Source organism: Emys orbicularis, chromosome 6 (genome assembly GCF_028017835.1).
Source record: "Emys orbicularis isolate rEmyOrb1 chromosome 6, rEmyOrb1.hap1, whole genome shotgun sequence".
NCBI classification, from domain to species: Eukaryota; Metazoa; Chordata; order Testudines; family Emydidae; genus Emys; species Emys orbicularis.
Window position 1 is genome coordinate 16,384,799 of NC_088688.1, and position 72,089 is coordinate 16,456,887.

Sequence of the window (72,089 nt, forward strand, 5' to 3'; positions counted from 1 at the left end):
GGGTCCCTTCATGTTCCTCCCCCCCACCCCACCCCAGCTCCAGGGATCCCTCCTGCCCCCAATCTGGAGATCCTTCCTTCCTCTTCCTTCTCCTGGCCCACCAAACCCAGCTCTAGGGACCCTTCCAGTTCCTACCCCTCGACCCCACAACCCAGATCCGGGGACCCTTCCTGTTCTTCCCCCGCCCCCTCTAATCCAGCTCAGGGGATTTCTGTCCCCTCAAGGGCTCCGCCTGCCCTTACCCCCCACTGGGTACCGACCCGCTTCCCCCTAACTCAAGTCCCCAGACCCATTGCTCCAGCTCCGCAGAGCCCTGCCCCTCCCACTCCTGGAGCAGCAGTCTCAGGCAGGGCCGGGACTGCTACCGGTGCGGGGATAGCCTAGAGCCGCGCGAGGCGGCAACTGGCTTCACTGCGGCTAGTAGTGCGCATGCTCAGATTTCCCGTGAAGCCGAAAGGACCGTGGTGGGTCTCTTGACTTCTCGCGTTAGTTGCCGCTGCCGAGCGCGGGTGGTTTGAACGGCTACAGCGCGCGCACTCCCCCCTCTACCCCCGGCGACTCCTGGTGCATACGGGTCCCAGCCTCCCGCGGTGAGTCTGAGGGGAGGGGTCTTGGGGCACTGAGAGGAGCGGGGCCCTTGGAGATAGTGGGGCGGGGGCTGAGAGGGGCCTGGTGAGCAGGCAGGGGAAGTGGCTGGTCCCCAGCATGGCTTTGGGGGGTGCCTTGGGAGGGGTAAGAGGGGCCTGGTGAGCAGGCAGGGAACAAGGGTGGTCCCCGGTATGGCTGGGGGGGGGTGTCTTGGTGAGGGGGGGCGAGAGGGGCCTGGTGAGGAAGAGGGTGGTCCTTAGGCGCATGGCTCTGGGTGGAGGCGCCTATCTCTACTCTCCACCTACCTAGGGAAGGGACCCAATACAACGGATCCCTCCCCTCTGCCAGGCACCCACTCGCCCCCCCTCCTCCTTGCCCGGCTGTCCTGCTGCACATTGTGGACCTTCCTGCAGACCCAGGGAAGGTCCTTCCCATGGGCTCTGTGCCAGCCTGTCTTGTAAGCCAACTCTGGACAGGTTGAGGAGGAGGGGGTGGGCCTGGCTAGCAACAGCTGCGATATAGGACCCAGTTCAAAAGGGTTATGTCACACACAGGTGTCGACATTGGTGTACATCACATGCCAAGGGGTTGGAGAAGGTGTAATGTAAAGAGGGAGAAGGGGGTGTTCACAGTTTTACACTGCCCTCCCCCTGTCTCCCTTGTTGCTTTCCCTGCCATTCAAGCTGCACTTGTGGCCCCTCTGTTTTAATCCCTTCTGCTCACTCACTGAGCTGTAATTTGCACATCAGACAGATATAAAATGGTAATATGCTTGTCAGGAGCCATGTCTTATGTATGTGGAATACTATATACCCATATGATGTATATTATAGTAGGAGCTTGGCAGTATGTGTTGTAGCTGAAGTTACACATAAGAGCGGCCATACTGGGTCAGACCAATGGTCCATCTAGCCCAGTATCCTGTCTCCCAACAGTGGCCAATGCCAGGTGCTTCAGAGGGAATGAACAGAACAGGTAATCATCAAGTGATCCTTTCCCCGTCGCCCATTCTCAGCTTCTGGCAAACAGGCTTGGGACACCATCTCTGCCCATCTTGGCTAATAGCCATTGATGGATCTATTCTCCATGAATTTATCTAGTTCTTTTTGAACCCTGTCAAGTATCAGGGGGTAGCTGTGTTAGTCTGTATCCACACAAAAAACAGGGAGTCCGGTGGCACCTTAAGTCTCCATGCATCTGAAGAAGTGAGGTTTTTTACCCACGAAAGCTTATGCCCAAATAAATCTGTTAGTCTTTAAGGTGCCACCGGACTCCTTGTTTTTTTTGAACCCTGTTAGTGTCTTGGCCTTCACAACATCCTCTGGTAAGGAGTTCCACAGGTTGATGGTGTGTTGTGTGAAGAAATACTTCACCAGGACTGTTGTTTTATTCCTCTATTTCCATATGTCCATAGCTTTCTGGAAAACAGTCTCTTTTGAGGATGAAGTTATCCATAATGGGTATCAACCTGAGGGATTTATTTTTTTTCGTTTGAAGCTATGAAAGTTTGAGCAAAAGCCTTCCAGCAGTTTTTGAGTTAATCAGAGATGAACTGCTAGTGTGAAGCCCTGTTAGTAAAGTTTGGGGGGGGGTTGGGGGGGAGGCACTGACCGTTATAGTATCACTAATCCCCTAGCCTACTGGCCCCCTAGCTGCTGAGTTTTGTCCAGCTCCAAAATATCTTCCTTCTTCCCCCCGCCCCCAAACACCCCTTATATCTCTTCCACAATGCTCCACCACTGAGCCTGTGTATGCCCCCAACCTCTGGTCCTCTGTAGCTCCCCTCACCCCAAGTCCAATCAGCTGGGTGAGGAGTGGGAAGTGCTGAGCCCTGCTGCACTAAGCATCCTCAAACTGTTTCCTCCTCCTTCATGCTGCTTCCTTTCTTCCACGTGAGGGCTGAAAACTGGTGTGGGAACAGTGTCGTCCCCCCGTCTCCCTCAGGCTGGAAGCTGTGGCAGTGATGACTTTCCCTTTCCCTTTAAAATTTTGCTCATGACATCTATGGTCCTGCAGTGCCATTTACTTCTGTGCTCGCTGATGGCATTTCAGGTTTGGGTTCTTAGACCTCATTCAGCAGTCAGAGCCACAGGTGTGGGGAAGTCTCTTGTCATTAGTGGAGTTCTCTGTGGATCTAATTACAGGATTGGGCATAAATTAATATCTGAGGCCATGATCTCACAAACATGCACATATTTAACTTTACATATGTGAAGAAGCACCTTTGAGGAGTCTGCCTGCATGTCTGTTTGTAGGATCAGAGTCTGAGCTGATATTTATAACGGAGGTTTTCAATGTAGGAAATATTAGTAGAGGGATTTTAATGTAGAAACAGATTCTGTATTGAAATTTTTGTGTTCCTGCAGAGCTGCTAATTGATGCAAGAGGAAATTGTTAGGCCTCCAAGTTCTACTAGCAAAACCCAGGGGAGCTTGTAAACTATACAACCCCAATAGGTGAGGTTCAAAGAGCATCTAAAGTCCTCTAGTAAAGCTGGTAAAGCTTGCAAGCTCCTTTATGCTTAAAGCACCCAGCAATTTATATTTCAGATGCAAATGTGACTCTCCCGCCCCCCCCCCCCCCCCCCCACTGCTGTTAAAAGTAACATCTAAAGCCCTGGTCCTCCAAACACTATGCATCTGAATAGTCCCACTGAACCCGGTGAGGCTTCCTCACATGTATAAATTCTTGCCGGATCAAAGCCTAAGGCCTGGTATATGCTGCAAAGTTAAGTCAATATAAATTGCCTTGTGTCAACCTATTTGTACATGTCTATATACTTAAATTTGTCTCTACCTAACATAAGTGACCTGTTACGGCGATGCAGTAAAACCACCTCCCCAAGCGGCATAGAGCTGAAGTCAACCTACTGAGGTTGACGTAGTACAAGTGTGTAGACACTGTATGACCTGTGTCGACCTGAACGGTCCTCCAGTGCCTGTCCTACAATGCCCCATTCCCTGCGACAGTGACCTCTCTGGTCACAATTGTGAACTCTACTGCCCAGTGGTCCCAGAGACCGAAAGGCACCCCATCACACATTTTTGAAATGCCCTTTCCTGATTGCCCAGCTTGGCAAGCACACCTAGCGGTGCTCCCTTGTTGTGTGCAACTATGCCAGCTCCATGTACTAGAGACACTCCTGGCTGGCGCAGGCAAGAAGTATTGGATCTCATGGCCCTGTGGGGAGAAGAAGCTGTGCAATCACAGCTATGGATCAGCAGTAGAAATGTGGATATCTACTAACAGATTGCACAGGAAATGCAGGAAAAGGGTATGACAGGTATCAGCAGCATTGCAGCATGAAAGTGAAGGAACTATGCCAAGCATACCACAAAGGCAGTGAGTGCAAAATCGAGCTGGGGCTGAGCCACAGACTTGCCACTTTTACAGTGACTTGCATGTCATACTTGGTGGAGACCCAACCAGCACACTGCACACCACCATGGATAAGACAACAGACTCACTGCTGTGAACAGCAAGGAGGAAGAGGATGAGGGGGCAAGACATGGCAGGGAGTTCGAGCCATGCCACAAGTCAGGATCTGTTTGAGACTTTGCCACAGTCTACCCAGTTTCCCTAGCCAAGCATGGATAACCCCGATGGAGGGGAAGGGACCAAATTTAACCAGACACAGGTATGGACTTGTTACAGTCTTACTCCTACAAGAGGAGGTAGTGGTACAACAAACAGAGGTAGAGTTGGCATATGCTTTTCATTCCCCTGTTGGATTAAGTGGGGGACAGGGGTTCAGAGCAGTTTGTTTATGAACATAGAGATGTCTCTTGAATCCTCCTGGGCTATCTCGATGAAACTTTCATGGTGTTGCTCTGCAGTTCATACTCTAAGGTTTCTAGCGAAGGCTGTCTTATTTCTTCCTTTGTGGTAGGATGCTTTCCCATGCCACTCTGCAATGAGTTCACCTGGCACCATTGCAGTAAACAGGCTAGCAGCATATGGCTCTGGGTGGGTTTGGGACCCCAGTAGCAGCTATGTTATGTGTACCTTTGTTACCCTCGGGAGTGACATATCAGCTAAAAATACCACAGCCTGTGGAAAATGGTACCAGTATTCAGTGTCATTGCCCTATACTAGTGCCCATGAAAAAGGGACCGAACTTTTATTGTTTCATGCAACTGAAATTCCTTGCCCCTGGCCAGCCATACTCACTATGGCTGGGGCTGGAGAGCACTGCTGTGCAGAGGTGCTCCAAAGCTGAAGTGTCAGTATGTCTTATTAAAAGTTTTTGTGGGAATTAGATAAGGGAGTTTTGAAACTTCCCTTTCCATTGTGACTAAATCCAATGATACATCTGTCTGGTTTTTATCAGCAGCTGCTACTATTGCAGCCTTGAGGGGTGCTCCCTCCACACCTGCAGAATGCCTGACCCCGATGAGGAGGAGAAAGAAGAGGAGTAGGGAGGACATGTTCAGTGAGAGCCTGCAAGCAAGTGCTGCATCAGACCATGAACAAAGGGCCTAGAGTGCCAAAATGGCAGACATGGAGAAGAAAAGAACAGACAGGAGGAAGGCACAGAAAAAGGAGAAGATGCACCAGGACATAATGGATTTTCTCAGACAGCAAACACAAATGTTGCAGACCCTAGCTGATCTATAGGTCCAAACATCCCAGACTCCCCACTCTTTGGAGAACTCCATGGTTACTGCTCCCTACCCATGCACCACCTCCCTCCCCCCCTCCCATGTGGCATCATGGGGTGCATCACTACCCCATCAGTTCACACTGTGGGACAGCAAGGAAAATCACAGCTTCCCATACACTCACCAATGAGAACTACGGAGGGTGTATGCATAGCCACAATGGATTACATTTTTTGCACTGAAATGGACAGAAATGTTTGCTGCCTCTCCTATTTCATAGTCTCATTCTGTTAATTTGTTACAAGTTTGTATTGCATTGTCTCTTGTTTTCTGCACATTTCTTTTGCACTATTTTTGCCACTCAATACACATCTATTTTTGGAGAATAAAACTGTTTAGTTCACAATGGATATTGCAGAAGGCATAGCAGTGCTGACACAGTACTTGTAAATGCACAGAAAGCACCACATAACTCATAGGTTCAGGAACACACACAGTTGCATTTTATAAATTCCGCAAATGCTAAACAATTCCTAGCAGCACCCAAAGCTCCAGGCCCAGAGAACAGTCCAGCACAGAACACTACTGTGCCTGACCATTCAATTGCTCTTTCAAAGCTTCTGTCAATCACGTAATTCCATACTGAGCTCTTTTAATGGCCCTTGTGTCTGGCTGTTCACAGTCAGCAGACAGCTGCTCCACCTCTACCCTGGGGGAAGCTTTTTCCCCCTTTGCCTCACACACGTTATGCATTCACAACAGGCCTAGATGACTACTTGAAGTCTCTTCCAGCCCTTCATTTCTATGATCCTGTGAAAGATGCTAGAGGGAAAAAATACTATTTTCACTATTTTACTTCATAGGTTCAAAAGCACTTTGTGCAAAATCAGCTTTACTCTGTAGATATCTGCCGATTTCCCCCTGTTGTTTGTGTGGGCCACTCACACAGCCACAAAGGAAAGAAAACATGGTAGTATTAGGAAAATGTGGTTTTAAAACTACAAAAACTGGCAGAGATTCAAGGTTTGGTGTGGCACCTCAAACCACTTTAAATTCATGTTTTGAAGTTTACACTTCCATGTGGACAGTGTCCTTTTAATAGTTTTGTATTTTTTTTTGTAGAGCATGGAAAATTTAAATTCAAATACAAAAATTTAAGCAAATGTAATGTTAAGGTTGAGAACGATGCTCACAAGTCAGAAAATGGAGTTGCCTGTAGGAAACTGAATCACCATGTTGCACAAGTTCTGTTTTGTATTGCTGCGTTTGTTTTTAGATGTGTACATTCCTGCTAAGAAATAGCCATAGAGTTGGGAGTTGGCAATTCCTGAGTTGTAATGCAAGCATTGTTACGGAGCTGGGCCATGATTCTGCACCTGGTTACATGTGAGAGAGCCCCAGTGAAGTCAGTGCAGCTCAGCATGGGCGCAAGATTCCACTGGTGCAGATCCAACATCTGGACCGTGGTTATTTTGGGCATCCTTGCTTCTCTGAAAAATGCGGATATTGCCTAGTTCACAGGAGGTTTGTGATGATGAATTAATGTTGGTAAAGTGTTTTGAACGTGTAAAGTATTACATAAATTCTAAGTGGTGTTGAGTTAATAACTTTATATTCAGGTCTGTGCTTTCACTCTTATTTTCCTTTGGCTCTCTCCCTCCAGTGGCTGTGAAAGACATTGTCATTCCCATTACAAAGTGGTAATGGAAATAGCATCTGGGTGCTGTGTAGCATGTTAAGATTATTATCAACAAGCTTTAGGGAGTGGTGTTCTGGTTTTATACATCTCCTGCTGCACCAGGCAGCTGTTAACAGAGAATATTTAACCAGATTTTCTTTGTGTACAACTATATTTTAGATTGTATTATAACACTTTGTTTTTCTCTTGTTCTGAATGATCTGTGTTAAAATTATTATTGTAATTCAAGTTCTTTAAAATGTCATATAAGAAAAAGTTTAATGTACCCTGGATGTTAAGAAAAAACTTTCTTTGTATCCTAACTAGAGTTTGAGTCAAACGGGCAGATTATAATGAGCTTCGGTTCAGTTTTACATCAGATAGATCAAAAACTTAAATCTGTACCCCAAAATAGTCATGCTACTTTCCTACAAGTGGTATATTGGCAAAGGAAATGTACTAACTTAGGAAAGTATTTAGCTATTTAAGTATGAAGGTCCACAAAGAGTTACTCGACTATCTAAAACTGGGAGCTCTGGGGTAGGATGGGAACATAGGATATAGCCCTAACTGTCTTGACTACAGTAGACATTAAAATGACAACTTTTTTTTTATTTTTATAAATATGACTGTTGTACATTATGTGAAATTCCCCTTCATTTTTGTCTAAGCAGTGTACATTTTAAATTCTGTTTGCATAACTAGTACTTATGATGATGGAGTTCATGTTGATGTTAACATGAGGATTCAGCAAATGCCATTGGTGAACATGTATATGTGAGGTCAGACCAATGTGAGAACTGGAAACATGGTTATATGTGGGACAGACAAGACTGTCCATGACCGTTGCTGTCTGTAGCACACTTGTTTTGTGCTGTACACATTTTTTCACATAGTGTTAATGTGCCTTGCTTCAAAGCAATTAGTGGCAACATGACGCATCTTCTGCCACCTTGCCCTGTCATGGGCTGTTGCTTCCCAGTTGCTGGGGTCAACCTGACATGCTTTCAAGTTTGACTTCAGTGTGTCTCTATATTGTTTGTACTGGCCACCATGAAAATGGGTGCCTTGCTTTAGCTGACCATAAATATGGCCTTGGATAGGCTCGAATTGACCATGTGAACAAGATGCCTGGACCAACACAGCTGAACTTTTATGAGCTTGCTTTGAATGCTAGATATCCAACAACAACTAAGGATTTTGGTATTGGAAATCTTGTCCCACCATTTGACCCTGCAAACAGACCAAAGACAGCATATATGAACCTGTGATATGTTGTTCACATCTCACAACCATATAGAAGTGTTGGAAGAATAATATAAATTTAGCTTCGTGCTTATTTTGATACCCCTATCATTCCTTTGGTGGTGTTGCAGCATTCCGGATGTGGAGCTGGCCTTGGATATGTGTCTGATTGATTAAATATGACCATGTAGATCATTGTTGCTACCACTGTTATATAATTGCAACAAATCTTGTACAAATTATGTCAAGTAAGATGTCTATGGAAAGGTTATGATTTGCTGAATATGATTATGCTATTTGTATCATTTTTGTATTTGAAGTTATGAGCACTGGCTCTATATCTGTATTTCAAATATGTTTGCTCCTGGAGTAACACCCACAAGGTATTTAGCCTGCACATCTTGAAGGGACTATTCAAATTAAGTGGCTCATCAAGGAACACTTAACTCACAATGGACCATGGGAGACGCCTATCTACACTTAATGGACTTTCCTGCTGTGACTAAGCAAAATCATGCATGGACATGTGACTTGGACATGTGACTCCAAACACCATCTTGCTACCTGTAATTTTCCACTAGCTGTGCTGAGGGCTTTGTTTGAAACAATGGATTTCCCTCCACATGGCAGAAGCTATAAAAGGCCCTGGAAACATCTCAATGTTTCCTCTTTCCTGCTCAAACCTATGGACTATGAACTTACCCTAATGGGAACATTCTAACCAAGGGACTGAGGACATTCCAATGATTTGGACGCAACCAGAGACTTGACTTAAGCTAGCAGTTTATTCCATCACTGCTACAAGCCCGAACCAAGAACTTTGTAATTATTGTATGTATTTGATTCCTTTAACCAATTTTAACTCATCTTTCTTTCTTTCTTTCTTTCTTTCTTTCTTTCTTTCTTTCTTTCTTTCTATAAGTAAACCTTTAGATTTTAGATACTAAAGGATTGGCAACAGCATGATTATTGCATAAGATCTGAGTTATATATTGACCTGGGTGTGTGGCTGGTCCTTTGGGATCAGAAGAACCTTTTATTTGATGAAATTGGTTTTAAAGAACCACTCATCTTCAAGTCTTGTGTTTTTGGTGGTGATACAAGGACTGGAATATCTAAGGAAACTGCTTTTCTGACTTCTTGTTAGTCAGTGTGGTGAAACAGAAGTTTACTTTTGTTGCTGGTTTGGTATATCTTATGGGAGTATAACCACCAGTTTTGGGGTGTCTCTGCCCTATTTCTCAGCAGTTTGTCCGGAATTTGGTATTCTCCGTTGTGACCCACAAAGGCACGGTTACAATGTGATAGGTAATCTCATAATCAATTGTGACATTCTGTGACAGCGTATTCCCTTGGTAGCAAAACTTCTCCATGAACTTGAGAGGAGCTTTGTTGATCTTAATAATAAGGTAGGTATGAGCATTCCCCTGGCACAGGTTGGTACAGTAATTCAGTTTTCTTTAGGCTGATTGTGAAACTAAAATGATTGATTGCACAAGCAAAGTGATCAGTTAACTTGAATGTCATCAATCTAGTGAGCAACCAACGCACAGTCATCAGCAAATAAAAGCTCCTTAATTAGTAAATATGCCATTGTCATGCGAGCACAGAAGCATTGCAGATTGAACAGCTTCCCATCAGTGTTGAACTGGATAAATACTCTGTCAATGTCATAAAATACATCCATAGGTATAATGGGGAAAAAAGGGCTGGAAAGGAGTGTGGAACCAGCATGCAACCTTGTTTGGTGTCATTAGGGAGTGAGAAGGGGTTTGATATCTCACCATTTGACAGAAATAAACTTTGCAAGATATCCAAAGATGAACAGAAGTTTTCAGAGTCTCTCAAAACTTAGAGTCAAAAGCTTGAGCTTAGTCAATGAACACCATATAAAGATCACAATTCTGCTCCCAGCATTTTTCCTGAAGCCAAGGGGCTGTGAAGATCATGTCTATAGTGCTCTTTCCAGACTGAAATCCATATTGAGACTCTGGGAGGATGGTTTCCACACGATAGGTGTTAAGTCTATTCAAAATGACCTGTGCAAGAATTTTCCCAGCAACAGAGAGTTGGGAAATGTTGCGGTGATTATCACAGGTTGTCCTAGCATCTTATCTTTATAGAGCAGTGGTTCTCAGCCCACGGGCCACTTGTGGCCCAATCAGCGCATAGCTGTGGCCCATGTGACATCCTCAGGGCCATACAGGTAGTATATATATTGTGTGGATGAGGTCCACACAACACAGAGAGAGCTGCATATGCGGCCTACAATGGTAAATAGGTTGAGAACTACTGCTATAGAGGTAGACAATGCTGGCATCCTTGAAATCCTCTGGTACTGACTTTTTTGCTCCCAGATAATGCAGAAGAGCAATGTGAGGTGCCTTGTAGTATGGTAGCTACCCTGCTTATAGATCTCTGCTGGAATGCCATCCATTCCAGGTTTTTCCTTGTGACATCTGCTTGATTGCTGTTATGGTCTCATATAAGATAGGGGCTAGTGCAAGTTCTTTTAGTCGATGTTCTGGAAGAGCATTAATTGCTTCCTCAGAAATATCGGAAGGGTGATTAGGAAGCGAACTGAAATGTTCCGTCCACTGGTCAAGTATATCCTTTTTGTCATTTGAGAGTCGATTGCTGTCCATTGTCATTATGCATACAGGGGTTATCCGGTTGCACTTGGGGCCATACACAGCACAACGTCCAGCAAAAAAGCTTGTACTTGTAATGTGGATATCTTAAATGTATCAATGTTTTTTTTCTGTTTGTAGAGCAGTAGTGGGAATATGGCCTCTTCAGATTTGGAAGATTTATGCTCTCACATCAACACAAAGATTTCAACTATCAAAAAGACTCTTCAGTTAAGAAACATGGGTAAGAGAGCTCAGTAGGTGTTTTTATTTTCAGGGGAGTGTTTCTGGGTATGTGGATTATATTTAGTAAAGGATTTTCCATCAAGTATTAAAGATCTAAATGCTCATCTCAAGATGCTATTTTACTATTACTTATGTACAACTGTGGGATAATTTTTGTTGATGCTGATCTTCTTGCTATAGCTGTGTCCTCTTTTGGAAATGTACTGTGTAAATCTGAGGAAACCAACCAAACAGAACCTGGGGAAGTGAATGGTTCTAGTCTGACAGCCTTTTAGACTGATGATTTATCCACAGAACAGATACAGCATGGCCAGTGGCACAGTAAGCTTTCCCATACTACCCCACCTAAAATGGATCTACCCTAACCCCCAGGAGATCACCTGTAGGCATAAAAGAGTAGTATTGTCTGCGCATGATAAGTCCTTGGCTTCTCTGTCAAACAAAAGGGGCAGTTCTAGTGCTGTGGGTTTTTTTAAAATTTAAAATTTTAATACTGCATATGGTTACAGAAAGCAAAAAACCCCCAGCATCCTTAAACAGTACAGATACCTGGATAGAAATCTGACATCTCTCTGTCAAACTAGTTTTTCCACCATCCTAGATGTTAGAGATGAGGTGAAATGTGGCCATGAAGTGATCATTAGAAACTGTAGTGAAAGCAGTTTCAGCGGAGTGGAGACATCAGAAGCCAGAGGCAAGAGGGTCGTGCATGGAGTTGGAGGAGAGGAATTCAAGGCAGTGGTTGTAGACAGTGCATTCACCGAGTTCAGAGATGAAGAGTAGAAGATGGGGTGGGGAACTGGGAGCCAGCTGGCTGGGGGAGAAACACTGTGAAGGTATGAAGAGCTGGGGGAGACTGGGGGTATGTCTACACTACGAAATTAGGTCGAATTAATAGAAGCCGGTTTTATAGAAATCGGTTGTATACAGCCGATTGTGTGTGTCCCCACATAAAATGCTCTAAGTGCTCTAGTCGGCGGACCGCGTCCACAGTACCGAGGCTAGCGTCGACTTCCGGAGCATTGCACTATGGGTAGCTATCCCACAATTCCCGCAGTCTCCGCCGCCCATTGGAATTCTGGGTTGAGATCCCAATGCCCGAATGATGCAAAACAGTGTCGCGGGGGGTTCTGGGTACATGTCATCAGGCCCCTCCCCCTCCGTCAGAGCAACGGCAGACAATAGATTCGCGCCTTTTTACCTGGGTTACCTGTGCAGACAACATACCACGGCAAGCATGGAGCCCGCTCAGCTCAGCTCACCGTCACCATATGTCATCTGGGTGCCAGCAGACGTGGGACTGCATTGCTACGCAGCAGCAGCTAACTGCCTTTTGGCGGTAGACGGTGCAGCATGACTGGTAGCCTTCATCGGCGATCTGGGTGCTGGCAGCTGTGGGGCTGGCAGCCGTAGGGCTGCATTGCACCAGCCCTTGCCTTTTGCCTTTTGGCAGTAGATGGTTTATTACGACTGGTAACCGTCCTCGTCGTACAGCAGTGGCTGGAACTCCGTATGTCCCCCAGTCCCCCATCCCCCCAGTCATATTCTGCTGCCTTCACAATGACGATGATGGCTATCAGTCGTAGTATGCCATTTTCTGCCAAGCGCCCTGTTGGATCATTGCACATTAGCAGAGTCTTCCCTGAGCAGCAGATCGTGCAATAGGCCTGAAGGCCATCGTCATCATAACTGCCAAGCGCCCAGTATTTGCTGCCAAGCACCCAGAAGATGCCGAGGGCTATCAGTCATGCTGCACCGTCGTCTTAAGATGTAAAAAATAGATTTGTTCTGTATTCATTTGCTTCCCCCCTCCCTCCGTGAAATCAACGGCCTGCTAAACCCAGGCTTTTGAGTTCAATCTTTGGGGGGGGCCATTCTGTGGGACAGTTGTTTGTGTTTCTCCCTGATGCACAGCCACCTTTGTTGATTTTAATTCCCTGTACCTGTACGCCATGTCGTCACTCGCCCCTCCCTCCTTCCCCTGGTCCATCAGATACTAGTTTCGCGCCTTTTTTCAGACCAGACGCCATAGCTAGCACTGGGATCATGGAGCCCGCTCAGATCACCGCGGCAATTATGAGCACTATGAACACCACGCGCATTGTCCTGGAGTATATGCAGAGCCAGGACATGCCAAAGCAAAACCAGGACCAGCCGAGGAGGCGATTGCAGCGCCGCCACGAGAGTGATGAGGAAATGGACATGGACATAGACCTCTCACAAGGCACAGGCCCCAGCAATTTGGAAATCATGGTGTTCCTGGGGCAGGTTGATACCGTGGAACGCCGATTCTGGGCCCGGGAAACAAGCACAGACTGGTGGGACCGCATCGTGCTGCAGGTGTGGGACGATTCCCAGTGGCTGCGAAACTTTCACATGCGTAAGGGCACTTTCATGGAACTTTGTGACTTGCTTTCCCCTGCCCTGAAGCGCCAGAATACCAGGATGAGAGCAGCCCTCACAGTTGAGAAGCGAGTGGCGATAGCCCTGTGGAAGCTTGCAACGCCAGACAGCTACCGGTCAGTCGGGAATCAATTTGGAGTGGGCAAATCTACTGTGGGGGCTGCTGTGATCCAAGTTGCCAGGGCAATGAGAGACCTGATGATATCAAGGGTAGTGACTCTGGGAAACGTGCAGGACATAGTGGATGGCTTTGCTGCAATGGGATTCCCAAACTGTGGTGGGGCCATAGACGGAACCCATATCCCTATGTTGGCACCGGAGCACCAAGCCACCGAGTACATAAACCGCAAGGGGTACTTTTCAATGCTGCTGGAAGCCCTGGTGGATCACAAGGGACGTTTCACCAACATCAACGTGGGCTGGCCGGGAAGGGTACATGATGCTCGCGTCTTCAGGCACTCTGCTCTGTTTCGAAAGCTGGAGGAAGGGACTTTCTTCCCGGACCAGAAAATAACCGTTGGGGATGTTGAAATGCCTATCGTGATCCTTGGGGACCCAGCCTACCCCTTAATGCCATGGCTCATGAAGCCGTACACAGGCAGCCTGGACAGTAGTCAGGACCTGTTCAACTACAGGCTGAGCAAGTGCCGAATGGTGGTGGAATGTGCATTTGGGCGTTTAAAAGCGCGCTGGCGCAGCTTACTGACTCGCTCAGACCTTAGCGAAAAGAATATCCCCATTGTTATTGCTGCTTGCTGTGCGCTCCACAATATCTGTGAGAGTAAGGGGGAGGCATTTATGGCGGGGTGGGAGGTTGAGGCAAATCGCCTGGCCGCTGATTATGCGCAGCCAGACACCAGGGCGGTTAGAGGAGCACAGCATGGCGCGGTGCGCATCAGAGAAGCTTTGAAAACGAGTTTTGTGACTGGCCAGGCTACGGTGTGAAACTTCTGTTTGTTTCTCCTTGAGGAACCCTCCGCCCCTCCCCCCCCACCCGGTTAACTCTACTTCCCTGTAAACCAACCACCCCACCCTCCCCTACCCTCCCCCCTTCAAGCACCACTTGCAGAGGCAATAAAGTCATTGTTACTTCACATTCATGCATTCTTTATTAATTCATCACACAACTAGGGGGATAATTGCAAAGGTAGCCCGGGATGGGTGGGGGAGGAGGGAAGGAAAAGGACACACTGCAGTTTAAAACTTTAACTCTTATTGAAGGCAAGCCTTCTGATGCTAGGGCAATCATCTGGGGTGGAGTGACTGAGTGGCCGGAGGCCCCCCCACCATGTTCTTGGGCGTCTGGGTGAGGAGGCTATGGAACTTGGGGAGGAGGGCTGTTGGTTACACAGGGGCTGTAGCGGCGGTCTCTGCTCCTGCTGCCTTTCCTGCAGCTCAACCATACGCTGGAGCATATCAGTTTGATGCACCAGCAGCCGGAGCATCGACTCTTGCCTTCTGTCTGCAAGCTGACGCCACCTATCATCTTCAGCCCGCAACTTGCTCTGTTCATCCCGCGATTCAGCACGCCACCTCTCCTCTCGTTCATATTGGGCTTTTCTATAATCAGTCATTGACTGCCTCCACGCATTCTGCTGTGCTCTGTCAGCGTGGGAGGACATCTGTAGTTCTGTAAACATGTCATCATGTGTCCTTCGCTTTCTCCTTCTAATCTTCACTAACCTCTGTGAAGGAGAAACATTTGCAGCTGGTGGAGGAGAAGGGAGAGGTGGTTAAAAAAGACACATTTTAGAGAACAATAGGTACACTCTTTCACGTTAAATTTTGCTGTTCAGATTACACAGCACATGTGCTTTCGTTACAAGGTCGCATTTTTCCTCTTATATTGAGGGCCTGCCGGTTTGGTGTGAGAGATCACTCACGCAGTGCCAGGCCACAGATTTCAGCTTGCAGGCAGCCATGGTAAGACACAGTCTTTTGGCTTTTTTAACCTTCTTAACATGTGGGAATGGTTTCAAACAGTAGTGCTCTCATTTCCCATACCAAGCACCCGTTGGGTTGGCCATTTAAAATGGGTTTGCAATGTAAAAGGAGGGGCTGCGGTTTCAGGGTTAACATGCAGCACAAACCCAACTAATTCCCCTCCCCCACACCCAATTCTCTGGGATGATCACTTCACCCCTCCCCCCACCGCGTGGCTAACAGCGGGGAATATTTCTGTTCAAATAGAACAGAACGGGCACCTCTGAATGTCCCCTTAATAAAATTGCCCCATTTCAACCAGATGAATGTGAATGATATCACTCTCCTGAGGATAACAAAGAGCGATCAGGAATGGATGTTGTCTGCATGCCAGCAAACACCGGGACCATACGCTGCCATGCTTTGTTATGCAGTGATTCCAGACTACGTGCTACTGGCCTGGCGTGGTAAAGTGTCCTACCATGGCGGACGGGATAAGGCAGCCCTCCCCAGAAACCTTTTGCAAAGGCTTTGGGAGTACATAAAGGAGAGCTTTCTGGAGATGTCCCTGGAGGATTTCCGCTCCATCCCCATACACGTTAACAGACTTTTCCAGTAGCTGTACTGGCCGCGATTGCCAGGGCAAATTAATCATTAATCATTGAACACGCTTGCTTTTAAACCATGTGTAATATTTACAAAGGTACACTCACCAGAGGTCCCCTGTGTGCCCTCAAGGTCTTCGGTGAGTTCGGGGGTTACTGGTTCCAGGTCCAGGGTGACAAACATATCCTGGCTGTTGGGGAAACAGGTTTCTCCGCTTCCTTGCGGCTGTGAGCTATCTCCTCCATCCTCCTCTTCCGAACCCTCTTCCCTGTGTGTTTCTCCAGTGAGGGAGTCATAGCACACGGTTGGGGTAGTGGTGGCTGCACCCCCTAGAATGGCATGCAGCTCCGCGTAGAAGCGGCATGTTTGCGGCTCAGCCCCGGACCTTCCGTTTGCTTCTCTGGCTTTGTGGTAGGCTTGCCTTAGCTCCTTAATTTTCACGCAGCACTGCTATGCGTCCCTGTTATGCCCTCTTTCCTTCATGGCCTTGGAGACCTTTTCTAATATTTTGCCATTTCATTTACTGCTTCGGAGTTCGGCCAGCACTGATTCATCTCCCCATATGGCGAGCAGATCCCGTACCTCCCGTTCTGTCCATGCTGGAGCTCTTTTGCAATCCTGGGACTCCATCACGGTTACCTGTGCTGATGAGCTCTGCGTGGTCACCTGTGCTCTCCACGCTGAGCAAACAGGAAATGAAATTCAAACGTTCGCGGGGCTTTTCCTGTCTACCTGGCCAGTGCATCTGAGTTGAGAGTGCTGTCCAGAGCGGTCACAATGAAGCACTGTGGGATAGCTCCCGGAGGCCAATAACGTCGAATTCCGTCCACACTACCCCAATTCCGACCCCCTAAGGCCGATTTTATCGCTAATCCCCTCGTCGGAGGTGGAGTACAGAAACCGGTTTAAAGGGCCCTTTAAGTCGAAAGAAAGGGCTTCGTCGTGTGAACGTGTCCAGGCTTAATTCGATTTAACGCGGCTAAAGTCGACCTTAACTCGTAGTGTAGACCAGGCCTGGGACTGGATGGACAAGGAGACTGGGACTAAGAAGCAGTATTGGAGTGGATGGGAGATAGATCTGTCAAGGAGCTGAGATGTGGCAGGAGAACTGCAACTGTGCGGGCAAAGAGATTGGACCAATGAGTCATGGAGGAAGGAGACTGGGGGATAAAGAGCTAGGGAGAGGATGTGGAAAAGAGACTGAGAATGGATGAGGATCTTGGTTAGGGAGACTTGGACTTGGAGTCAGTAGTGGAAAGCGAAGAGTCAGATTGGATGAGGAGTCAGGAGAACTGACTGGGCAAGGAGACTGGGGACAAGATTCTTGTACTACACAATCTGGATTGGTCCCCAGAGTGGGTTCTTTCTGTGTGCTGAATGAGGCAGGGGTCCTGTGGAAAAAATAGTACTGTAGAACCTCAGAGTTACGAACACCAGAATTATGAATGGACTGGTCAACCACAAACCTCATTTGGAACCGGAAGTACACAATCAGGCAGCAGTAGGGACAAAAACAAATACAGTATTGTACTGTGTTAAATGTAAACTACTAAAAAACTAATAAAAAAGATTTGACAAGGTAAGGAAACTTTCTGTGCTTGTTTCATTTAAATTAAGATGGTTAAAAGCAGCATTTTTTTTTCTGCGTAGTAAAGTTTCAAAGTTGTATTAAGTCAATGTTCAGTTGTAAAATTTTGAAAGAACAACTATAATTTGGGTTTTTTTAGATTTACGAACATTTCAGAATTACAAACAACCTCTATTCACAAGGTGTTTGTAACTCTGAGATTCCACTGTATGTGATCATCTGATTATAGACTGCACCATAATGGATATGCACAACGGGGGGCCAAATTCAGGTTGCTCAGGCAACCTTAATTCTGGCATTTCATAACTTTTGAGTGCTTGACTTTGCAACTTTAGTAGTGTTCTTTTAACACTGGGGTTTATATGTGTGTGTGTGTGTGTGTGTGTGTGATATAGACTGTGGTTGATTTGCAGTGCTTTTTACTGTTTTGCTGAGATCTAACTCATTCTATTTCCAGCTCTCATCCCCCTTGCTGGGATGGCACTGAGCACTTTAGGCCACAGAATAATAACCCCTGTTCAAAGAGAACAGTGCCATTCTTTGCCAGAAGGTTGGGAACTATGATGTGGAGTTTCAGGGAGTAGGGAAGGAATTTAGAAAAATTTTGGTAGAGACGGGAGATGTATGAACCAGGCACTTGTGGGTTGTTTTTTTTTAATTTTGCGCTCGTGTGCGCTCTCTCTCTCTCTCTCTCTCTGTCTGACAGGTCAGGAGCCATCCTTGAAATCTGTGCTCTGTAAAATAGGGCATGAGATGTTTCTCCTCAATGGTCTCCTGAATAAAATGGAAATAGAAGTTGAGCATCAAGAAAAACTAAAGAATTTGCTCAAGGTAATCTTATTTTGTTCTGCTTGTAGCATCCTAATATAAAAATGGGAAGCTTTAAAGGAATCTCTTAGACCTGTCCAGAATGGTTCCTTTCTAGGTCGTTAGGTGGTATGTCTTTGAGTTATGAGAATGTTATAGTAAGTGAGTTGAGCAGAGAAGTATAATGCATTCATTGGAACAACAAAATCTTGATCATTGTTGTTTTTGCATTTTGGGACTGAGCCAATGGGCTTTGGATCAGGCCTTTTTCCCCTCATCAGATTGGAAATATTGCCTATGAAATGGACTCTTCTTTCTTCCTGGCACAGCTAGCCCCATGTAGTCTTATTCTCCTGCAGAAGAAATCTGCATCTGAGCTGAAATGTCTCCATAATTGTCCATCTTATCTGCTCAAACTGTTTCTGAAGCCAGGATTTCTGAAGCCAACGGGGCAAGTTGTGTGCTCATTTGTATGTCATTGCCCAGAATATTCTTTCATTTTACAACTATTTTCTGGCACTGTTATCTGGGCTCTGACAATGAAATGATTTGTATACACTTTGTGTCCTACAATTCATACATGAGTATTCACTTGTATGTGATTACTCCTGTGACCTTTTTAATGTATTGCTCGTATTACATATCTCCTCTAATGAGTATAGTTCTATTATGAAAATACTGTCACATTCTGTTTTTCTTAAATTTCGGTGACAGTCAAATTACAGGAGAATTACAAGGAAATGGTGAAATCATGTAAGGAAAAAAACTTTAGGATGTGAAGAGACAATGGCAACCTGACACCAAATCAGCGCCAGATAGTAATGTAAAATAGATCCATTGTGTAAAACTTCTGTACCTTCCTATCATTCTTCCCTATGCCTCGAGATTGGTTTAGTAAGTCTGGCAACCCTTGGGTATTCTGTCATGTCAATCAAGTTATTTAAACTGAAATCTTATTTACAAGAGAGTTGCTGGCAGTGTTGGTAGGAATATGATTCTCTAAAAGCAATTAGTTGCTGTGGAAATAATCATGTCACACAAAATTATAACTTCAGGTTGAGGGATAAAAAGCAGGAAGAGACAAAGCTTCAGAGACAAAGCTCCTGTTTGCATAAAACTGTCCTTAGTAATAAAAAGTCAGGAACAACAATGAAATTATGACAAACAAGCAGAATTGATTCTAAATGTTCAGAGCTGTCAGTCTTGGGGTGTGACCTCATTGGTGCCCTCACCTCAGAAGTTTGACTTCCTTTGCATGCTAATGAGAAGTCCTTGGAGCTCCTTCCTTGACTTAATTGCAGCCAGCTTTATTCTTCCTGTCTTCTCCCTCTTGCTAGTGGCAAGCAGAGTTTTATTCACTACAGTGGCCACCTTCTTTTTAGGTTTTTTCCCCTCTGTATCTGGATCACTCTTAGCTTCTCTGGCTCAAGTTATTTAGAATGAAAAGCAGTTGAATTTCTAGGCTTCACTGATTGCTTCTGGGGAGTTAGGAGTGAGGGTCTATAGTGGAGAAATAGCAAAGTTCATTAATCACATTAAGACATATTCATTAAGGGTCATTCTCGCATCATCTAGGTAGTAAATGGAAACATTTCCATTGCACCATTTTCAGTAACTTCAAACTACTGAAAGAGTCCAATATTCTTCATTTCAGGAGATGCAGGAGTCTATTAAGAGGGACTATAATGAAGCACAGCACCTCCGTGAAAATATTCCTCCCCATCTGCCCAAAGCAATCCCAAAGTGGTACGTATTACTCGCATAGGCAGATTTCCTGGTGACACTGGCAGTGTAAAAATCTGTATATCTCTGCTCCTAGTACTAGATATTAACTGCATATCTTTGGGACTCAGTCAAGTTCTATATATTAGTAGCATTCCTGTTAGATCTAGAGTGCTAATGCTTCTTACCACATACTGTATTTGTGCAGTGCTCAGAGCAGCAGAGTTGTGGGGGTGGTCAAAGCAAAGGGCATGATGGAGGGAATGTTGCAAGAGGTGGAACAGTGTCCAAACAGTGGTGGGGAAGTCTGAGCAGTTGGGAGTGGGGAATGTAGGGGATTGTTGTCGCAGTGCAAGGAAAAGTGGAGCTGTAAGGAAGGGGTCAGAGACCCTCCCTTCTAAAAATGTCTGCACTGACTTGATTTAGGTTTTATCACTGTTCCTGCATCCTCTCTCCAATTCCTCAGCCTGTGGGTCCTATGCTGACATCTGTCTCTCCCTGGAGAGGAAGTCTGAAAAGGGAGAACGGGGCTGTGAGGGGCAGTCATAGACACGGGAGACAGGATGATACAGGAACAGTGGAGGTGTTCACATTCTGTTGCAAGATTAATCATTACTAAGGAGCCAAAGGCAGTGGTGGGGAAGAGCTGGGCTGTGGTACATGGGGATGCTGATGATAAATTTTTTTTAAACGAGGAAATGAAATACCTAATAACTTTGTTACCGCAGAGTTAAGGTTGCCCAGTTACTGCCTCATGCCCTTTCAGAACATGGAGAGTGGCTAAATTTAAACCTCTGAAAACCAGGAAATGAAGAGTTTAAGGTGCACATCACCCCCGCAATGCAACCTTAACTCTGTCCTTTTTAAGAGATGCCCCAACACACCAGTAGCACAAATACTAGCACTCTACCCTAACAGATGCTACAGAACATTTTGGGGACAGAGCATATGAGTAGCGTCCTGCAAATCTGCGGATATCCACGGACCATGTTTGCGGATAGCGGATTGGATGCGGATACAAATTTTGTATCCGCGCAGGGCTCTACATATGAGCACTGTAGGGCAAAGTCTAACATCTTCTCTTTGCTCAGGCAAAACTCAGGTTTAGGTCAGATGTAGTGAACAGGAGCTACCTACATACAACCCCTGAACCTGCTCCACACAAACTACCCCAGACTTGTTAAATGTTTCTACCCCTTCAGCCTTGCCCAGTGGATTCCATCTGAGACATTGCCTTCACTTACCTCTCACTAAGCTTCAAAGTCCACTATCATGTATGCCACCATACTGCTGACAATCCCCATGACAAGAACATATTCTTGTGCATTTCTACTGACACAACCTACAAAATCCAGCACTGAAATGGGGCATACTTGATTCCACAAGTTGCACATGCATATCTCATCATATCATGGTCACAGCTCTGCAAAGCTGCTCCAGCCAATCATTCCACCACTCAATAAAGGTAAACCTAATTAAGCTGGAGTCCATGCAGACAAATGTTGCAGTTCAAATCTGATTAACACAGTGCAAACAATGGCATATTCTTTTAGTCCATCATGTCTACTTATTAAGTTGTTATAGATTTTAAGGCCAGAAGGCACCATTAGATCATCTGTCTGACCTTTGGTATAACATGGTCCATAGAATTTCATCCAATTACTCCTGTATTGAGCCTGTATTTGATTAAAGGGTATCATCCAGAAAAGCATCCAGTCTTGATTTGAAGACCTCAAGAGGTGGCGAATCCATCAGTTCACTTGGTAATCTAACCTTTGCACCATCCTTATTGAACCATTCCCAGTGGCTATTGCCAGCTCCATGAGGCAGAATTAAGATTGTGTTGCCTTAACTTTGTGTTTCCTGGTTTCCAGAGGTTTAAGTTTAGCCATTGTCTACATTCTGGAAGGGCAAAAGGCAGAACTAGGCAAACTTAACTCTGTCTAAACAAAGTTTTTGAGCATTTAATTGCTAATTCAGCAGGTGACACTAATCCTCAGTCAATCTGAACTAATACTCCAGCAGGTTATCTTCGTGGTGGGGCACTGTACTGGTGGAGATGCCTTCTTTTAAATGAGACATCGAACCCAGATCATCAGCTGCACTGATATTACACTCCTATGCTACCGTCAGGACATAATTATAGAGTGCTGTGGCTTGCCCACTGTCTCATACTGTTAGCCCCTGGGACCAAAATTGCAAGTCAGTCTTTCATTATGTAACACTTAAACTTTATTTTAATGATTTTTTTTACATTTACATGGCAACTTTCATCCCACAGAATACCATAGCACTTAGCAAACAATACATAAATCAGTGAAATACATCTTTCTCTTCATATTGCTGCCCAGAATGTGTAGAACAGAGGCATCCAAGTGACTGGCATACAGTACAACACTGGGGAGAAGGGAAACAGATTTTACCTAAGGATATTGATCTGCGGAGCTTGGTGAGGCAGATTTTTAAAAAAGTACCATGGGTTTGGTAAAGTTCACTCAGAGTAGAAAAGACTGTGGCTTTTCCGATCCCATCTAGGAGAACTACGCAGCAGGCTGCATGAGGTTCAGTTTATTTGCATCACAGGATAAACGGGTGAGTCAGTCTTACCAAGTTTTGAACCTGTGTTTCATAGGGGTCTGATGACGAGACCAATAAGGGCATAACCTGGCTCATGTTTTTGAGCCACAAGCAAATGATGAAAAATAAAGCCTCTCACGTTCTGTGGAATACAGTGGTATGTTGTACTTGTAACTGAGCCTGGTAACAGCCTCTCTCTAACTGAAAAATGAAGAGGTATAATGAACAGTCAATTAAAGTACATATTATTGCAGACGCGGTAGTTTTGTCCTGTCAATCAGTGGGAGAAAAGGAATTGTAGATTTGTGAGAGTAGAGATCTTGTAACTTGTTGGTATGGTCATAACTACTGATTATCAGCTATTTTTATACTCAATTTTCATTCATTTTACAGCACTGTGGGACTAATTGTGAAGTCTGAAGAACAAAGTAAAGTTGCAGAACCTGAATGTGTAAAGAAACCCGCAAAAGAGCCAAAATTTATTAAAGAAGCCCCTTTAATAACGGCACAGGAATTTGAAGGTGTTCCTGCGTAAGTAAGCAAGAGTTTTCCTAGATGATGTCAGGTACAAATGGGAGCCAAATTTAGGTTTTTGGAAAAATTAGTTTTTACAAAACCAATGGCTGACAGGAATGTTTTATGAAATGTTTAAGATTTCAGCGGAAATGGTGTTTACCCCAATCAGCACAATGCTGCAGTATTTGAGAATCATAAATGATATTGATTAGTAAGTAGAATTGGTCAAAACTTTTCAGTTTTTTTTTTTTTTTTTGCTTAAAAAGGTTTTTTTCCAAAAATTAGACTTACAGTAATGTCAACACTATTTCATAAAAAATTCTGTTTTTGTGAAATATTCCATCACACTTTTAATCTAAAATTGTATCAAAATTGTGTTTAAATTCATTATAGAAACTCTTTGGGCTTGTTTAGTCAAACAGTTAGTGCACTGCAAGCTGGGATGTAAATCTACAGTGTATTAGCATGCTATGTATTAGCTGTCCATGTGAACCCGCTACCGTGCACTAAAAGTTTCTTAGTGTGCTTTGATCCGCTCTGCTTTGAAATAGGAGTAGGTCAGTGAGCACTAGGGAACTGTTAGTGCCCAGTAGCAGGGTCCACTTGGACAGCAAGTATGTGGCATGATAATGCACTGTAGATTTACAACCCAGCTTGCTGTACACTAATTGTTTGACTAGACAAGCCCTTTGTTTCTTAAAAACCACGGTTTCAGTAAGAAAACTCAGTTCACATTTGAGTGTCTTCTGCATACTCCTACTTGTGGTTTCAAGGAGCTTGCACTATGAGCTTTCAAAATCTTCTGGTGAGCCGCATTAATTGGGGCCACTCACTCCTCCTTATTCATCCTTTACAGATCATTCCAAAGGTATGAAATGGGGAGTAGCCCCAAATGCCTTTCAGTTCCTTCTAGGCATCAATGGTGCAGTGAGTGTAGATCACACTAGGTATCCTCAACTCTTACATGGTCGTTTTTCCTTCAGTCCATTGGAGGCTATTTTTGTTTTATCGTTAGATTGTCTTCAGAGAAGCTGATTCACAGAGACAAGAGAGATGCCCATACAGCATGGGAATAATTTAATGCTGTGAAAGCAGAAAGGTCATTTCACACCCCTGCTTTCCAGGGAAGCTCTTTAGACCTAGTCAAGTGAGTCTAGCACTGTAAATTCAGATTCTGCTTGGCATAGGTGGCAATGAAGTCCCTGCATCTGTCCTGGTTGAGTAAGTTTGCGCCAGAAAGGCACTTCTTGACTCCAGAGAACCACTGGCCAAAGTGGTCCTAGCGACCAGATCCATTTGGGTTAATGGGAGTCCAATATTGAGGCCCTAGCACCAAGGACTCTGGAGAACCGCTTGCCCAAAGTGATTCTGTGTCCACCTTGTGCTGTACAGAGGTCCCTGGATCCATCTGAATTTGGTAGCAAGGATCCAGCACTGTCATCTCTGGAGAACCAACTTGGTTTTGTGAGCAACATGAGCAGATGAAAGTTCCTGGATCTGCCAATTCAACCAAGACAAGTGCTGAGGGTCAGATCAGTCAAAGGGGCATTGAGGTCTCCAGATCCATCTGAGCTGACCAAGTCCAATGCTGAGGACTTGGCACCATTGATTGTGCTTAATATAAGCATCACTGCAGTTCCTGGATTCCTCTGTGTCAGGTAGGGTTCTGTAGTTACTTTTTAAGAACCATCTGCTAAAGTGTTTCTATGGCGCTGATATAAGTAGCACCAAATGTTTTTGGTAAATAATTTTTAAATAATGATTAAGAAAATGAAAAATTTCAATTTAAAAGCTCCATGACAGTTTGGCAGAAAAGGGTCCATTTCAAACCACGCAAAACAGAAACAACTCTGAAATTTTTTGTGAAACAGTTTTTCTGATTTTCCACCCTTTTCTAATGGTAATTTATTATAAAACAAAAGGGAAACTGACTATTTGGGTTTTGTTGTCCCAGAGGAAAGAAATAAAAAAACCCTCCAGATAGAGAAATTAATTTGATGAAAATTCAGTTATGATAACGTGTTTTGAATACACATATAGAAGCTTTTCTGTAGTAGTACGATTTTTTTTTTTTTTTTTTACCTGACTGTCACTATTAATCCTTTCTTTGGCAAATTAAAATTGGTTTTGGTCATGAGGCTCAGTTCCAGTGACTGCAAAGCTTCCCTGAAGCCACATGATTTTGCTAAAGCATTTTTCAAAATAACACAACTGTGCATGGTGCTTTACTGTCATGGAGGGATACTGCTGGGGAGCTGCAGGGTTATTTTCACATCTGAACTCTGGAATGTAGCCCATCCACATACTGAACAGTCTGTGGAAGGCTTTTTCCACTCATCTGCATCCAAAAGACCTAGTGTCCTGAACTTGGAACCATTGTTCTTCTGTTAAGTGCAAGAAAGGCTATTCATGCAGTGTTATTGCTGAGATTTCCCCCCATTAACTGTCTGTGCAATAGCACCCTCTGGTGTTCTGAGAACTGGCTGCTGTTTTTCCTAATCTTCAAATATTACTCTTGATTACCCATGTAGCTTCTGCTTAAGATGCATTGTTCTCTTGTTTCTGGTTTTTTGTCTTGGTAATGAAATACCTGGTTACTAGACATGTGGGCTGAGCGTAGGACTGGGAATCAGAACCTCCTAAATTACAAGCCCATCTCTCACACACACACACTTTTGGTGGCCTAGGGCAAAAGATCTAAAGGTAATGAGTCTGCAGAGAGGGAAAATACTATGTTTGTGCCTTTTTCCCTCCCACTACACTGATGCATAAAGAAAGCCAGAAAGTTTATTCATTTGTTCTTATGTTTAAATTTCGGGTATGTTAAGTCTGGTGTTCCTGTCCTTTGCTGCAAGATTTTTGGGGAGCCTCAGATTTATGGGTTGTGAGTTGTTTCAACCCTAAATTGAAGAAGCGGGCATGCTACATTATTAAGAGAGGCCTTTTTCTAGACATTATTAAAAAAAAAAAGGCACAGACCCAATAATTTTACTTGGCAGCTCACCACTAACCTTTGAGGTTATAAAATGGGGTTAATAAATCTGCACCTAATTGGGGCAGGGTGAAGATTAATTAGGTGAAGATGATTATAAAGTGTTTTGAAGATGGAGCTGAATAAATGCAGTTCTGCTCACCATTGGTCAGGGCAGAGAGTGTTTATGTATGTTTCTAAAATACTGTATGCATTTATAGTCCAATACAAATGTTCGATAATATTAATAGAAATATTTTATTGATAGGCTTGGTAGAATTCCATTTTTATCATCAGTTTGATGGAAAATATCAATGTTTGTTTTTAAACTTTTTTTTCTATTTTTATCAATTAAAATTTTCACTTGTGCAAAATTATGGGTTTTAAGACTTTTTAAATTTTTGTGTGTGTGTTGATTTCAATTTTCAAAGTTGTGAAAAATTATGGAGGGGGCAGATAATTAATGACTAGACACAGATTCAAAAACTTAAAGCTTATAACAATTAAAACAGATTTTCAACATCATGTCAAAATATATAAAGTAAATATCTTTAAATCAAACTGTAGTAAGTTCTGAAGCAGCATTTTTCTTTCTTTGCCTGTCTGTAAATTTCAATTATTATTGATGGAAATATTTTTAGGTCAGTTTGTGTGTGTATGGTGAAATTGATGTTTACTGACATTTACCAATACAAATCTAAACCTTCCTAGCCTATTTATATAGCACAACGGATGTATGACAGTTCATGGGGAGGTGATTTGGGTCACTGTGAACAGTTCCTATTAATACAAAAACATTCTTCTCTGTTTGATGGTTTTGTAATGTGAAGCTGGGGAAACCACCAAACTCACTATTTCACTTGGTACCTAATGATTTGGACTGAAATCTCAGATGAGACCTATATACAATGAGCACTCCACTTCCCATGTGACTTTAAAAACACATTGTCACCTTTGAATTGGAGGTTCCAAGTTTGTCTTAACACTTTGCAATATCAACGTGCATATCAGGCTTTCCTGTGTCCAGCCCTATTGCGCTCAAATGGTACTTCAAAGGGTAATAGACCAAATTAAATGTCTCAGATGAATTTAAGCAGATAAGTCTGCCCATGTGGTGGTGGTAAGAAATTTATAGAAGCTAATCTGATACTGCAGCTTTATAGAATTTTAATGAATAACTTCTCTGTTAAATAGTAGTAGATATCAAAGTGATTCAGGGTTCAAAGTCCTATCACATCTTTCACTTGGGATAAAGTTTCCATCATCTCTATAGAAAATTAGTGATCTGGAAAGAATACGATGGTGTTATGGTAATGATGCAGTAGTTACAGCTGAGATAGTATTTTAATTTCAAATGTGTATTTGATCATTGTAACTTTCTCAGACTATTAAGCTCTTGGTCTGAAATGTATTATGCTTGGCCTCAGCTCAGAGGGGTGCATATGTGGATATGTGTTTATTGGTGGCAGATGTGTTAGGATGAGACACTTAAATGTAGGTATGTGTTTCATTTCCAGATAAAAATACACAGTGACCTCTCTATAAAGAATACTTCCGGGGCAGGGACTGGACAGAGAGGAGGCATGACTTTAATGCAGTATAACCCATTGTCAATATCTATTATAGCTAAACCAGACCATTCATTTATCAGTGAGAGGACATGTTTCTGACTGTTGTGTAGTGGCCAGGAATGATCACATGACATATATAAAACACCATCTCCTTGAATAAGGAATCTTTAACTGTGCCAGAGGTTTACTAGCACCAGGACTCCCATGAGGCCAGCTCTGTAGAGTTGTCCAGCTGTCATGGAGTTTAGTATGACTGCTGCCATACTTATAAAATACATTTTGTGGGAAAACAAAATATTTATTGAATCTTGCTGACATCAGCATACTTGCTATCAGTCTACACTGCCCTGAAGCCCTATAGTCTTCTCTTTGTCTTAGAGGAATGTAGGATGTTTCAAGGGTTACATGCTGAGGTCAGGGCACTGTGAGTGCTCAGTACATTTGAAATTAGGCCACTTATTCGGGTGCTCAATGTGGATGTAGGCTCAGCACTTAGCATACAACATTTTTGTCAATTTACTTTAAGTATATGTATAGGTATATGTGTGTACACACACACACACACACACACACACACACACACACGATTCAGGATATTCAAATGTAAGGGAGGCTTAACCAGCCTTTGCCCTTCTTCTCTGTGTGCGCATTACAGCATGCATTCATTGCAAGATCACACAACATGGGAAGTAAATAATAAAATACTGTGAAACCTGTTTGAAGCAACCACTCAGAGGATTGCCTGTTGTAGACGGGCCTTGGTACAAGTTTCACTGTAATGGAAAGAAGCTGACTTTTTACTGTACCACTTCTCCAGCAAGACAACATAACTAAATAGAATGTTTGTACTGTTGTGTTGAAATTGCACATTTCCTGTACAGCCTTAAATAAACCTGCAAAATTCTGCATGTTGTGGGATCATGGAATGAAAGATCCAGTTGTATATACAGGGGGCAGACTTCAGGTTTATGATTCCTCTGCAGTTAAAATTTCAACCTTTATATTGCAGTTAATGTAAAACGAATATATGTCTGTATATTGCTTTCCTCTAAAGCTGTTTGACTGTTTTTAATTTAGGCCTCTCAGAAGAAAGCCATCATCATTAAAAAAACATGTGACAGACACCTTAGCCAGAATGCCATTTAAACTGAACTCTCAAATTGTTACAGTGAAATTCTGTGAATTGGTTTTGGGACACTGTATATCCTAACATTATAGGTTTAGAAATATATTCTAATAAATAAATTAAAGCCCGAATGCTTTCTTGCACTGAGATACCCTCAGCACAGAAGTGAGGGGATGTGGCATATTTACACAAACACTTAGTTTGGAGCAAGCTGGGGTGAAAATCTACCTTGCATTAGCGTGCCGTGTTCTATGTGTCCGTCTTGGCCTTGCTGCTGCATGCTAAAAGTTCCCTAGTGTGCATTGATCTACTTCCATTTCAAAGCAAGGTAGATCAAACCACACTAGCGAACTTTCGATGCACATTAGCAGGGCCAATACAGACACTTCAGGCTTGTCTATGCTGCCTTGCAGTTCAGACTATGGGGATGTGAATAAATAGTGAGCATTAAAGTGCTGCGCTGTAGCTCCGCTGTGTGGACACTGCAGGTGCAAACTAAAAGTTCCTAGTTCATGTTCACATAGTTCTTGTCAAACTGGTCTACATTAATGCGAACTAGAAACCCTTTAGTTTGCTCCCACAGCATCCACATAGGGGAGTTATAGTGCAGCACTGTTCGCATTGCTATTCGTATCCTCATTGCCCAAACTGAGGGCCAGTGTGGACATAGCCCTAGTGTTTGGGTAGTGCAAGGTAGGTTTACACCTACAGTTGCCGCAAACTGAGGCTACGTCTACACTAAGGTGGGGGGGGGGTCGGGTTGATTTAAGGTATGCAAATTCAGCTACGTGAATAGCGTAACTGAATTCGACGTATCTGATCCGACTTACCCCGCTGTGAGGACGGCGGCAAATCGACCGCCGCGGCTCCCCCGTCGACGGCGCTTACTCCTACCTGGGCTGGTGGAGTACGCGCGTCGATTCGGGGATCGATTTTCACGTCCTGACGAGACGCAATAAATCGATCCCCGAGAGATCGATTTTCTACCGCCGATTCGGGCGGGTAGTGAAGACCAGCCCTAAGTGTTCCTAGAGGCTAGCAATCAGAGGGCTAGTTAGAGGCCCCTGATTCTCTGAGCCAATCTGCCCCAGTTCCTTTGTATGATAGAGTAGCTTAGTATCTGCTCTAATATACACCAACTGGAATGGTCCCCAGAGATTATGCCAGTAGAGGATTGCTGGTTCTGTGACAGCTGAGAGCTCCCACAGGCTGTGGGAATTATCAGCTGACAAGATCCAGCTGCTTTTCCAGCCTTGTTATGCAGGAGATATTTTTAGGGCGCTAATTGTCATAGTATAATCTGCACCACCTTGATATTTTTAGAACAGCAGATATCGAAGATATGGGATGCATTTGGGCACAGATTTAAAAGTATCTGGATCATTTAGAATATCTTCTTTCAATGAGAAATGTACGTGTAACGTTAAAACTTCTGGAATAGACTTCAACGCTAGGTCAGGACACTTTTTCAGTGAAAGTAAAATGTCTCAATATACTTTAAATTCATGACAGATTTAAGTGGTTCTTTGACTTCTTTCTTAAGCTTCTTAGGGTTTGTGACATTTTTAGGTTCTTGGTATACATTATAAGTCCCCATTTTCAGAGCTTGGTAACCAAAGAAAAAATATTTTCCGCTCTCAAACTTTGTTTTTGGTGACTGGCTGTTGGAAGAATTTGTTCCTCTGATATAAGTGGTAGATTAATTGCTTTTCTTTGAGGAAAGTAGTGTTGTGGGTATTTTTTTTTTTTCTTTTTTTTTTTTTTTTTGCTGTTCTTGATAAATTGTGGATTAAAGGAAAAATGCAGTTGTAATAAATAAATGGCTTTTTTTGTTTTTAAATGAGACTGTTAAGCCTGATGCTTAAAGGGAACTAATTAGGTATAATGTAATACTGTATACATAACCACTTTTGTTGGATTCTAATAGGTCTGAGGTTTAACTTTATTAAAGTCAATGGAAGAATTTCAATTAATCTGATTTTAAAAATATAATGGTTACCTTGATTCATTTAGGTTCCTGCTGTGTCTGGATTTTAGCAAGGTTCAGATGGGAACATGAGAGGATTAGGGGATAGCTTGTTCCTACCTACAGTTGGGAGGATCAGGCAGAGAAAAACGCCACAGAGTTACTCTTGTAACTTGAGAAATTCTCCCTCACAGGTAAAGAAAAAAGCAAATAGGATGTATAGTAATAAAGATACAGTCAATGAATATAAGCAAGGTATTGTTTACAATCACATAACAGAAAAAGTCCATCTAAATATAGAGTACATAATCCTCCCACAACTGCTCTGTGCTATCTGTTATTTGCATACCTCCACACCAAATGTGGTTGCATTTCAGTGGTGTGTATGTATATATAGTTCAAAGTGTTGTGGTATGTTTTTTCAATGAAAAATAATTGTATGAATGTAAAATAGGTAGTTTTAGTTATACAACCTGTGTGTAGTTTTTATAGAGCACAATTTATCTTTACTTACGTATTTCCTTATTTATTCGCATATTATCTCATCACCATAGGCTTGTGATTTGCTTCTGGTTTTTGTTTTTCTATAAACACAATGCCATTGATTGATACATAACTGGCTACAAATAATTTAGGGACAAGGTAATTTGGAATTAGAATATCTGTCCTGATTCTGGAAACCTGGCACCTAATATAGATCAATCCCATTAACAGAATAATTCTAACTTGTTTTCTGTTGACTTTAATGTTGGCTGTCATTTACTTTTAAGGTGTGATATATGGTAATACTGTTTCACACTTTTGTCATTAATTTCAAAATGCTGATTGATTTGCCTTTGCTCTATTTAAGAATGTTCTACTTTTTTAATCTTCTAAAGATTTAATTTCTGTAGCCAGATTAAATTGATGAAGTACAGCTTCTTTTCCAGCATTTGTTTCATATTTAATCTGCTACAGTTTTCACTGTGCTGATGCACTTATAGTAATAAAACTCTTCAAAACTAGATTATAACTCAGACACTTCTCACAAATACATATTTTTCTACATCCTCCTAAAACTGGTACTGAACAGAATTAAAAGTTAAATCCAGTCAAGTTTCAGGGTTCTCTGGGTAGGAAACATTGTGGTAGGAAATATGACTCATAAGGACATCATAATTAATGAAATGGAGTTAATGGTGGCTATGCTAAAACAGCATGTCTGTTGCTTCCCATCTCATTTTTTATTTAGCTGTGCATGCCTTACTACCTTCTGATTAGTCTAGAGTGTTCTGCAGCCAAAAATCTTGGCTATTAAAGTGTTTAAAATAGTAAGCTTGTCAATGTTTCAACTGCCTAAAACAGAATGGTGGGGACTCATTCTATATTTCCCTAATTTTTTTTCCCTCCAGGCTTTTTGCTTTCAGGGCCTTGGATGTTACCTACTGGTAGTTCTGCTTGAAAGCTCACATAATGCAGATGAAAAGAACATGCTCATTCAGTACTCTTCATCTGCCTGGAAAACTGGATGAGAATCTCACTCCCACTTCAGCCCCTTTTACACAGGGTAAAGGGGCCAGAGCAGCATAAAGAAACTCTAAAAGCTGCAGACCTGACCTGGGGAGAATTCCTTGGTTCAGAAATTGAAGCAGACAGCCGCACGCTGTTCTCTGGAGACTTTTTTTGCAAGGACAGGCTCTGAGGGTGCAACTGAGGGTTGGAAGGCTGTGTTGGGGTTAGGATTACAGCCGATAGTACTGCAGAGATCCTGGGGAGGCTGCCGTAACTTAGAAACTCTAAATCAGGGGTTCTCAAACTGGGGGTCATGACCCCTCAAGGGGTCATGAGGTTATTACGTGGGAGGTTGCGAGCCATCAGCCTCCATCCCCAAGCCCCGCTTTTCCTCCAATATTTATAATAGAGTTAAATATAAAAAATGTGTTTTTAATTTATATGAGGGGTGTCACACTCAGAAGCTTGCGGTGTGAAAGGGGTCACCAATGCAAAATTTTGAGAACCACTGTGCTAAATGATGTTGGGGGATTCTCCACAGCTGCTCTGGATAGCCCCAAACCAGTAGGGTGTAAGATTGGTTTAAAGCCACCTTAACCTCTACCTCTGGGTTGTAAGTTCTGTGTTGTGCCTTTAAGATGCATAGTTCAGAATCTCACTTCTTTTCTTTAATGTCTGTCTAGACCATAAGGCAATCAAGATGCTAAGAACAAGTTTCACTTGGTCCTGTGCACGGATATGCAAAACTTTGCTATTTCAGTAACAATTTTAGAACCTTTCTTTTGGTACTAGCTTTGAATCATCCGTTAGCATCTTAATAGTATGTTGACGTCAAGCATTTTAAATTATAAACATAGATTTACATCAGCCATTAGTGAAAATTATAACTTCGGGTTGGGATACTTTTGTATTCAGTGTCCATGAATCTATTGGCAGGGAACATATGTACAGTAGTCAAAATAGTGTTTGGGAGGGTTGGGGGTGAGAATACAGGTATTGCATAGTTGTGTTATGACATTTCAACTTGTGAGATTGATTACTCAGCATTTTACAACTTGTGAATGGTTTATGGTGGATCATACTTATTTGGTGAAATATAGCATATATCATGCTGTCCACTACAAAGGATAGTGAATGTGGAATAATGTGTTACCAGCTTTTAAAATGTAAAACAAGCGGGACACAATACTTAGTGTTTGGGCTGTGTTGACTGACTGGAAATGGAATTGCACTTTTTTGTTTTTATGGTTAATGGGTTAAAATAGTGTTTGTAGGTTGCTTGAGAAGGAGTTATCTTTGAGATATGAGTTTTGAAATGATTTCCACTTCAGCTGATGGATGGCATAGTGGAACCACATACCCAATAGCAGAAAAGTTAAGGGCTCAATCCTCCTTTCGTTGAAGTTAATAGTAACAGGATTGGACCTTTATTGCACAGTTTAGGTCTAGTTGAATGGGGCTGAATCAATTTGCAAAGTTTTGGAGAATTAATTTTTAATTACAAAGAGGGCAGAGATGAGTGTTGCTGTTAAATAGTAGCTTTATTTTTCTGAACTTGCAAAACAGCAGGTAAATATGACAGTTTTTAATGTTTGAGTGATAAGTTACATTGATGGCCAGCATTTTTCTGGGCTTGTGCTTTATTTTCACAATTGATTTATTTATAACTGTAATTCAGACCTGAAGGAGAGTGAACGACAGTTTTCCAAAATAGCCTTATGAAAAAGTTATGGCAGGGCAGTTTCAGAACACACATCATTTCAAAATATGCAATAACAGCTGAAAAATCACCCACATAAATTCTATATATATTTTTCCTGAGTTTAGCATTGGCTTTTATTGCAATGGTTTTCAAGTTTACCTTTTATTAAGTTGGCTGTCAGCCCCAATCTGTCTTCGATTCGCTGTTTTTTATATAAATGTCTCCCAATTTGTATCAGAGCTGTTTATTTCCTCTCCCTGGATGTATGACTTTATGAATACTGAATAGCCCCTGGTTGCAAGCAATTAATTGTTCTAATATCTCAATATTATTTTGTTTCTGTCTTCCTGTGTTACCTATATCTCTAGCCTGTTGTCAACAAATCTGATCATGGTTGATAGCAGTTTAACAAAATATTTTAAAATCTGGGAAGGGAGAACTCTATATCCAACTTTAAAGCTAGGTAGCCAGCACGATTAAAAACAACCATGACTTACAAGTACAAGTAAAGTAACTAACCCTAGAAGATTAGAGGAAGAGACCCTTTGTTCTCCAAATTGCAAACCATTATCTTTTAAAGTAAATGAAATATTCTGGTTTAATTATTGCTTGCCTTGTTCTTAAGAAGCTGTGGTTGATTTTGCTTCTGTAGTTGCATGAGCTGGATGTGCAATAATCACAATCTTTTCATTTTATTTTTAAAATGTTTCTGGCAGTCTTTACACGCTGGATATTTTTCACTCCTTAATGTAACAATTTTTTCATCTTGTTTGGACTTTCTCTTTCAGGTTATGTTAAGTGTTTTTTCAACATAGCTATTAAAGGGATCAAAGAAATTTATCAAAATGAACTACTGTCTGCTTTTGTATTTATAAATGCATGAGGAAATTATTAATTGGGTGTGACTTTTAGGAATTAGGGCTCATTGGAGAGAAAGAAAGGGAAATAGACTTTTGGCGCTCCGAGTCTGTGATTTCCTTGTTACCAGTTTTTAATTATTTTTTTCAGGTACATGCGGGGTCGTTTAACATACGATCAAATTAATGGAGTTGTTCAAGATTTGAATAAAGCAGTGGTTAGCAAATATAAGATCTTACATCAGCCAATGAAATCTATGAGCTCTGCTGTCAGAAATCTCTACCACAGATTCCTGGAAGAAGAAACCAAGGATACTAAAGGTATTATTTTTTTAATTTATGCATGTATTTATAAAACTTTCATTCTTCTTAGAGTGCTTGCTCATATCCATTGTATGCTAGGTATGTGCATGCCACGTGCACAGTTGCCAGAGATTTTTCCCTTAGTGGTATCTATAGTACTGGCTCAGCGGTATGAGGGGTGCCGCCAGCTCCACACCCTCTCAGTTCCTTCTTACTGCCTGTAACAGTTGCTTGGCGATCACCTCAGCCAGAAGGGTCTCTGAGATCAAAGTCCTGACATCAGAACTCCCTTATATGGTGTTCTTGAAGGACTAGGTCCAGCTGCGCCCTCATCCGACCTTCCTATCAAAGGTGGTGTTGTAATTCCCCCAAAACCAGGACATTTTTCTGCCTGTATTCTTTCCAAAACCTCACAAGACCGCTGAGGAACATCAGCTCCATACGTTGGATGTTAGGTGGGCCCTGGCCTTCTAAATCGAAAGGACTACACTCTTCAACAAGTCTACTCAACTCTTTGTGGCAGTGGCGGAAAGGATGAAAGGGCTGCCGGTGTCATCCTAAAGTATCTTGTCCTGGATAACCGCATGTATCTGGGCTTGCTACGAGCAGGCAAAGGTTCTGCTTCCAGCCATTGTGACTGCTCATTCCACGAGAGCTCAGGCTTCATCAGCAGCGTTCCTCGCGCAAATACCAATCCAGGACATCTGCAGAGCCACAACATGGTCATTGGTTCATACCTTTGCATCCCACTACGCCATCACCCAGCAAGCCCATGACAATGCCAGTTTCAGAAGAGCGGTGTTGCAGTCAGCACGTCCATAAATTCTAAGCCTGCCTTCGCTGGTACTGCTTGTGAGTCACCTAGCATGGAATGGACATGAGCAAGCACTCGAAGAAGAAAAAACGGTTACTAATTTTTTGTAACTGTTGTTCTTTGAGATGTGTTGCTCCTGCTCATTCCATGACCCTCCCTCCTATTCCTCTATCGGAGTTATCGGCAAGAAGGAACCGAGAGGGTGCAGAGCTGGCAGGACCTCTTATACCAGCGCATACGTGTCTGGCTCCAGGGGGTGTTAGAGCCGGTCCTACGGATACCACTGAGAGAAAAATATCCAGCAGCTGTGCACACGGTGTGCACACACCTAACATGGAATGGACACGAGCAACACCTCTCAAAGAACAACAGTTATGAAAGATTAGTAACCGTTTTTTATCAGAGCATCTGGATGTTGTAGCAGAAATGTACAAGAAAAGGGGAAAGGTTTTCTTAAGTGACCAGTGATTTTTGGGTGCCTTCATTTTTTGGTGGTCCAACTTGAAACACCTTAAAGGGGCCTTATTTTCAGAAGGTAGATGCTCATTGGTTCTGATAATTAGGCCCTTCTAAGAATTTTCAGTTTGGGTGCTCCAAAATTGAAGCATTCAAAATCTCTAGTCACTTTTGAGACTCTTGGACATGCTATAAAGCAGTCTCAGATGTTGAGTGTCTAAACTAATAAATTGCAGCTATGCCAAGATGGTTAATATTCTGTGCACAGTCACCATACTTGGACTTAGGGGAACTCATCTGACAATGCCCTGCTGGCACCCTCAGGCACTATCCACAGCAGAAGACCAGCAAATCTTACCTGCCTCAATGGGACATGGGTAGAAAGGGGATTTCTCAAATAACTGGGTCCCAGACCATTAAGGACTCTCAATTTGTAATCCGCATATATTACACCCTCCTTATGAGAGGAGATTCCAAGAGCTTGGCTTGTTTAGCCTAATCAAAAGAAGGCTATGGGGAGGTACGATTGCCCTCTATAAATACATCAGAGGGATAAATACCAGGGAGGGAGAGGAGTTATTTAAGTTAAGCGCCAATGTGGACACAATAACAAATGGATATAAACTGGCCATTAACAAGTTTAGGCTCAAAATTAGGCGAAGGTTTCTAACTATCAGAGGAGTGAAGTTCTGGAACAGCCTTCTAGGCTGGGGGAACAATGGGGACAGAAACCTAACTGGCTTCAAGACTGAGCTTGATAAGTTTATGGAGGGGATGGTATGATGGGACTGCCTACAATGGGATGAGGCCCATGAGCGACTGCCAGTAACAAAAATCCCCAGTGGCCAGAGATAGGATAGTAGATGGGGAGTGCTCTGAATTACCACAGAGAATTCTTTCCCAGGTATCTGCCTGCTGGGTCTTGCCCATATGATCGGGGTCTAACGGATCGCCATATTTGGGGTCGGGAAGGAATTTCCTCCCAGGTCAGATTGGCAGAGACCCGGGGCCTGGGTCACTTGCAAGTTTAAACTAGTGTAAATGGTGAATTCTTTGTAACTTGAAGTCTTTAAACCATGATTTGAGGACTTAAGTAACTCAGTCAGAGGTTAGGGCTCTATTACAGGAGTGGGAGGGTCAGATTCTGTGTGCTGCAATGTGCAGGAAGTCAGACCTAAATCCAGGGTTGTGAGTTCAATCCTTGAGGGGACCATTTAGGGATCTGGGGCAAAAATCTGTCAGGGGATTAGTCCTGCTTTGAGCAGGGGATTGGACTAGAATAATTCACTAGATGACCTCCTGAGGTTCCTTCCAACCCTGACATTCTATGATCACGATGGTTCCTTCTGACCTTAAAGTCCATGAGTCTATGAGAATAGGCAGCCAGCATAGAACCAAGTTATCATGATGTGACCAAGAAACCCCTGGGTGTCAATGAGCTGAGGGCACGGTGGATGCATAGAGTTTTACAGGGATCCCCTGCGTCGGATATATGCATAATAATTTACTGAAGGTGCCATGTAAAGTCCCTACTGAGAGCCCGTAGTCACAAGTTGTCATAATTGTTATAAAGTGTATGTACAGATAATATTAAGGAGTTATGTATCTATACTAAAAATTATGTTCTTAAGCTCTTGGAGTTAAGGCAGATCACCAGGAGGTGACTGGACACAACTGCTGTTTGTTTCATCTTGTAGATTTCCTTTCTTGTAGCTTTCACAATCTCTTATTTTGCCTGTGCCTCGGTATGCAGACAAAGCCCTGGCTGGGATGATTTAGTTGGGAATTGGTCCTGCTTTGAGCAGGGGGTTGGACTAGATGACCTCCTGAGGTCCCTTCCAACCCTGATATTCTATGATTCTATGACCTACCTTGGAAATGTTCCTTTCAGGCAGGAGGTAATAGACACCTATCTCTTTGTCTGGCCATTTGAGTATTGTGTATTATATGACTCACACTGTATGCCTATCTGCATACCGAGGCACAGGCAAAATAAGAGATTGTGAAAGCTACAAGAAAGGAAATCTACAAGATGAAACAAACAGCAGTTGTGTCCAGTTTATGAGTAAAGACAAAGGGTGGGACTAGTGTATCTTGGGGGAAAGAAACATACTGAATTGTTCACCTAGGAGACAAGCTGACAACATGTCTGTCTCATGAAAGGAGAGTCACTGCGAACCTGACTATAAAGCACTGCTAGGATTTTGGGTGAGCATTACTCTACAAGATATGAGAGTATCTAGTTCAGTGATACTCAGACTGAGGCTCGCATGCTACAATTGGCTCTTTAATGTATCTCCTGCGGCTCTTTGCAGCACATGATATTAAAACACTGTGTGATTTTAATTATTAACCAATCTAAGTTATTAACCAGTCAGGATGCTTTTACTATGTTATCAACCATTTAAGTTACCAACTTGCATTAAGTTATTAATTTATTTGCTGTGAGAATGATAAATAAATAAATATATATGTGTGTATATATAAATGGCTCTTTTGGGTAATGTTGATTGCTGATTTGGCTCCTGTACCCAGTGAGGTCTGAGTATCACTGATTTAGTTAATAAAGTCTGGGCTCTAGAATGCATGTTATGATTTTATTTTATATGTAAACAAATGGTTGTTTCCAATACTTCTGCTTGCTATTAGAATCATAAAAATGTAGGACTGGAAGGGATCTTGATAGGTCATCTAGTCCAGTCCCCTGCACTGAGACAGGGCTAAGTATTATCTAGATCATCCCTGACAGGTGTTTGTCAAAATCTGCAATGACGGAGATTCTACAGCCTCCCTAGATAATTTGTTCCAGTGCTCATATATCCTTACAGTTACGAAGTTTTTTCTTAATGTCTAACCTAAAACTCCCTTGCTGCAATTTAGGCCCATTGCTTCTTGTTCTGTTCTCTACTTATACCTGATTTCACTATAAACCTAAATTCTATTGGTTAAGTGAAGTGGTGATCTGAGGTGTAACTGGTAAACTAGGGTCTTTGGAAGCAGCAAATCTGTGTCGAGAAACCAGGGCAGGGGCTAGATGCTCCAGGGAGATGCTCAGAGGGCTTGGTGGTTGGAATGTGCCAATCACTAACCTGTAGAGTGACAGCAGGGCCTGCGAGGCCTAGAGGGGAGTGCTTGTGTTGTCTGTAGCCAGTGAAGTTGAGGAGCTGACCCCCTGGCAGTCACAGAAAAGGGCTTTTTCCTGCTAAAGGCAGGTGGTAGTGAGGTGCGTCACAGCCCTGGGTACTTCTGGGAAGTGTCACACGTCGTCCTAGCAGCCCCTCAAGTTTTTACCAGCAGAATCTCCAGTGTCCTCAATAACACTGGTCTACAATTTTTGAGAAGTCATCTGCTTCAGAGATAAAATGTGCTATTTATTATGTATTTTGATGTGCTGAATTCAAATATGACAATTAAAACAACTGATTGGCTACTGTTTCTAAGATATTTAAGTTTTTACATTTTATGTCTATGTATATTGTGTAGATAGTAGAGTTTTAATCGTAAATTGTAAACCTAGGTCTTTTCATGTGTTTATGGTTGCTTTACATGATGATATTTCACCTGTCCTGTTTATGTAACACTTTAAAAATCAGCAAAAGGGTTATATAAATAAAATTTATTATGAAACAAAAGGCAAAAAACTATTATGTACATAGTTTAGTCCTATTCAGTGTCTACTCGGCGCTTCTTGGCTTGTCTCTTGTATTCATTAAATGGAGCATCTCTTGTCACTGTCCAGCAATAGTCTGCAAGCATTGATGGGCTCCATTTGCTCTGATAGCGTTTCTCCATTGTTGCAATGTCCTGGTGAAATCGCTCGCCGTGCTCGTCGCTCACTGCTCCGCAGTTCGGTGGAAAAAAATCTAGATGAGAGTGCAAAAAATGTATCTTTAGTGACATGTTGCAACCAAGGCTTTTGTATGCCTTGAGGAGATTTTCCACCAACAACCTGTAGTTGTCTGCCTTGTTGTTTCCGAGAAAATGTATTGCCACTAACTGGAAGGCTTTCCATGCCGTCTTTTCCTTGCCACGCAGTGCATGGTCAAATGCATCATCTCGAAGAAGTTCACGAATCTGAGGACCAACAAAGACACCTTCCTTTATCTTAGCTTCACTTAACCTTGGAAATTTTCCACGGAGGTACTTGAAAGCAGCTTGTGTTTTGTCAATGGCCTTGACAAAGTTCTTCATCAGACCCAGCTTGATGTGTAAGGGTGGTAACAAAATCTTCCTTGATTCAACAAGTGGTGGATGCTGAACACTTTTTCTCCCAGGCTCCAATGACTGTCGGAGTGGCCAATCTTTCTTGATGTAGTGGGAATCTCTTGCACGACTATCCCATTCGCAGAGAAAACAGCAGTACTTTGTGTATCCAGTCTGCAGACCAAGCAAGAGAGCAACAACCTTCAAATCGCCACAAAGCTGCCACTGATGTTGGTCATAGTTTATGCACCTCAAAAGTTGTTTCATGTTGTCATAGGTTTCCTTCATATGGACTGCATGACCAACTGGAATTGATGGCAAAACATTGCCATTATGCAGTAAAACAGCTTTAAGACTCGTCTTCGATTGAATCAATGAACAGTCTCCACTCATCTGGATCGTGAACGATGTTGAGGGCTGCCATCACACCATCGATGTTGTTGCAGGCTACAAGATCACCTTCCATGAAGAAGAATGGGACAAGATCCTTTTGACGGTCACGGAATATGGAAACCCTAACATCACCTGCCAGGAGATTCCACTGCTGTAGTCTGGAGCCCAACAGCTCTGCCTTACTCTTGGGTAGTTCCAAATCCCTGACAAGGTCATTCAGTTCACCTTGTGTTATGAGGTGTGGTTCAGAGGAGGAGGATGGGAGAAAATGTGGGTCCTGTGACATTGATGGTTCAGGACCAGAAGTTTCATCCTCTTCTTCTTCCTCGTCTGACTCAAGTGAGAATGATTCTGGTGCATCAGGAACCGGCAGTCCTTCTCCGTGGGGTACTGGGCGTATAGCTGATGGAATGTTTGGATAATGCACAGTCCACTTTTTCTTCTTTGACACACCTTTCCCAACTGGAGGCACCATGCAGAAGTAACAATTGCTGGTATGATCTGTTGGCTCTCTCCAAATCATTGGCACTGCAAAAGGCATAGATTTCCTTTTCCTGTTCAACCACTGGCGAAGATTTGTTGCACAAGTGTTGCAGCATATGTGTGGGGCCCACCTCTTGTCCTGATCTCCAATTTTGCAGCCAAAATAAAGGTGTTAGGCTTTCTTAACCATAGTGGTTATACTGCGCTTTTGTGATGCAAAAGTCACTTCACCACAAACATAGCAGAAGTTATCTGCACTGTTCACACAAGTATGAGGCATCTCTGCTCACTTTGGCTAAACAGAAATGTGTCCCTTTGCAAAATCAAACACTGACAAATAAGAGAGCACGACACTGTATGATTTCTAGAGCTGATATAGGGCAATTTGTTCAGCAGAGTGATGTAAGCTTCGTTATGATTGCATCATCCATGACTTCTAGGAATAACATGATGCAATTCATATAATGTATGATGCAATACCAGCTTCAGATTGCATCATTCATTGTTTTGCCTAAAAAGCAAGTACTGTCCAAACCCAGTCATAGATTTATTCATAGACCCAGTCAAATATGTATTTTAGTCATTTCTGGTTTAAATTGAGATCCCTTCCCTTTATAACTCACTTATCCTCCGCCATTCCCAAGTCAAGGGTCGTATATACTGACCCAATAGCATATCTTGAAAACTAGAGCCAATCAACAATTTTAAGCATCATTTTCGTTCTCAGTGACCCAGAATTAGTAAAGTTTGACTACATTTATTTCAGAAGCATTTTGGCTGTAGAGCAGTGTAATCTATCTGGAGGTGACAAAGGTATAGATGGCAGTAGTGAAGTCTGCTTCTGAGGAGACAGAGCATCATTCACTGGATAACCTTAAATGAAAACAGGCCCTACTAGTCACTGCAGATACAGTATCTGGACGTCCAGAAATGGACAAGGATCGAATGTTTGCTGCAGTGCCTATCAGCAGTGACTCAGACATATATATTGTTTGATTATTTTGTTTTTTACAAATACCCAATCAAACAATAGACCTTCAGTCCCAACATGCTGTGCAGTAGACTTTGCTGAGTAACCATGTAATCTCTTTGCTTTAACCCTTGACCTGTCTTACTCCTTTGTTGCATCATGACATACATTTAGCCCAATCTGGCAAATACATTCAGCACCCATGTAGTTGTAGTTGCAGAATTGGGGCCTTAGACTGTAAACTCTTCTGATTAGGCCACATAATCCTATTTGTATTTGCACTGCCTGGTGGACTTCTTTATCCATATCTAGAAGTATTATTTAGGATAAAGGATTTGTGGTCTGGCTGGATAGTTTCACATTTCAATTTCCCCATAAAAAGCTTCCAGTGCAAACAGGTATAGCAACAGATATTCTTCATCTTCATGTTGTGCTAAAGAAATAAACTGTCTTGCTGGATACTGCAGTTTAATTTAGAATTTGATGTATAAACTGAATTTGAATATGTGACTATAAATAGCTTTTATGACTAAAGTAACATATAAATTCTGGCCTCAATCTGTAAAAAAACTGATTTAAGACAGAAGTGAGCTTGAACCACAAAACAGATCTGGGTCTGCAGTTGGGGAAAGTCAATGGCTAGAATACAATGGCTTTATGGAAGAGGTTGGGCTGTCATGTGAACCTTATAAAATACACCCTTCTGTTCTATTGAGTTCAGTATAGGACTAAAATGAAGCAAACTGTCTGCATGGTTACAATATGGTCCTAATTGTAGCCAAAGATTTTTTAAGATATATAGCGTTGTGCATCTCTAGTTCAGTGTTTGACAAATCATTTCAAACAGCAGCAGCTGTACAGTTTCAGTGACAGAAAATCATGTTTACCTCCAGCATTTAATTTTAGAAAATGGTCAGGAACAGAACTCGTATGACAAAGTGTGATGCTGGTGCACCACTTGGGAGCTGTCTGAATGTATATTTCATCACCAAGGTGAAGTGATGGTGGAAAAAGATTGGGGTGTTACATTTTGAAATGTTAAATTAATCCTATAAAATATTTGTTTCCATCTCAATGTGGTATGTTTGTTTTCCAGGTGAATTTTTTATCGTGGAGGCTGATATAAAAGAGTTCACACAACTGAAGGTGGATAAGCGCTTTCACAGCATTCTGAACATCCTCCGGCATTGCCAGAGAGTGCGGGAAGTCCGTGGTGCACGACTCGTCCGTTACGTTATCTGCTAATATGGTTTTGGACTTGATTTTGCCCAGGATGAAGGGCATAAATATTTTGTTAGGCATAAGGATTTGTTTGCCTTCAGAAAGTCGGAAGACACTATACATAGAAATTCCCTACTTTGAATTATTATAAGTCTGCTTTCATGTGCATTCATTCTCCAGGATTAGAAACATCTGACGGTCTTGAAATATTTCAAGTTGTTTTGATTTGAATTGTTGAGTTAGGCTACTGTCGTTTGATTCTGATGTCTTGTACTGGCCTTTACTCCCATTATAAATAACCAATCCAAGGTAGAAATGAATGTAATTGACACCCCAATGGTTGCAGTGGTTTCATGCGGTTGTCAGGTAGATGTCTTAGCCACTGTACAAGTGGTGGCCTGAAAAACTGCATTCTCAGCAGTGTAATACTGCTTTTTTGTTTATAAAATGGAGATTGTCCTTAACAATGGATAATTGTTTGGGGGTATGCATTTCATTTTGTTAATGCATCAAACTGATTTCCATTCTTCCACTTTTTATACCATCTTTTTCTTCTAACCCTAAAATTGTTTTGGGGGTTTCCAAAATGAGCCAGGCATGCAGCTCTGAAGTGGATAAATGCTTCCAAACTTGATGATGATGGTTCCATAATCTATTGGTTTTTCACATTTCATCAGTCAGATTTCTTCTTCAGTCCAACCCATTTAATCAAAACAAATACTAGAACCATGATAATGTAACTGAAAATTTTGGCTTCTATTTTGAAAATATTTAACACTGAGAGTTCTTATTCTAGAACATTGTTTACCCACTAGCTTCTATATAACCAATCTTAGAATAGATTTTGTTTTTGCAATAAATTCCAATGTTGCAGGCAGTTAAAGATGTTTTTGTTTGACAAAAGTTTTGACAAAGGTTATTTTCCTTCCTTGGGCCTGTACCTGTTATACTAACCAACTAGTCTAAAATAGCTTTTTTTGTATGTTGCCAGTAATAATGAGATAGTTTAATGAGCGGAAGACCCTGACTGAACCTTGAACTATTGAAAGGTCAATAAAGAAGGCTGGGTAAGTGCTCAATAGGGCTGGATTTGTTTTAGTCTTTTACTGTCTGAGACTCTGATACTGACATGATGAGATCCAAGCTGTAGTCTCCATTCTGCGTAATACTTGAATGAATGTTGTGTGTGGGTCAACACAAATGCCATAAGTGGAAAGAGTGCACAATCTGAATTTCAGTTTGAGTAGCTGTCAAATGGGTCCATCTGTTGTCTTCTTAAAAGTTTAGTGTATGTGAAGTGAACCAGGGAGATCTGGCTTCATAGATGATTGGTTTAATTCTTACTGGTTTTCAAAAGCTTTAATGATTTTCTCTCTGAATTTCTAGTGTCTTCTGAATTTTTGGTAAACTTTAGTCTCTGCACTTGAGAATTTGTAGTGATTGTGACATTATTTGGCTAGCACAGGTGCAGCTCCTTGGGTGCTAGCAATGGTGGAAACATTAGTGTAGGTTTGACCTGTTTAGAGTAAAACAGGGACTGTTTCTTTCTTCTGTATAGTACTATGTCCACTGGGCCCCAGCACAGGCTGTGCTCTCATCTGCTTTACACTGTTCTATGAGCACAAAGCAGCCCTAAACCCAACAGCCTGCCCCCTAGACAATCTCCCCGGTATAGAGATAGTTCTCTAGGTTATCAGAGAGTCACCATAGTGGCTTCTACTTCACCCTGACTTTTGACTGCTGGTGTAGATGGTGTGGCTAAAAAAGGGCGCATGGGTAGGCTATTTTGTGCCCTAGATCTGTTGGCAGCTGGTACAGCTTAGAATGGCCTAAAGAAGTCACTTTAGTCCATGCCAGCGGACCCGATAGTGTAATCCTACAAACAGATGGGGTAGTGCCTTAGAAGTAAGCCTATAATCAAAAGGATTTTTTAAAATTTGAATTAATGTTTAACATGTAGTTCCCAGCCCTTAGAAGTCCACCTGCTCTTTAGTTGTTGACCAGAAGCAATGTGCACAGCACTATGCAGAACACAGAGTCTCTATCCTGGGCCCTACCCTAAGGAGCTTACAGTCTAAAACACATCTATACCAGAGTTACCCTCACAAAGATGGAGGACCACATAGTGGGCACACAGAGGGTTCATAGCTCTGAGTACTGTTCAGAGGGAAGGGAGAAGTGGGGGGGGACCCACAGACTTAGGAATTGAAAGTTGAAGGTTGGGGAGGGACTCATAATGGAGTGAGCTGACAGGCCAGCTATGTCTGAAGAGCAGTGCAGGAGAGAGGGAGGAAGAGCCCTTCATTGCTCTTAGCTTTCAGTAGCACTTTCAGTCTAGGATTGCTAACTCCTTCTCCCAGCAGGCATTGTGTGCTCTCTTCAGCCTCTCCTACCCTACACTCTGCATGTACCTCTGAGGGGTAGCAGAGGAATAGGTGAGTGGAAGAGCATGCAGTATACCCTTTGTATTCTCAGGAGTGTTTCAGAGGATAGATGAAAAGCTTCATATCCTGAATCTATCATAAAAATAAATCACCTCCATCATACAAGTCCACTGGCTCCCCATTCATTCATGCCTTCTATTTTCAAGATCCCCCTCCATAAACTCACTTCAGCCTATCTGGCAGATTTATATTCTGCCTTCTCCCTCTGCTTGTCTTGGATTGACTTCTCTTCTGTTTTCTTCCCACCAGTCCACATATTGCAGAGAACGTGTGTGTTTGCAGCTGACCACTGGTGTGATCAATTTGGAGCTGCTCTGTAATAATTTATGAATACTGTATGTTGACCTGGTTAGTGGGATGCTTACTGTATGAATAGGTTGGTTTAGTTTACAGGGGGCTGTAGAGGAAAACAAGGAAGAAAGAAAAAGAATGGCTCAAGATAAGCCGCTTCCAAACAAATACTTGAGTTGTTAAGAGACAACATCAGGGCAGGAAAAATCCCCAGGAACACAGGAGATCAAAAGAACAGGGGCAGGCTTAAAAAGGAATACTTTTTCTCCAGGGGAGGGTTGTTCGGGGAATTTAGGGTCCCGCTTACCATCACAGAAAGGCAAGATAGAGATGCATGTAGATTGTTTTAAAATCCTTTTTCTCTAAATGCTTTGTTCCTACTGTTAAAGTAAACAGTAATTTGATTTTAAAAGGTCTGGTCATTCTATTCTCCACTGGTCACGGGCTTTCAAAAGGAAGAACCATTGGTGCTCAAACTCATTCAGACCTGCTTGGTAAGCATGGTTGATCCACAGGATGCTGTAGCCCAGGGCTTCATCTAGGATCAGGTAAATTATGGAATTCCACCCTCAGAGAGATGAAGGCACAAGGCAAAAAAGCTGCGGGGTGCACTTAGAGACCAGAAAGGGGACAGAGGTGCAGCTAGTCCTGTAACCAAGACAACTGGTTTAGCTGGGAGCATACACAAAGATTAACCTCTGTTTTTAAAATAGGGCTGAGCACAGTTTTTTGTCTGCTTGCAGCTTGACCAGGTTCACCATTGATTCAGCTGCACCTGCTGCTGACAACAATAGGTCATTTTTCTTGTCTAGACCAGGTCTGTGACCTATAGCTAGTCTTCTGTTGGTCTCACAAAGAAAGTCTTTTGGGTGGCAGATCTAATGGAGACAATATACAAAATCAAGTTGCATTATCTTTGCCTATTCACATTTCTTAACCTCTTAATATTCCTGCCAAAGTTTGTTCTGAGAGACAAGGTAAGGTGAGATAATATGTTTTATTGGACCAGCTTCTGCTAGTGAGAGAGACAAGTTTTCGAGCTTGCCCAGAGTTCTTCCGGTCAGAAAGCTCGAAATCTTGTCTCTCTCACCAACAGAAGTTGGTCCAATAAAAGATATTACTTCACCCATCTGGTCACTAATATCCTGACCAGCATGGCTACAACAACACTGCATACAAAGTTTGTTCTGTTCAATCATTGTCGCTTTAGCTGCATTAGTATTTGCTTTGAACTGAGTAAGCTTGGTTACCTTGCCATACTAGCTTTTTTCCTATCTCTAATCCTTTTAACACTCTTGTTCTGGGGAATGCACGCCTTCTGTAATTAACAGGATATTAGTAAGCAGCCTTCATTTTGTTACTCTGGGCTTTTAATTTCCTAAATTATTTTCCCTGAGGCTGATTCTAACAAATTTCCTCATTATTTTAAAATCCCTTTTCTTGAAGTTGAGTGCTTCAGTGCTACTGCTTTAGATTACTTTTCTGTTACTCTCTTGAGGAAATATAACCGCTATTTCATAGTCACTTTACTCAATGGCAAAACCATAGTAATGTTCTTCTGTAGGCAGTTTACACTGAATTGCAGGCTGGATCAGGGACACCAATGCATTACACTAATCTTGTCTCTTCACCTTCTCACGATTTCTTGTTTCTACACTCAAATCACTCTTCTTACTGTGTTACAGGGGTAAGTTGTCTGGAGTCACTCTTGAAGTACAAACACCCAGCTTTTCTCAGTTTACGTGTATTTACCCCTTTCTTGATTGGTCAGCACTCACCAAATCTTTCCTCTTATTTCCATCCATTTGGCAGCAACATTAAATGTTACAGTGAGAACCTTTGTATAGCAATCCTAGCAGATGGGTGAGATGGCATAGTACAATTCATTGCCCAAAAAATTTCATTAATGCAGACTTAAGGTTGCCTAGTGCTAACTTGTGTTTTTCCAGAATGTCAAGTTCACTGACGCTTAGACATCTGAAAAACAGGAAATAATACAGTTGAGGTAACACAAACTTAAACCCCTGTACTGGGAAACAGAGTTACAATACACACTAGCCCAACTCCACAACCTTACCTCTGTCCTTTTTGAGTGACATCCAACCCACCCTGATTTACTTAATAGCACTTTACCCTTTCATAGAACATGGAGCACTATGGGGAGAGAACAAAGGGTTAAAACACCCTATACACTATCTGTTACTAGAGGAATGTTGCTTTCTTGTGGCTGAGCCATACAGAATAAGGTACCTAATTAATGTTTGAGGTTCTCAGATACTGCAATCAATACCTTTTGAAAAGCCTGTAAATAAACTATTCCTGCTGTTAAGAAAGGATTCTTTGAGAAAGCAAAAGACCTAATCCCACTCCTGTGTGAGATTTATGATTCTCTGTCTGCCTCAGATGGTTTCTTTACAGTAGGATTTCATAAATGGGCATCAAGACAAATTCAGGATCAGAATCTTGCAAAAGCTGAAGAGTGACTTCTCCCAAATGCGGTGCATAAATGGCTCTCTAATGATCTACCCAGCTTCTTGCTGCTATTGGTTTAAAAGAGCACAGACACCCACACTCATGTTTCCGGTGGGCTTTAGTGTTTGTTTTGTTAATAACACAAGCAGATGTCTTAGAACTTTAGAGACAAAGTGAACCAGTCAAACAAGAGAAGAAAAATCCTATTCAGTTTGCCATTCTGTTGCTGGTAAAAATGCCTTTGGCTAAACAGAAGGCTTTGATGGCAGGTGAATGTTGGAAGTTTTCATGTAAGTATTTCATTCAATATGCAACCTCCTGTTAGTTTGGGAGCTTGTGGGGATGTGGCAACTTGCACAATAGACAGCACCTGTTTCTTTTTGTGTGGACAGTGGGAGGGAATAAAGCGAGTATTTAATTTACATTAACACTGGCTATCATAAAGCCCATATCATTAATACTAATAAATAAATACAGAAACCTATGATAGACTACATGAGGGACCCTGAGAAATGGAAATCCCCACCTTTTCTGGGTTAGGAGTAAAGATTTTTGCTCTCACTTTTAACAAGCAAGTGAACCCTTGAAGTAGAGTCTTTAATGATGCAGAAGGCTTCATGCTTTGCAGCTGACTGCAGGATTGGCCCTGAGATAACACCTCACATGGGACTACTTACACCGGGTAGTAAGTGTTTGCAGGATCAAGCCTTCAGTTAGCTGGATAAAGGGGCGAAGCTACAGTTTTTTCCCTTTATCCCCTCTCCCAGAAGAAGTGTGCATGCTTTTATTTATTTTTTAAACCAAATTACAAAACTTCAGCCATAAAAAGATAAATCCTGCCTTGAGGGCCACTTCCAGTTGGCAGCACTCACCCTAACTTTCAAGAATCCCCAGGTTTCCCCACTATTAATCTTTTTGCTCGGTTTACATGACTTTTTTTCCTAAATTCCCATCACCTATGTAACTTTCACAGGGGATAACAATGCTGGAAGCTTGGATTATTCAGCAGGATCTTACTGTTTAGAAATACATTGCTCCATCAGTAGGGGATAGCATGGCTTTTGGACTGGTAATGGTATGTAGAGCCTTTTAACTCTAGCTCACCAGTTCAAATCCAGCTCAGGTCAATGGTGACAAAAATTTGCTACTGTTTGGTGGACTACGTGAAACGAGTTTGATAATCTCAGCTCAGCATCCAGAGGACAAGTATCCACATCACAAAATGTGCTTCTAAAATTGACACTATCTGACAATCTTGCTGATGTTCTTGAGAGACTAAGTGTCGGGAATCGGCCTGCAGCAAAGACAGTCTGGAAGCAGGGCCTGCACCAGAGCCAGTCTCTGGGCTACCTAATGAGCATAGCTGGCCTGTAGAAGTCTGCTTGATTGGCTACACTGCCTGATTGGCTGGAAGAGTCAGCAGCTAAGTTCCCTTTAAGCTGCGCAGCCACGCAGCTGCCTATTAAACCCTGCTCAGGGCTGTGGCAGGGAGAGATGCCTCTCCCCCAGCACGGACCTGCCACGACTGGGGGAGAGGTGCCCCAGCATGGACCTGCTGTGGCCGGGGGAGAAGAGCCCCTCCCTCAGCCCAGCCCAGCCCCACCAAAGCTGCCACAGCCAGGGAGAGGCGTCTCTCCCCTGGCCCCAAGCTGCTGCGGCAAGAGAGGGCTGGGGGGAGTCCTTTGTCCCCACCGCAGCCTCTGGGCAGCCTGCAGCCCAAACCTCTCATCACTGGCCCCACCCCAGAGTCCGCACCCCAATCCACTGCCCCAGCTCTGAGCTCCCCGCGCACCCTGAACCCCTCATCCCTGGCCCCACCCCAGAACCTGCACCCCCAGGCAGAGCCCTCATCCCCGCCCCCCACAACCCTCTGCCCCAGCCCTGAACCCTGTCCTGCACCCTGAATCCCTCGGCACCACCCCCACCACGTGAATTTTGTTATGTGCACCAATATGAAGGTGACGTGTCACACATCACTTCCATATTGGTGCACATAAAAAAATTCATTCTGTACATGGACGTAAAAAATTAGAGGGAACACTGGTCAGCAGACCAGTTCTTAAGCTCTGCAGCAGTTCAGTGGTTCCTCAAAGCGTTCACCCACCGTTGATAGCTCCTGTGTCTACTTGTTCCTAGCCCTGCTCCTGCCTTGGCTCCAGCCTTATCCCAGCCTTGCCTCATTCCAGGTAACCCAGTCCTGACCCTCAACTCCAATTCCTGGCTACGTACTCCTGCTGCAACCCCTGGGCTAGATCGCCTATGTCCTGGTCACTGACACTGAGGACTGAATAACAGAGACTGGAACTTCTATTAATCGTAATAACCAACAAAAATAAAAAATAAAAAAGCCTTCCTATTTTTCCTCTTCTGTTTTCCAGTGTGTCCTATCTTGCCCATGCCTACTTTTTCCACTCTAAGCTCTTTTGGAGCTAAGGCTGCCTGTGCTTTATTTTGCTTGTGCAGTGCTGAGCCCATTAGTGCTGCATAACAAATAGCCTCAATGGCTTCATCGAAAACCTTCCAGATTTAAACCGATGTCTTGATTTCTTCCTCAGTCTGCTGACAGCATCAGAGATTCACAAGGATACTGAACATATACGGGAATAAGAAGTAACTAAAAGTTCAGTAACTACATAAAAGCCAGATTCTACCCTGGATCTTTATGCAAATCCCCCCCTTGACATCAGTGGGAGTTGTACTATGGATCGAGGGGGATACGGAGTCCTCAATTTGTACTGCAGCCCATGGAACATAATTAAAATAGAATTTGGCCCTTTCCATTGAGTGCGTTAGCAGCCCCTGCTTTAGTCACTCCTATGACTCACTCGGTATGTAATTCTGAGATAGTTGAGATAATTGTCCTCTGGGTTGTGGAGAAGAGGGAAGACCTAAAACAATGACTTTGGGGGGAGGGATAGCTCAGTGGTTTGAGCATTGGCCTGCTAAACCCAGGGTTGTGAGTTCAATCCTTGAGGGGGCCATTTAGGGAGCTGGGGCAAAAATCTGTCTGGGGATTGGTCCTGCTTTGAGCAGGGGGTTGGACCAAATGACCTTCTGAGGTCCCTTCCAACTCTGATATTCTGTGACTTTTGAGTAAGGGTTGGGAAACTGTGGCCTATTTTGTCTCTTAAAGCTGGAATGGGTTTAGGTCACTGAGACTATCCTGCTAGTTCCTGAAGAAACCTATTATGTGTTCAGTAGAACTCCTTGTGAGTTGATCAATGTTCGAGTTGAATTTTGTTTTGTAATGAACAAAATCCTCTAACAACCCCAAAGTGAAGGCAACATCATGATTACTGCATGTCTGTTTACAGTGGCTGTCTCAGTCTGAGTCATCATTGCTGGAGAAGTGTCTCACTGTGTTGAACAGCTGCATTACAATTACAGACTAATATTTTATATTTGATATCTCTGCAGCAACTGAGAGACCTAAATAATTAAATTTCCCTGTGGTCTAAACAGAACAAGTAGGTGTCAGATGGGATGCTTTGTAAACATGAGCTGTTCCAGTTTAAAAGATTTGTTGGCATAGCGGTTGCTAGCTGTGCATTTCCATAATAGAAACCACAGTGCTAATCATTAATAGTTCAGCTGAGGCTCAGCAAATCAGATTAACCTTTGGAAATGAACTGACTTTTTTATCCTACAAAGCCTTAGTTTCAAAGGAGTGAAATGACACTAAGATGCTGGTACTAGTGAAACAGACCTATGTATTTCATATTAGGTGGCACTTTAAAGGGACACTGTCATGTTTAAGCATGATTTTAAAACCAATTTCCTTACCCATGTTACTAATAATCTTAGATCAGTAAAACAAAATTTTAAAAATATGATTTACTTTTCAGTACCAATGCTGAAAGGAAAGCAGAGAGTAAACACTCATTTCTGGACAATATAAATAAATGAGTTTCATTTTCTGGCTCTCCTGCACCAGCACAATGCTGCAATGTTTGGGTTCCAAACACTTAAGAGGGAGTGTTCAAATCCAGACAGGCTGTCTACAATTCAGCCAAGGTACCTTGAGACCTGGAGAGATTACTGCTAGGCATGAAAGGAGAGTTTTATTTCTGTGTCTGTGACCCAGAGACCCCTTGGTGCCCACAGGCAGAGGGCATAAGGAGTGCATAGGGATTTAGAGGGATCCCTTGGGTCTGATGTCTACGTAAGAGTGCACCAAAGGGTGACGTGAGGTCTCTACCAACAGTCAGTAATGCACTGGCTGTCCTAATCAGCGCAAGATGCATGTACGGATGATATTTAAGGATGAATTTATACTAAAGCTATGTTCTTAAGGTATTTAAGTTAAGACAGGTCACCAGAAGGTGATAAACAGATTTTGTTCAGGCTGGGGTAGGAAATGTTTGCCTCCCTGGTTGACTATTGTGTACTGTGTGTCTTACTATAAGTCTATTTTGATACAGAGCTACCAGATAGGGAAGATTGTGAAGTTGACAAGAGATCACAAAATTTACAGGAGGAAACACGCAGTGCGGGGCGGGGAGGGTGCTTGCACGTCCCTGCTGAGACGTGCTGGCCGCCGCTTCCCGCAGCTCGCATTGGCTGGGAACGGCGAACCGCGGCCACTGGGAGCTGCGGGGGGCCGTGCCTGCGGATGGTCAACATAAACAAAATGTCTCACGGCCAGCCAGCAGATTACTCTGATGGGTCGCATGCCGAAGGTTGCCGACCCCTGCTCTAGAAGACATATTATGATTTTGTTTCAGATGTAACCAACTGTTTCCAATACTTCTACCTACTTGCCACTATTTGAATCTCTGTTCTTTGTTATGGTTTTCACTATAAACAAATCACAGTGCTGTGAGCTGAGTGGAGCGGTCACCTGATGGGAAACGGGTAAGCTGAGATGTACTGTTCACAGATCTGCTATTCTCAAAGGAATGTCCAATGGATCAGGGACTGGACATGCCAGGGGGACATTCAGGTGTCTTGGGAGTTGGAGAGTGCCTATTGCTTACCCGCAAAGGGACAGTGGAGCCTGTGTAAGGGAGCGCTTGTGTTGCCTGTACCTGGTGCAATCAGGGAGCTAGCCCCTGGCAGGCACAGATACGGGCAGTGGTAGTGAGGTGCCTCCCAACCCTGAGTATGCCCAGGAAGCGTCACAGCATCCTACAGCACTTTGCAGCTATGCTGAGACTCCCAGTAAGGATGCCTGGTGGGGTGGTTTTGTGGTGCGTCCCCTAGACAATGGATTTAGAACACCAACTCATTTCATCCAGACTACTGAGCAGCCATCAAGCTGAAACGACTTTTGGTAAACGCCAACCAGGAGCCCTGTTCTCCATACGCCCAGGATACATTTGGCTCCCTTTGATTACAAAAGCTGGGAGTTACTCTTATGTTGTGGTGGGAGCAGGAGAATTAGGCTGCCTCTGCTAGATTTGATTGATTTTATATCTGAAGTTGCATCCAAATTCCTGCCACATAGATCAGTGGCTATATGTCTCCCTTACTCCCAGAATAGACAGAGCATCTGATTTGTATTCCTGATCTGCTTTTCTTTTCAATTACGGCTGGGCGAAGTGTACTACCTAAACCTCCTCAGTGCTCAGACTGCAAATTTTTTTGTTACAGTTAGAACCTAAGGAGCTCCTGCTTTTCTCGACCTAGTCTCTAATCAATAGATAGTGCTTCCTTACCTCAGCTCAGTCTGACTGTATCTGGCATGTGGACGACAACATTTGAAAGTTAATATAGCAGCACTAGAAACGGGACGTCCACTTCACCTCAAGAGCACTCCCAAAATGACAGCAAAGAAAATATCCCTTTAGCCTTTACCATCTGCCTCTCCTTCTCTAGGATCCTGTTGGTGAGTGTCTTGGCTGTGATAAATACCATTATTCAGAAGTTTATACAGCTGTAAGACAAATAGTGAATTAAGAGCCATTAGTTGGTAACTAATCTGCTTCCTGCAGGAAAGAATGTGATTGACTTTGTAGTTCCAGAAACCTGGCAGAATATAGATCGAAGGTTTGATGCCCTGATTCTATAACCATTTGAAAAAGTATCATAATACAAGAATGAAAGAAATATGATTTTCCATTCCCAAACTGCTCCTCTAGCTCCTCCATTGAGTCAGCAACCAGTATAAAAGGCTATGGCTATACAGTATTATTTTTTCCCCTCCTATTTGAATAGAGACAGGACTGAGACTTGGAACAGAAGTCCTCAACTATGTCCTTTTCATTTCAGTCATTTTCCCCAGATGCCTATCAAATCCAGCCCATGATAGTGCTGGCTGGCTGGCTGGCTGGTGATCTATGTATGTTGTCTGGTAGCCTCAGCTTGTGTGCGGGTGGGCAGCCTGTGGCTGAGATTGTGAGCTCAATTCAGTTGCTAATGAACAGGATTTTAAGATCACCACCTTTAACTGGAATACTTGCTGGCAGCCTCAGCGACCAGGACTGAATGGCAGGATAGCTTCAAAAATATCTTCTACCCCCTACTGGAGGTCCCTCCAGGTCAGTGTTGAGGTAGGCTGGGGGCTAGCCTGGAGAAAGACTAGGTAAATGCAGTGCAAGCTATCTACAACACACTGTATCGGCACCTGCATCCTGGGTATTTATTGGGAGGAAAACTCTTCCAGTTCTCCTCCATCAGAATTTTATATCACAGGATAATAGCAAAAACAGAGGGTAGACTTATTGTTCATGCATGTCATTCAAAATCCCTTTGAAATTCATCCCAAAGTTATGTGTTGTTCATCCCAAAGCTAAGAAGTGACTTGATCGCAGTCTCTGAGTATCTAAATAGGGAACAAATATTTAATAATGGACTCTTCAACCTAGCAGAGAAAGCTATAACATGATCGAATGCCTGGAAGATGAAGCTAGATAAAATCAGACTGGAAATAAGGTGTACATTTTTAACAGTGAAAGTAATTAACCGTTGGAACAACTTACCAAGGGCCACCATGGTGGATTCTCCATCACTGGCATGATTTAAATCAAGACTGGATGTTTTTCTAAAAGATCTACTCTCGGAATTATTTTGGGGAAGTTCTATGGCTTGTGTTATATAGGAGGTCAGACTGGATTATCACAATGGCCCCTTCTGGACTTGGAATCTATGAATCTCAAAGCAAACTGAAGATGTGGATCACTTCTAAGTACCACCTTTTGACAATGATCAATAATAATTTGCACTTATATGGAGCCTTCATCCATAGACCTCAAAGTGCAAGACAAAGTTGATATGCATTGTCTCCATTGCACAGAGGGAGGGAGTAAGGTATAGCGAGGCTAAATGGCTTTTCCGTGGCACAGCGAATCACTGGCAGAGTTGTGAAAAGACAGGTCTACCGACTCCAAGATCAGTCCACTAGACTATCTGTTCCAATCACAGGTAAGCACACATGTCTCCAGGTAGCATCAACCCAAGACAACCTGAGCCACAGATATCTGTGCTATGTAATAGATGGCTTTTCCTTTCCTTATAACGAGGTAAGAAATGCAGGTTATGAAACCAAGAGAAGAGGAAAGCAATGGGGTTTTTAATTCAAACTTGAGTAGTTACCTTGTCTTCATAGCTTTTATAAACTCATTCCCATGTGTCTCATGCATCTTTGAGAAATAGAATGAATAAGAATAGATATTAAATTTAACCACATATATGAAATCACAATGCATATTTTCATTCTAGCATTACATAACATCATACATAATTAAAATCAAATTGTTTTTATAATTTTGCTAACTCAATTTTCTAGATTTACAATATGCAATATTTCATTTTCTCTCTCTCTTCCACCCCCTCCCCCGTAAATGTATTGCTGGGGCTAGTTATTTAAACATTTCTGAGTAAATAGGCTATAGACTGTGAAATTGTTCAGCCTGCTAGGATAATTAAATGCCGTGAATGTGATCTAGATTGCTTGGTGACCCCGTAAGCTGGCTTCATGGGAGGAGTATCATAAAGAAATATTAATCCTATCATTACTCTCAATTGATCTCAGTGCCTGGGACAGAACTTGTTTGTTGGATTATAGTAGCTGCTGCAAAGTGTAAGCTGCTTAACCAATTTAAATATTTCCCCCCCTGGGAAACTGCAGTGATCTTAATAGGGTTTTTTTAATTAAATAATATGCTGAGTCTATTACAAGTTGGAAATATATTTATTGTCGTATGTTTAGTCTCTCTCGCTCTAGCATGGTTTTCTTCCACTTGCCCCACTCCCTTTTTCCCTTTGAGTAATTGTGGGGTAATGGGTTTAAGGAGTAAACTCCCCACCACTCCCATTATTGAATAGCATAATATTTGGACACTGTAACTCGACTTTAAAGTTGTGTTATTACATGCCAGGATAGTTGCTATGTATCTGCTTTGTAGAATGCATTAACCCTTAAGAAACTTTGTACAGCTGGACTTTTGTTAATGAAATATAACAACAACAACTGGTTTTTCAGACGGAGGGATGTAAAAATAGTCCCAGTAAACATATTTTCAAACTCTTAAATAATGATAAAATAGAATCTCTACAGTATGTGGCATGTACCGACTATAATGTGAGGCAGAGTGGCATGGTTTTTTTGGTGCTCTGGGATGGCGGTGGTGAGTGATGTGGGCATCTCAACACTCTTGGGGAGCGTTCAGCACTGATGTGGCCATAAAATAAAATAACAGTTAACTATACATCCCTCTTATAGCACTTTTTAGCAGTAGGGCTCAAAGTGCTTTACAAAGGAGGTCAGCATCATTAGCTCCATTTAACACACTGGGAAACTAAGGCACATAACGGTGAAATGACTCGCCCAGGGTCACCCAGTGGCCAAGCTGGAAATAGAACCTAGAACTCCTGAGTCCCAGTTCAGTGTTCTATCCAGTAGGCTGCACTGCCTCAACCTTTTGACTCTGTGCCACACCACCTCATCCACGTAAGCCCTACAGGCAGCACCAATTGGATTTGAAAGTTCCTATTAATTGCAAAATATTGCAGTACAAAATTTGTGTGTGTTGCATGACAGCATCATTATTGCAATGACGCAAATCCTTGTGCACCTAATGAGAACACATGGCTTCAGGCAGGTTAGATTGCAGCATCTGTGCTAAGCCTCCACCCACCTGCTCTGGAGGGCAAAATATCCAGTGCACGTGGCACAGATGTTTGTAACAATGTATATGTGTTCCCTACATCTTTCAACAATTCAGCGTTCCTCCATGTTTGCTTTTCCCTACTCAGGTAAAATTCAGGAATCGCTAGACACTTTCCAGGATTTCCTCTCCCAACTTGATAAATGGATAATAAATTAGAAGAATAGCAATGTCACTGAGTCATTAAAACCCTATGACTGAAAAAAATATGCCCATTTTTCCCTTTGATGACTTTGGACTATTAACTGGTGCTTTTGTTCAGCTATGTGGAGTGTGAATAATATGGTAGTTAAATGCTGGCACTTTGGGGCTGACATTTAAGCAGACCTGCTGGTGGCAGCGGAATTGCTGATAGAACAATTACCTTCAGAGTGAGTCTTTCATAGTGCTGAAGAAAGACCATGGCAACACGTCAGCTAGGAGCTTTGTGTGTATCAATGTGTATGTATACACGCTAATTAACATTTAAACAGGCTCCTGAGCTAAGAGAAAGCAGCAGCAGCGAGCTGGGGCATCCAGGCTGACGCTGGAGACTGCAGAGGGGCCTGCAGTAGATTAACCAAGTATAAGAAAGAGCTGTTCATGGTTCAGGGAGTGCGAGCCCTAGGCTAACCTTACGGTGTGTCGTGGGGGCAGAAGTGGCAGCTGCAACAAGCAGGGGCAACTCCTGGAAGCTGTCTCAAACGCTCCTGGAAGCTAGATGAACTATAAATGTGTTTGTGGATGACATGAATGAAAAGATCCCACTCAGAGATGGGTAGAGCCAAAGTGAAGGTAGCTCCTGGGTGTGCTATTCGACACCAAAAGGGTGGGTGGGGTTTGCATTCCTTTGGCTTAAACTATATAACAGTCTGGCATCCCCCATCTTCCTTTCGCTACCCAAGTCCCCACCATAGTTCAAGTGATGTTGGTCCTCACCCAGGGCACATCATTCTGCTGTATTTTCTTTGGAGGCGAGAGGGCTGAGGCTCTCCCAGGGGTCAGAACCATCTGCATAGGGGCCTTATGCCTCTGCACTGCCTCAGTGGCTCCCTAGCTCTGTCCAGTGCCATAGAGCCGGGGCCTCCTGCTAGACTCTGCACTTAGTCTTGGAAACCTCCCTAGAGGGCAGAGGCACTATGGAGGTGGTGAGCAGAAAAGTCAGTTGTGATAATCGTGGGGGACGATGTGTATCACCCACGTCTGTATTGCCTTGTGCCTGGGCCATGTGTTGCATACCCTGCATTTTCACATAGTAACTTACATCCTGGTGACTTGGTCCATCCACCGCGAACACGGTTAATTATAAGGCTACTTTATGTTTCTCCAGCACCTTCCCTTCAAAGATCTCAAAGCACTTTGCAATCATTAATTAAGACTCACACAATATCCTTTTGGAAGTGTAAGCAGAGTCTGAATGAGTTCTCCCCTGACATCTAGTGATGAGCTGTGGAAGAGGACTTCAGGAGCTGATCTCGTTTGCATGGGCACACCCACCATGTCTAGGTGCTCAGCAGGATGGGATTACTTGCCCAAATGGTCACTTTTGGCTGGTGTGGATCCCCAGTCACCTTGTTATTGGGGCAGGAGTAAAGGGTTATTATCCTTGTTGTGTGAATCAAGGGCAGCAGAACTGTACTTGGCATTTCCTGATTGAGGGACTCGCCCTCAACTGAACACCACTCGCTAGGCAGGGGACATGGGTTCCAAAGCCCAGTGAGTTAAGAGATGGGCTCTTAGGCAGAGCCCACACCACCAAGTACAGGCGCCTGAGCTAAGAGAAAGCAGCAGCAGCGAGCTGGGGCATTGAGGCTGACGCTGGAGACTGCAGAGGGGCCTGCAGTAGATTAATCAAGTATCAGAATAAGCTGTTCAGGGAGTGCAAGCTTGTACCTGGTACTTGTACCTGATGGTGTGGGCCCTGCCTAAGGGCCCCAGACACCATTTGACTCTTCCTCTCTCCACTGTGTAATAAAAGAGCTAATTTAGACTCAATTGAGAGTCTTGTTACACGCTGTAGAGCTGAAATCACTGATATCTAGATTTAAGTATTAGACCTGCTTTGGGATGGTGTCTGTGATGCAAGAGACTGCCCAGTTTGCACCAGCAGTGAGGCTCCCCCACTAACAGCTGAAATGACTGAGGGCTGTGTTAAGTGGTGGGCATGGAAGGCGCGGCGAGTGGCCAGCAGGGCAGCTGGTGGAGAGGAGTGGCCAGCAGGGTGGCTGGCGGAGAGAGCCAGAGCGGAGCCGTGCAGAGGGGGGCGGCGAGTGAGTGCCCGAGCAGCGGAGCAAGTAATGTGCCTCCTTTCCTCTCCCACCCAACCCAGGGTGGGAGATGAACTCTGCAGGTGCACCTCTGAACTCTGGGTCTGCACTGTCCAAGGATAGTGAATGTGAGTGGGGTGCAGAGAAGGGACGGGCACGTTAAAGGGACTTTTGGGTTGCTGGACTTAAGAACCTGAGGGGAAAAGGACACTGCCCAACTTATTTGGGGGTGGGTCTTTTGCTCATGGTTTATGTTTATGAACCCTGTTTGCAGTGTTTCCCCAAATTAATGCTGAGTTACTTCCCTCTTTTTATTAAAAGTTTTTTTTGCTACACTCAGACTCTGTGCTTGTGAGAGGGGAAGTATTGCCTTTTAGAGGTGCCCAGGGGGTGGTGTGTAATTGTCCCATGTCACTGTGGGGGCTCGATCCGGTTTTGTGTTGTATTCATAGAATCATAGAATATCAGGGTTGGAAGGGACCTCAGGAGGTCATCTAGTCCAACCCCCTGCTCAAAGCAGGACCAACCCCCAACTAAATCATCCCAGCCAGGGCTTTGTCAAGCCTGACCTTAAAAACCTCTAAGGAAGGAGATTCCACCACCTCCCCAGGTAACCCATTCCAGTGCTTCACCACCCTCCTAGTGAAAAAGTTTTTCCTAATATCCAACCTAAACCTTCCCCACTGCAACTTGAGACCATTATTCCTTGTTCTGTCATCTTGTACCACTGAGAACAGTCTAGATCCATCTTCTTTGGAACCCCCTTTCAGGTAGTTGAAAGCAGCTATCAAATCCCCCCTCATTCTTCTCTTCTGCAGACTAAATAATCCCAGTTCCCTCAGCCTCTCCTCATAAATCATGTGCTCCAGCCCCCTAATAATTTTTGTTGCCCTCCGCTGGACTCTTTCCAATTTTTCCACATCCTTCTTGTAGTGTGGGGCCCAAAACTGGACACAATACTCCAGATGAGGCCTCACCAAGGTCGAATAGAGGGGAACGATCACATCCCTCGATCTGCTGGCAATGCCCTTACTTATACAGCCCAAAATCCGTTAGCCTTCTTGGCAACAAGGGCACACTGTTGACTCATATCCAGCTTCTCGTTCACTGTAACCCCTAGGACCTTTTCTGCAGAACTGCTTCCTAGCCATTCGGTCCCTAGTCTGTAACAGTGAATGGGATTCTTCCATCCTAAGTGCAGGACTCTGCGCTTGTCCTTGTTGAACCTCATCAGGTTTCTTTTGGCCCAATCCTCTAATTTGTATAGGTCCCTCTATCCTATCCCTACACTCCAGTGTATCTACCACTCCTCCCAGTTTAGTGTCATCTGCAAACTTGCTGAGAGTGCAGTCCACGCCATCCTCCAGATCATTAATGAAGCTATTGAACAAAACCGGCCCCAGGACCAACCCTTGGGGCACTCCGCTTGAAACAGGCTGCCAACTAGACATGGAGCCATTGATCACTACCCGTTGAGCCCGACGATCTAGCCAGCTTTCTATCCACCTTATAGTCCATTCATCCAGCCCATACTACTTTAACTTGCTGGCAAGAATACTGTGGGAGACAGTATCAAAAGCTTTGCTAAAGTCAAGGAATAACCCGTCCACTGCTTTCCCTTCATGCACAGATCCAGTTATCTCCTCATAGAAGGCAATTAGGTTAGTCAGGCATGACTTGCCCTTGGTGAATCCATGCTGACTGTTCCTGATCACTTTCCTCTTCTCTAAGTGCTTCAGAATTGATTCCTTGAGGACCTGCTCCATGATTTTTCCAGGAATTGAGGTGAGGCTGACTGGCCTGTAGTTCCCCGGATCCTCCTCCTTCCCTTTTTTAAAGATGGGCACTACATTAGCCTTTTTCCAGTCATCCGGGACCTCCCCCGATCGCCATGAGTTTTCAAAGATAATGGCCAATGGCTCTGCAATCACATCCGCCAACTCCTTTAGCACCCTTGGATGCAGCGCATCCGGCCCCATGGACTTGTGCTCATCCAGTATTTCTAAATAGTCCAGAACCACTTCTTTCTCCACAGAGGGCTGGTCACCTCCTCCCCATACTGTGCTGCCCAGTGCAGCAGTCTGGGAGCTGACCTTGCTTGTGAAGACAGAGGCAAAAAAAGCATTGAGTACATTAGCTTTTTCCACATCCTCGGTCACTAGGTTGCCTCCCTCATTCAGTAAGGTGCCCACACTTTCCTTGACTTTCTTCTTGTTGCTAACATACCTGAAGAAACCCTTCTTGTTACTCTTTACATCTCTTGCTAGCTGCAACTCCAAGTGTGATTTGGCCTTCCTGATTTCACTCCTGCATGCCTGAGCAATATTTTTATACTCCTCCCTGGTCATTTGTCCAATCTTCCACTTCTTGTAAGCTTCTTTTTTGCGTTTAAGATCAGCAAGGATTCCACTGTTAAGCCAAGCAGGTCGCCTGCCTTATTTACTATTCTTTCTACACATCGGTATGTTTTTTTCCTGCAACCTCAATAAGGATTCTTTAAAATACAGCCAGCTCTCCTGGACTCCTTTCCCCCTCATGTTATTCTCCCAAGGGATCCTGCCCATCAGTTCCCCGAGGGAGACAAAGTCTGCTTTTCTGAAGTCCAGGGTCCGTATTCTGCTGCTCTCCTTTCTTCCTTGTGTCAGGATCCTGAACTCGACCACCTCATGGTCACTGCCTCCCAGGTTCCCATCCACTTTTGCTTCCCCTACTAATTCTTCCTGGTTTGTGAGCAGCAGGTCTAGAAGAGCTCTGTCCTTAGTTGGTTCCTCCAGCACTTGCACCAGGAAATTGTCCCCTACACTTTCCAAAAACTTTCTGTATTGTCTGTGCACCACTGTATTGCTCTCCCAGCAGATATCAGGGTGATTGAAGTCTCCCATGAGAACCAGGGCCTGCGATCTAGTAACTTCTGCTAGTTGCCGGAAGAAAGCCTCGTCCACCTCATCCCCCTGGTCTGGTGGTCCCACCACGACATCAGCCTTGTTGCTCACACTTCTAAACTTAATCCAGAGACTCTCAGGTTTTTCTGCAGTTTCATACCAGAGCTCTGAGCAATATTGTTGAAAGGGAACCCCTAGATACTGAACCCAGCCCTGGTTGCTGCCAACTCTGACTGGCAGAAAGGTTACAGAAGCTTAAATTGATTATATGGCAAAAGAAAGACGCAGCCACCCAGAGTGGTGAAAGAGTAGTCCATTGGTTAGGGCGCTAGCCTCAGTCTTGGGAGACCAGGGTTCCAGCTCTTCTCTGCCTTAGACTTCCTGTGTGACCTTCTGTAAGTCACTTAGCCTCTCCGTGCCTCAATTCCTCATCTGTAAATGGGGATAACAGCACCACCCTACCTCGCAGAGGTGTGGTGAAGCTAAATACAGTGAAAATTTGGAGGTGCTCAGATAGTGTGGTAATGGGGCCACATGCATATCTCAAACTGTAAGCTCCTTGCAGAAAGGGTGATGCTATGCTTTGTGCAATCTGAGCACAGCCCAGAAATATCAAACATTATCACAAGTGACCTTGGAATTATTAATAATACTTCACACTCCTGCAGCAGCCACCTAGTCTATCAAGGTGGGGGGAGGGATAGCTCAGTGGTTTGAGCATTGGCCTGCTAAACCCAGGGTTGTGAGTTCAATCCTTGAGGGGGCCACTTAGGGATCTGGCACAAAATCAGTACTTGGTCCTGCTAGTGAAGGCAGGGGGCTGGACTTGATGACTTTTCAAGGTCCCTTCCAGTTCTAGGAGATAGGGTATCTTTATTAATTTCTTTATAAGGGCCTTAGAAGGAGTCTCTCATTGTGCTATTTTTATGTGAAGATTTCAAACTGTTTTATAAAGGTGGATAATTGTTATTATCTCTGCTTTACAGATGGGAAACTGAATCACAGGGAGGTTAAATTACTTGCCTAACGCCACTCAGGGAGTTAGTGGCCAACCTGGCAATAGAAACCATGTATCCTGACTGCCAGTCATGTGCTCTGACCATTAGACATATTGCTTCCAAATATATGTTCATGCTGACAAAGCTGCATTTGCTCACATGAGCCATTGCCTCCGAATGAATGTTTCTGCCCAGGTTTCGAGGCTGCTTTGATATTTTGGCCCTGCATTTCCCATCACAGCTCTCCTTTTCCTCACTAAGCCACTCACCAGCAGGTACTCATGTTCCGAATCCACCCAGCTCTGCCCCCTGATGAAATCACTGGACAGTGATGAAAAGCAGCAGCCCCAAGCCCGCCTGACATCATGGATTGAATTTCCTTGCATTTTGCCGCATAACAGGAATAGTGCGTGCTTCATAACGTTGGCTTTCTCTGTATAGTTGACAAACCTCACCACTTTCCTTTCCAAATGCAAGGAGCATGTCTTTTACCTGCCTTTTCTAACACAAAGGAGCATATACATTTAAAAAAAAAAGCTCCCCCCAAAACCCCCTACCAAAACACTCCATTGGGGAGAGGATGAACCACGTGATAGGTATCAGTCTCTTCCCTTAATGCTCTGCAGGAAGGCACTCAGATACCATGGTGATAAGGTTGTGATAAAAACCTGTATAGAATAGAACTATTGCACTTGGGAACTTTCCTTCTAAAAAAAATTGTAAAGTCTAGCTTTAGCCAGAAACAGGTCTAAACATCACACTTTCCAACACCTCAACTCTCCTACTTTTCCTGAAAAAGCTTTCTCCTCTGCAGCTCATCTAGTCGTGAACAGCAACAAACATTTTATCTTCCTTGCCTGCCCCTCTTAATTTCTCCCCACTGCTCTATCATTTCTTATTTCAGCCATGTAACCACATTATTTATTAGCTTTATAAAGCACATTCTGGAATACTGTTCGCATGAAAGTGCTCTGCAAAATGAAGCTATTTTTACTGGGGGAGCCATAAAAGCGTATGACTGCTAGCACTGGAGAGTAAATACAGCTACAGAATCATAGAACTGGAAGGGACCTCGAGAGCTCATCTAGTCCAGCCCCCTGCACTCAAGACAAGTATTATCTAGACCATCCCTGACAGGTGTTTGTCCAACCTGCTCTTAAAAATCCCCAATGATGGAGATTCCACAACCTCCCTAACAATTTACTACAGTGCTTAACCACGCTGACAGGAAGTTTTTCCTAATGTCCAACCTAAACCGACCCTGCTCCAATTTAAGCCCATTGCTTCTTGTTCTATCGTCAAAGGTTAAGAAGAACAATTTTTCTCCCTCCTCCTTGTAACAACCTTTTATGTACTTGAAAACTGTTATTATGTCCCCTCTCAGTCTTCTCTTCTCCTGACTAAACAAACCCAATTTTTTTTAATCTTCCCTCATAGGTCATGTTTTCTAGACCTTTAATCATTGTTGTTGCTCTTCTCCGGACTTTCTCCAATTTGTCCACATCTTTCCTGAAATGTGGTGCCCAGAACTGGACACAATACTCCAGCTGAGGCCTAATCAGCATGGAGTTGAGTGGAAGAATTACCTCTTGTGTCTTGCTTACAATACTCCTGACCGGAAGGACTAAAGAGAACACTGGATTCAACTCTGCCTTGTGCATCATCAACAAAACATGCCAGCCAAAATCTGGATTGCAGGATCTTTGCTAACAGTGATGGGGTAAAAGGCAGAAAGAACTCCTCTAGATTTTTCAGATCCTAGGTGGAGTTTGGAGCCCTGAGAGTTGGGGGGGGTGGGGAGAATCACCTTTTGGCTTATAAACTGAGCAAATTTGATCTGGAGTCATTGAAAGAATGCAAATATGTCATGTCCAGAGAGCCACTTTTCAGAATACTTCAAAGTAAAATGAATGTAGTACTTGCAGGTTGGACAGCCAGGGAAGTGAAAGGGCTTTGTTTGTTCCTAGGACAAGTACAGTAAAGGCAGCAGAAGCTGTATCTATTTCTACACGTTGCCTTCCCATTGTCATCCGTCTCTAGTTGTGAGGGTTTTGTTTGTTTCCAAAGTGGAGATCTCTGGTTTTCTGATGCATAGAGGTACTGATTTCCTCTCAAGAGAAGATTTAGGTTGGTTTGGGTCAAAAAGAAGAGTTAAAATGGTTGGAGTGGACAACTGCCCCTTTATTTCTTTGATGGTTTGTGAAGACAATTTTTGGGGGGTATCTTGCAAATACCACTCAAAAGCAATGGGGTGGGGTGGCGTGGGGGAGGAGAGAGAGGTGACCAAGTGAGGGAGGGCAGCATCGCTGATCAGGCTTGTGTGTGCTTCATCCTTTTCTTGCCAGTGGCTTTATCTTTGGGATTTTCTTTACATCAATGGTTCTCAACCAGGGGTACATGTACCGTTGGTGGTACGCAGAGGTCTTCCTGGGGGTACATCAACTCATCTAGATATTGGCCTAGTTTTACAACAGGCTACATAAAAAGCACTAGCGAAGTCAGTACCAACTAAAATTTCATACGGTGACATTTTTGTATTTTTAGGTCTGATTTTGTCAACAAGTAGTTTTTAAGTGAGGTGAAACTTGGGGGTATGCAAGACAAATAAGACTCCTGAAAGGGGTGCAGGAGTCTGGAAAGGTTGAGAACCACTGCTTTACATAATTCAAAAACATTTTTAAAAAATCTATCAACTGTTCATTTTAATCCTACCAGCAGGGGAAGGAAGACAAGCAGATTGTTCTTAACTTTTGTTCCTTCTTTTTTAACACTTTAGATGGGACACTATGGTGGTAAATACCTCAGTAGATATTGTGGACAGATCACTTATTTTGAACAATAGAGGTATTGACCACCCATCCCAATCAAGTGATGTTATGGTCACTGAACTGTCGTCATTACAGGAGCTAGTGATGAAATTCCCTACCCCTCCCTTCCCACTTGCTCCAGCCCCTTTACAAGCAGAAAGAGGCCCTGCAAATCACAGTTCTGGCTGAGGGAGGAACTGGTGCAGGCACTGTTTGAAGATACCCATAAGGCTGGCTTCCAAGGAGCCCCTTGCAAGCCCTGATGTAGGGGATGTGCAAGGGTGGGTGTGTCATGGGCAGGGCTGTAGCAGGCAGCACTGGAGATTTGGGACCCTGCTGCAGCACACAGGGCAGCCCAGGCAGGCTGTTGTGATATATACAGGCCCCTCAGGTCTGTCTAAATCGTGCCAGGGGCTTCTCCACCCCACAGAGCAGCCCAGGATTGGGAGGGCACAAAGGTGGTATAAAGGCACCTGAGCCCTCCCTCCCTCCCCTTGGGCTGCGAGTTCTCAGAGGCACAGCCCAGAAGCTTACCCTAGTGCCATACTAATTTCAAAGGAGCGACCCCAGTTTATACCATTTGAAGATCTGACCCACAAGGGCTGCGGGATCTGAGGCCAGGGCTTTTTATTCCATACATTGACAAGCGCTGAATTCATTTAGGTGTGAGGGGAAAAGGAAATGTCACTAACAAAAGCTGAACTAATTAGGAAGTCTCCCTTCTCCCACTCTATTTTTAAACATTAATATCATCAGACTAACCTTTGCGTTAACCTGAAATAAAAGCAGTCTGTTTTTGAAAGAGAGAAGCTATTACATGTACCGACAAAGCACTCATAGCCCTAAAGGGGAATTAGGATGGCTGGGTTGATGCTACCACTCCAGTGACAATGCAGACTGTGACTGCGTAGCACAAAGGGGCTTCTGACAAAAGAACTTCTTAGCTGGTGAGGCATAACTTATTCATGTTTTCTGAACTCAGACACAGCCATGGAAGGCCCAAAAGGCCAGAGCGCGGGTACTTAAAAGTCTCTCCTTCAATTTGCAAGAAAGCATTTTTAGTTGCAGCAGCCTGATTCTGAAAACCGCTGTCAGCAGGGAAGCTCTGGGACTTTGGCATTTCTTCAGCAACACACTGAAGTTTGTTTAGAAATTCATAGGTTAGGCTTGTTGGTAGCAAGTTGACTTAATGCAACAAACTGCCAGCAACAGAGCACTGGTTTAAGTCCCAAGTGAAAGTACTTTTGTCTCAGTCTAATGTACAAATCTCCATGTCACAATGCTGTCTTGCAATGGTGGTGCCTGGCCTAATGGGGAAGAGCAATAGACTGGGACTGGGTTGTTCCTAGCTCAGCCACTGCCCTGCTCTCCGAACTTGGGCAAGTCACTTTGCCTCTGTTTCGCCTCCCACCCTTGTCTGTCTTCTCTGTTTACATTGTCAGCTCTTTGGGACAGAGATTGTCTCAATATGTGGGTGTACAATACCCGGCACAAGAGTGCTCTTTCTTGGATGAGGTTTATAATATATATAGTGACCATAATGCTCCTTTCCCCAGAGCTTAAAGACTGGGCAGAATAGACTCAGCGGAGAGACTTTTCTCTCTCTGCAGTGATCACTGTAGTAGAAGTCACTAAGAGCTGGTCTAGGGCAGAGCCTTAGACCTGGGGTGAAGACAGTGTTGTGGTGAGAGACAAAGCAGAGGAGGTGGCAGCAGAATCCCTAAGAGCAGGGCTAAATGGTCATGAAACTGCATGACTGGACCAGTCAGGCTGAGCCATGAATGACACAGCAACACGGTACCTCCTACCCAGCAGTCCTAGAGGTATGACTTGAGCTATGCTGGGCCAGGCAGTCTTGGCTCTATGTGACTGGAGTGGTGAGATGAGAGATGCCAAAGAGGCAACAGCACAATCAGAGGCATTGTGGGTAGCAGCAGCAAGAGGTGGCACCACATCTGGAGGTGGTGGCACAGTGAGAGCAGGGGCAATGCTAGAATAATTAGTTCAGGGAAACGAAGGGGTGATGAAGACCTTATTGAAGCTGGCTATGCCTGTTGTGAGCAGACGCAAATTATCTGTTGACAACTCTCTTCAGATCGAGAGACTTAAACAACTTCTGTTTCAATAGCCATAACAGCCAAGTCCCTTAACCGGTCACTTGTCATGCAGTTCCTCGGTTGCTCTTTCACCTGTGGAAGGCATATGAATGTTCTTTTACATGCAGCACTTGACAGAGGAATACTCACACCAATCGCACATAATGTATGCAGTTTATAGAAGGCAAGTTTGTATTTATCCAAAAAAATTAGCAGCTGCAGCAAACTGTCAGTCTTGGATTTCTTCTGTTCTTCCTAGTGTTCAATTATTTTTGGCAAGAGTTTTATCTTGGTCTCCATACTGTCTATATTGCAGACATAGTGTTCTGTGAGTGGCTTTAATTTTAGAAAGTCAAGAAAGTTCTTATACTTTGGGTTGAGGCAGTTGAGACTAATAAAAATAGATTTATTTTCAGAAAATCTTTGAAGTTCTCCAGTTATCTGATTAAGCATTAGCAAAAAGGCATGTTTCCTGAAGTCTCCTTTGTCTAAAAGGGGATGTTCTTCACTTGACACTTCTTCAGTCAAAATGCTTTCCTGAAGTTTTTTAGGCAAATTTTGTACACAACTGTGAACGCCCCAAACTTCAGGCAACTTCAAATCATTTTCTGAAGTTATGGTAATGGCTTCACTTCATATTTCATCAAACACCTCTTCTGAATCTCTCATGTTCAGAAATTCGCTGATTAGTGTCCACAAATAAGCCTGGCTGAGACAAGTCATACTCAACTGCTTGCAAATAATCAGATACAACTTTAAGAAGTTGAATTTTTGTGAACATGCAAAGGAGGACAATAAAATCAAAGTCTAATACTGAACTAAGACCTCATGGACCCACTGCCCTGTCACCGCTTGGCATATCTTGAGATAGTACAAAAAGTGTTACAAGAATGGATGAAATTGTCTTTTTCACAGCATTACAAGCAGAAACTTGGCATGCCCATCAAGAGTCACAGAGCTTCTTCAATTCCAAGACTTTATTTCTGGGTTGTACTTTTAGCATGTATAGCTGATCCAGAGAGAAAACTGTACAGTTTCTCTAGGATAGTGAAAAAATTCAGTGCATGTTTTTTTCCCTTTGCATACATCAATAATAACTAAATTGAGCCTGTGGTTGAAACAGCAAACGTACAATGCTTGAGATACTTCTTCCCGTAAGAGAGCTTGAACACCATTAACATTTCCACTCATAATGCTGGCACCATCATTGTCTGGGCAATACACTTCTGTATATCAATACCACACCGTGACACTGTGGTCTTCATGTACTTAAAGGGAGACTTTGCGTTAAGTGACTTGGCAGGATGGAAACCAAGAAATCTTTCATATACTAATTTCATGCTAATAATGTCTCAACATAACTGACACTTGTTCTACTTTGCTAATGTCTTTAGTTTCATCAACTATTATAGAGAAAATATTCGCCTCTTTCACATCTTGGCTTATGCATTCAAGTACCATTTCTGACATCATGTGAATGATTTCATTTTGTATTGACAAATGGGTGTATTTTGCATTGTGTGGTCCACTTTCAATTGTATTTCGTACCTCATAGTTGTATTTTGCTATTAGAGTCAGGAGCTACCAGAAGTCCCCTTGTTGCTGCTTTCACTCTTTTCTTTTCCTCTTTGAGCAAACCCCTGGACTACAGTGAGTTGCAGGACATGGACCACCACTTTGATATTCATGAGGTTCTCATGCACTAAAGCAAAATATGCATCAGTAATTTGTGACTGAACTGAAAGACCATTGCCTTTTGACTGAATATTTTTGACTAAAGCCTATAACACTTGACCGTTCTTGTGATTCTGACTATTTTCATGCGGTCAGAATCCTGAATTCTTTGCCATAGCTTTCATTTTGCAATATTTGACCCAGGGATATAAATCAAACCACTCTTTTCAAACTTTTCCACTCACTCTTGTATTTCGTTTAAGGATAAGATCTTACCTGTGGTTGTTTTGGGCCATGCAATACAATTTGGTCCTGGTCGACGCTTACTCCCTGGGCTTACTTTATTATCAGATGGGTTCTCTTCCAGTTTCCATTCATGGTACATATCACCCAGTGATATCATGCCATCTCTTCTTCATCTGATGAAGAATCTGATGCCGAATGTGCCACTTCTGTGATACAAACTTCTTTGTCGTTGTCTAAGGTACAGAGTTTGGCGGTAATACTGGTAGAGCACTCTGACTGATTTTTCCAAAAGTAAGCCTATTTCTGAAGTTGAGGGTAAGTCTTGGCAATTTTCAGAGTACTTGTTTTTCTTTGATGCACTTTTTGCTGAAAAGATCTGAAATTGTTATTGATCATTTGCTTGACTTTTTTTTACAAAAAATTTAGCTACTTGTATTCAGAAACAGGGCGGAGGGGGGCTCACAGGTAGGGGCCCAGGCCAACCCCCTTTTGCAGGCTACTGCATTGGACTAGTCTAGGCCAGACCTCTTAGGCCAGCTTCCTCTTCTTGACCAAGTCCATGCAGCAGGAAGGAGTTGCAGGTGGAGGCGGTGCCAGCCCACAGCCCAAGCCTGCAGGGGGCAGATCACCTGGAAAAGAAAAGGATCCATGCATTGCACACACCCCCCACCATGGGCGGCAGGTGGACTCCCCCTTTGGGGAAGCAAGCCCCGCCCCTTCTGCATGAGGCCCCACCCCCTGCAACCGGAGCCCTGAGCCCCTCCCCGGCCCTGCTACCAGAGAAGCCCTGGGCCAGCCCCAGCCAGCTGACTGACCCGAGCCCTGGCCTGAGCAGCCCCGGCTGTGCCTGCAGGCCCAGGGCCAGAGCAGCTCCAGTTCAGCATCCCGCAGCAGCGGCTCAGCCAGGGAAGCCAGAGTCTTTCCTGGTCTATTATACCCGCACTATAGTAAGGGAACAAACCATCAGTGCTGCTATTCTACTTCTCCAATTGGCTGGAATAGCTGGAGCAGCAGCAGGAAATATTAGGGGTGGGGACCCACTGTCCCTTGTTGTCATCCCTGAGTGAGAGGCAGGAAAGCGTCGGAGGTGAGGTGACATGAGAGACTAGGAACAAGGCATCTCTTCCGAGCAGCCAGGGAGCACCGTGAACTCGGTGCAGTGAAGGGAA

The 72,089-nt window shown here is 43.4% G+C and overlaps 1 protein-coding gene across 1 annotated transcript; it reads left to right on the forward strand.

Annotated features, from left to right (window-relative positions):
* Nucleotides 1-529: 529 nt before the first annotated feature.
* On the forward strand, nucleotides 530-43,681 carry SKA1 (spindle and kinetochore associated complex subunit 1). Its single transcript, XM_065406922.1, has 7 exons — nucleotides 530-590; nucleotides 10,889-10,986; nucleotides 18,215-18,339; nucleotides 19,970-20,061; nucleotides 23,008-23,145; nucleotides 34,966-35,135; nucleotides 43,533-43,681. The coding sequence occupies exons 2-7, from the start codon at nucleotides 10,899-10,901 to the stop codon at nucleotides 43,679-43,681; spliced, it is 762 nt and encodes a 253-aa protein (XP_065262994.1). The 5' UTR covers nucleotides 530-590; nucleotides 10,889-10,898.
* The last annotated feature ends 28,408 nt before the right edge of the window (nucleotides 43,682-72,089 follow it).

Bases quoted from the DNA above. Each gene is read 5' to 3' on its own strand.
- SKA1 (XM_065406922.1), top strand. From the start codon at position 10,899: ATGGCCTCTTCAGATTTGGAAGATTTATGCTCTCACATCAACACAAAG. The intron at 10,987-18,214 runs GTAAGAGAGCTC...TCTGTCTGACAG, and splicing joins TCTTCAGTTAAGAAACATGG to GTCAGGAGCCATCCTTGAAA. The intron at 35,136-43,532 runs GTATTATTTTTT...TTTGTTTTCCAG, and splicing joins AGAAACCAAGGATACTAAAG to GTGAATTTTTTATCGTGGAG.